This window comes from Podarcis vaucheri, assembly GCF_965113315.1.
Source record: "Podarcis vaucheri genome assembly, chromosome: 8".
NCBI classification, from domain to species: domain Eukaryota; kingdom Metazoa; phylum Chordata; class Lepidosauria; order Squamata; family Lacertidae; genus Podarcis; species Podarcis vaucheri.
The window spans coordinates 31,099,376-31,171,464 of NC_138766.1; the positions used below are offsets into that span (position 1 = coordinate 31,099,376).

Below are 72,089 nucleotides of genomic sequence, written 5' to 3' on the forward strand. Positions count from 1 at the left end.
TAGAGTAGGAAGCTTTCCTCCTACACCAGTGCTGAAACAAAGTGGAGAAGGGGGAAGGAAGCTTTCTTCTAACTTTGAAAGGGGTGTTTTCCCTCTCTGTGGCACTGCCATTGCCAGGAGGGAAACAGGAAGGGAAACATCACTTCCTGAGCTCTAAGACCTTTTTGTCATGGTGACAAGAGGGAGCAAAGGAGCCTCTTAAAAGAAGAAGTCCTGGATATGGGAACTGGAGCTGTTTTAGACACCCCACACACACATAAAAATCCCAAAGTGTGTGTGGAAGACAAGCAAATAGAAAATAGTTACTCCTTTAAAAGGGGTGAGAGGAATTGGAGTTGGGGTGTCTTGGAGGCACACATACACAAACATTGGGGTGTTGGATACAGGCTCCAGGTTAGCCAGCTGTGTATTAAAATGGCCCAGACACTGTTGTGCACGTCTCCATTGACTGTTGTGAACTGTGCGAAAGGAGGAGGAAAGGGAGAAACCCATGAGATGTCCCTGTTGATCTGTGGGAAAGGCCAGGCCATGCAAGATCAGAACTTTGCCTTTTCGTACAGCTGAGGTATTTTAATCGATTGCTTTAATGTGTTGTGCTTTCCTGGCTGCCTTTCGCAACGCTTCCATTAGCTGCTTTGCATCAGAACGGCAAGGTGCTAGTCCTTACATATAGAAAACACATTCTGAGACCTCTTTCTCTCCCACACCAAATATAAATAATAATAATAAACTCGTGTAGTGCCTATTGGAAGAGGGCTCAAAGAGGGCCAAAAATCTGCATGAGGGAAGAGTTGTTGTGGGAGGGAAAGTATAAAATAATAACCAGAGAGAAGTGAAAGGCTATATAAACGTGCTTATTCAACATGCCGGCACCTTCATTATACACCTTTCGGCAGCAGGTGAAAACATTCAACCAAGCCTTTGGCTCATAAAATCCAGTACCTTTTCAAATGATTAGTGGGAGGGAGGGGATTATTCGTTTGGTTTTGCTCTTATTTTTATTATGTGCTTTGTGCTTATTCCGTTGTATTTTTATGTTGTGAACTGCCCTGAGATCTACAGTGAAGGGTGGTATACAAATTTTAATAATAATAATAATAATAATAGTTATGATCTGAACCAAGGGGGTGGTGGAGGCAGCTGCCTCCCACCCTTCCAAATGAGAAGTGGCTGTATCTTATACTTTGCATGCAGGTTCAATCCCTGGGGCCTCTGGATAGAGCTGGCGGAGACTCCTGCCTAAAACCCTGGATAGCCACTGCCAGTCAGAGCAGACAATACTAGATGGATCAGCTTTCTGGCCCAGTGGCAGGCAGCTATCTTCCCTAAATGAGGACGCACACCCATGCAGCCCTCATTCACTTTGCTGAGATTTAGTCTGTGCCTTTTCAGTCAATGAAATGGCTTTCCCCAATTTAACCAAGAGTGTGTAGTCAAACAAGGACTAGGGAGACCTGGGTTCATATCCCCACATGAAGCTCGCTGACTTGCAGCCGAACTTACCTCACAGAGTTATTTGGGGGATAAAATGGAATAGGGGAGGAGAGATCCTGTTGGCCACCTTGAGCTGGGGGGGGGACAAAAATATAATAAACAATTTTTTTTCACATGGAAAGCTCCCCCAGTCCCATTGCAGAATTCTATTCTACACTTCCTTTTCATGCAGGGGGGAATGGCAAAGCCAGGAGCAAGATTTGACTGCCCTTTGAACAGTAAAAGGAGTCTCTTTTTTATTGTCCTAATCTTAAATAAGGTGCCACTTGTCAGACACATTTCATGAAACCCAGCCCTATTTCCTTATTTAGAGAAATGAATGAAGAATGTGGAGTGCATACATTTCCTCCTCTTATTATGCTTCACATTTTCCTAACAAACCCCTGACCCGTATTAATGTGGATAGACGAATATATATATATATATACAGAAATCCACAACACAAGAAAAGAATTTGACATCTCGGAGGCATTTTCTTGTTTATCTGAAACCACAATCCCTCTGAGGCTGCATTAAAAATATACTCCCGTCGCATATAGATTAATGGGCAAGATGCAGGTGAGTCGATCAAAAGTACATGATAAATGCAATTTATCACTTGGATAACTACACCACATGTGTAGCTTCGCACATTGTCTACAGGGACAATTTCCAGTGCTCCAAAATGCTCTTCAGCAGCAAATAGCTTAACAGTGTATTCTCAACCTCTCCCTGGAGGCTCTCAGTATCTCTTTCAGGACCAGCTCCTAATGCTGCTCCATTTAACTCTATTATCATTTAACGAGAGATCTCCCTGGTAGAGGACACATTGGGAGGCAAAGTGTCCCCTTAACAACCCATCAACGGGGCTGCCATTTTAACCTTTTATGTTTACACATACACACACGCCACATCTTTTCCTGGCTGTGTCACACAGAACAGCTGGATTAAAACAGGTAAGTGTTGAACTCACCTTTTGCTGCTGCACTCTGGCTTCATTTGGGAAGTGGCAAAAGGTGGCATATTGCTCTCCATCTGTTTCTTATAACAACGCCAGGCAAGTAAGAACAAGGGGAACATTCCATGCATTTTTAAATTGCATTTACAAGCTCAGCCTACTCATAAAACTGACTTTGTCAAATGAATAGAACAGGGTAGAAGGATGGGTCTTTGCAGGGCTGGGGTAATACTTTGCAGGGTTTAGGTGGGATTTTAGCTAGAACAGAGTGACCAATTGCAAGGGACAGCTAAGCTCTTGTACCTAATTTCAGAGGTGTGCAGTAAAGGAGATTTCAGCTTCTTGCGCTGCTCAACAACAAGCGCCATCTTGGTGGAATAAAAGCCCATGGACACTTTCCTTTGTGAGATTTGGATAGCCTAAGTGAGAGGCTTTGTTGTGCTCCTCACCAGATGAGGGTTGTAAAGTCTTTTAGTCTTGAAATCCAGTCACACACGTTTACTTGAAAGCAAGTCCTGACAATTTCAACAGGCCTCAAAATTCTTACCTGCATGGGATTTGAGCCTAAGACGGAGGGTTTTAAGGAACACTTTAGTATGGGAAGTAGCACGGCAAATGTGATTTGGCCCTCATTCAGGCTCACTATTTTATTTGTTTGTTTTGTTTTATTGATTTATGAATTGCCTTGCATGCAAATTCCAAGACAATTTGCAACCACACAATAAAAGCAAAATAAAGTCAGTTTTAAAACAATGCAGATGAACACCAGAGTCATAGCCAGCTGGCAAAGCTTGCTGAAACAAAAACTAGCAGTAAGTTAGAAGGTGAAGCATTTCCAGGTTGGGTGTTAAGCAACGGGGAAACCTCCTATGTGTGAGGCTGCCTCTGAAGTTTACTGGCATTTTCAGAGGCTGATACTGGTTGTCAAGCAGAACAGGCAAGCAAGCACTCTAGGGCAGGCTTCCTCTCATCATGAAGCCTTTCCAAGACTAGCAAAATAACTGCAAACTGGCATGAGCTCTCTCGGGATCTGGACCCGAGCAACTGCAGGCAAAATAGTAGTAGGTTGCTCAAGAGCATTATGATAATCAGAAGTCAGTGGACTCTCTGAGCTTATATTTGTGTAGGAAAGGGAATGTTCCCAAATGTGGCCTGTTACACGGGGTGAGTACAGAAACTGCACTGCCTAAAATTCCCATTTCTACACATTTACATAATGAAGGTCTTGAAGCCGTCTCCTTTGCATATGGTGACTCTATTGTGGGCTTAGGCTAAGCATATGCAAAATGGCCTAGAGAATAATATTAGTGGGTGCCCTGAGCAGTCGTCAAACCCTGTGAATGAGCAGGCCACATGGTGCCATTGGCCCTTAGTTCCACAGCTTGCTGCTCACTTCCATTTTATTTCTGAAGGTCAGGTGCCGACAGTGTTCATGAAGAGTTCAGTAGGCAAAAGCAGTGCTCTGCACATCATGACTGAGACACCTTCTCCTCACATCACCCAACTGGCAACATCCAGTTCAGCTGGGTGGACACTTTGGGCTATTTTTTTTTCTGTAATGATTTTTATTAAATCTTCCAAATTATTAGGTAACACCAAACATATTCATTGTTGTTGCTTTCATTACACATTTTCTTCTTGACTTCCCATCCCTCCTGCCCTAATTTTTTTTTTAATTCCCCCTTAATAGCTGCATTAAAATACATCTACGTTTATTTTCTAAGCCCCACCCCATCCATTCTCTACATTCTTCCATTGCTCATATCTCAAATCTTGCATGTGATTTCATATAAGAACGATAATTTGACATAGTCCACCAGTGGCCTCCATTCTTCTATGAAAATAGTCATCATTTTGTTCTCTTATTTTAGCAGCCAGTTTCACCATTTCTGCATAGTCCATCAAGTACTTTGGGCTATTAAATGTTGGGCTATGGCTCTGCCCAGCTGAGTAATTTTAAATTCTGGACGTAATGGTTGGTCTCCCCATAACTCTCTCACTCCAGCCTTTACATGGCAGTTGTCCTACTTCACTTAGTTCAAAATGTGGCAATCTAGCCCTGCTGCATTTTGGGGGGGTCCCGTTCCTTCCACTGAGTGGGACCCTCGTCTTGTGCCTTCAAGCTTTGCCTGCTCTGCTGAGCGTGCTATTTGAACCAAAGCGAGGAAAGGGATAAAAGATTATCAAAGTCAGAAGGGCAGTATAACTTTCTCTCCTTGGTTTTTTTTCTCTGCAGTCATTTGTATAAATAAAGAAAGCTTGGCTACCCTGTAGTAAATAAACAGACTTTCGTGAATTAATTTTTACTGGAATACTGACCAACTCCCAAGAAACCTGCCAGAACCTATAAATAAAAATAAAATTTTAAATCTTTCCCTGGTGGTTTTTTCCCTCCATTATAAGTTATGATCTTTGCAGTTTGTACTAAATAATCAATATTAGTTTAAAAATGCTATTTTCTCCGGGGGATAGTGTGCTGGGGTTTTGGTAATGAAATATCATAATGTTCACTAGGTTTATATATCATATATACATTGTAAAATAAACATCTGACGGGAGCCTGGATTGAATCTCCCCTCCATAAAGAGTCAAGAATTTTCTACTGGAAGCTCAGGCTGCATTTATTCTTCCTTTATACAGTTTAAGACCTTCTTAAAATGCTGTTGGTCTGAATTCTTCCTCTTCCTGAAATAACATGCATTCTGAGCTAGTCTTCCATGCATCTTTATCTTGGCTGCCATGAAACACAGTCAGTCAAACTAGCAAACCTAAAATTAATTGCCATAGACAAGTGTTAATAGATTTTAATAATGCTTTATTAGAATTTATGCAAATTGGACTGCGCTGAGAATATAAATAAAATCCTGGCTGTTACAACCATTTTTTAAAAGAGCTGTTGTCTTAAAACACAGTTAAGAGAAGGAGCAGCTTTAATTAGTGCTTCCTGACAGGATCTGTTGATGGAAATGTTCTTCTTACCAGCAGAAATAGGTGTCACAAAAATTAGTTTTAAAACTGCGAGGTTCATAATTCATTAATTAGCACTGATGTCTCTTCTCTGGGGGGTGGTTCTTCATTACAAATACTAATCTGCAGACTTTTAATAGTAGAGCTTCACATCGGGTCGGTTACTGTGTTTGTTTTTTGCAGAAGCTGCATAGCATCACAGAATATTAGCACACCAAGGCCTCTGCAGAACGTTCTGACTCACATGCATGTCCTCAGTTCAAGTCGTTATTCTCACACAAACGCACCACACAGCTGCTTTTTGGAAGACAGCAACAAAATATCAGGAGCGCCAATCATGGGGCATTATATCTCATTGGACCTAGCTGTCTTGAACGTTTCAACAGCGTACACTTTGAAAACAAAACTCCTGCAAGAAAACAGTACTCCAAGGAGGAGGGAGAGATTTCCATAGATCAGAAGTTTTCAACCTGCTTGGTCCATGGCTCCCATGACCCATTCTTTCTGTGGCACCCCTGTGGGGGCTCAGGAGCCCAGTTATGTCTCCCATTGCCTGCAGAGCCGGCAGCCCCTCACCCCTTTTCATACACCCTCCCTCGTAGAGTGTTCCCTCAGCCTCCTCTCTTTTCCCCTCTACTTGAGAGTCTTCCAGGCAACCACAGCTGCTGCCCCGGTCTCTGAGCTGCCGCCCCCCTGCCCCAAAGAGAGGTGCCTCCTCAGACTGCCCCACAGGGGCCTGGGAAGCACTCCCTGGCCAGCCCCAGAGGCACCATTCGCCTGGGGAGCTTGCAGCCAGAGCTGCTGCAACAAACAGCTATGCAAGCCTTTGGGAGGCAGTGATGCAAGAGGGCATCAAAGGAAGTGAGGAAAGGAAAGAGAGACAGAGGCCAGTGTTTCCCGCTGCACCCCTGACCATCATTCAAGGCACCCCAGGGTGCCGCGGCACGCTGGTTGAAAACCACTGCCATAGATGTAGGTGAGCACAGCTGCATATGCATTCTTCTCTAAGACAAATACATTAGATTTCTATTACATGTATTTTCTTTCTGAAATTCAGTATGCAACAAGCTAGCGTTTGCAAGCTACTAAGCATTCCATCCGCCCAATATCAACCCATCTCTTCCCTCCTCCCGCCCTCCACCCACAATCTCCTTCCCAACGAAGTGTAGGATGAAGTCTGGAATATTTCTGAAAGAAATGGCGAGACTTGGCACATGTAAATTTTGCTGCCTTACTTCACCGTAACTGATTACAGCTGACAGAGAGTTAATAAAAGAGCAAAGCTAGCTGTCAGAGCACATTAGTGTGTGCAAAGGACAAGACAAAGGAATAATGCTGTCATTATTTATGGTCATTAACTGGGTTGAGTTCACTCCTACATCATCCTACCTGAGCTGTAAAAATGATAATCTAATCACGAAATATTGCATTTAAGTTCAAACCAGTATATTTTATCTATATGAGTTTCAGGGTTCTGCGAGGAATTTGATTTTCAGAAAGCAGACACAATGGATATTACATATCTGTTTAATGTGTACATTATAATAATATTTTGTTCTTATAGGGAATATCCATTTGCTGTGTAATCTTTCCCCAGTCACAACACGTAGCCAATTGTTTGCTTCATTAGATTCATCCTCTGGGTTCAGTAGCAAAAAAAAAAAAAAAAAAAGGTGGCTATTTTCAATCTGATTTATATACCCACATTCTTTAAATTGACAACAATTTGAAAATGTAATCTTGATCTAAACATTTTTGTATTTGCTAAAATTGCTGGGAGCATAATACGGTCAGCTCTTATGATTTAAGCAATGGCTTGGCAAGAGTTGTGGTTTACATGTAATCTAAACCTGCTATCATCATAATGATTTCTAAGAATCTGCATTCAACAGTTCTTAAAAATTATGATAGCAACCTACTTCCCAGTCTCGTAAATCCCAATGGGCTTTCATGTTGCCTCATATATGCACAATAGCATGAGGAGACCATTCTCAAATTTCTTCCCTTGGTGATTTTGGACAAAGAACACAATACAACAAAAATTTAGTCATGACTGAACAGAACTGAGTGAACAGACCAATCCTATGGCCCAACCCTGTATCAGAAGCTTTCGGGAACATAACAAACTGCTCCTCTTCAAATTGAACTTGGCAATTTACAAAACTGTTCACTGTTGAAATGAACAGGGGTTCTACAAATATAATCAGTATGCAATGTGCTGGTCAGGTACATGAAACAATGAAATGGACTTACCACAACCTTTCAAATGATCAATCTACTCCCTTGTTTTGTCTTTGCTTTCATAAAGTGAGACATGCTTTCGTTTATTTTTATTTTTTAAAGATATTTTATTAGAGTTTTCCAAGTTATAACAAGAAAAGTAAAAAAAAGAAAAAAGAAAATACAAAAAAGAAAAACATACAAAATAAAAACAGTTAAAAACACATTAATTTCCATAACATATCTTCCATACACTTATTTTCCCAGACCTCCTCAAACCTCCCTTTTTTGTATTCCAGTTCAATTTGTTAGTTCAGCAGATCCTTACCATCAAGTTTTTACCCTATTCTAATCTTTCATTACATTGCCTTACTCTATTCTCCTCATTGTCCTATAAAAACCTTAACCTAAATCTTATTTTTAGTAACTTCTCTTAACCATTACAGTGGTGCCTCGCAAGACGAAATTAATTCGTTCCGCAAGTTTTTTCTTCTTGCGAGTTTTTCGTCTTGCGAAGCATGGTTTCCCATAGGAATGCATTGAAAATCAATCAATGCGTTCCTATGGAAACCGCCTTCAGACCAGGTCCGGGGACAGTCTGTCCCCCGACCTCTTCTGAAGGCTGGGGGGTGACAAGGGCTTTTCTTCCCACCGCCAGCCTTCAGAAGGCTGTTCTGAAGGCTGGCGGTGGGAAGAAAAGCCCTTCTCCCCACTTCCCGCCCCGCAAGCTCCAGGGACAGGAGCGCTTTGCTGCCGACCGCCAGCATTTTAAAAGCCCCTGCTGTCCCGGGACGATTTTAAAATGCTGGCGGGTGGCAGTGAAGCCTCCGCTGTCCGGGGGCGATTTTAAAATGCTGGCGGTGGCAGCGAAGCCTCCGCTGCCCCGGGGGCTTTTAAAATGCTGGGGGTCGGCAGCGAAGGCTTTGCTGCCGCGCACCAGCATTTTAAGATCGCCCGGGACTGCGGAGAAGTCTCCGCTGCCCCGGGGGCTTTTAAAATGCTGGGGCTCGGCAGCGAAGGCTTCGCTGCCGCCTGCCAGCATTTTAAGATCGCCCGGGACAGCGGAGAAGTCTCCGCTGTCCCGGAAAGGCAGGCGGGGGGGAGCAAAGACTTTTGCCCCCCGCCGGCCTTCAGAAGAGGTCCAGGACCTCTTCTGAAGGCCGGCGGTGGGCAAAAGTCTTTACTCCTGACCGCCAGCATTTTAAAAGAGTTCCCCGGAGATTTCCCTATGGGCTTTCTTCCTGCGAAGCAAGCCCAAAGGGAAATTTGTCTTGCGGAACGACTCAAAAACGGAAAACTCTTTCGTCTTGCGAGTTTTTCATTTTGCGAGGCGTTCGTCTTGCGAGGCACCACTGTATATTCTTTCCTAATCCCTTAAACTTTTATACCAGAGCCAAGCAATTTCATTTCATCCATCCATCTAGTATTCATCAATTATGTAGAATAATCCTAATAACAAAAAATAAGAAAAAGAAAAAGAAAATCTTCATCCAACATCCCATCCCCCAGGTCCCGGGTTTGTCAGTCCATTTGTCCATTAAACTGGCACATTAACCTGGTGACCTAATATCCGAGGCTCTTAAATCTCTTCCACTTCCCTTCCACTGTTTTTCTTCATATTTTCTTTTCACTCGTGTAATCTCCAATTTAATAATGCTTTTGCCTCCTTCCAACCAAAAGGTCCCTTTTCCACAGACCGAACTAGGCTCCATGTAGTACTTAACAGCATGTTTCAAAGCCCCTCCAGACTTTGGAATCCCCATATCTCCAAACCTCTCACAGTCCACTACCAGACTCGGAAAGTCCATATGTCCCTGCTCAGGGGGGTCAATCCAAACCCCCATTTCCAGTTCGATCCAAACTTCTTCTTTCCGAGTCTGATGTTTTTGAAAGCCAGTTGCCAATTCCAAAAATTCATGTTCCTGCAGGGCCGTAACCTCCATCTGTGGCTCCATTTCTGACTCCCCAGGTTCAGCAGAATCCTCTTCTTTCTTCTGTTCTAACAAGGCACAATCTTGGTATAAATCCTGGGTAAACTCCATACTTTTTTCTACTGCCTGTCCAAGAATTCCCACAGTCTGCTTAAGGTTCCCAACCAAGTCAGTCATCAAATTCATTCCCTCATGAAATTCTTCCAGTAGAGCATTTGTTTTGAGAAAAGCGCACAACAACATTTCTGAGTACATTGTCCTTCAAGGTCACCATTCAATTCCCACAGGTTATACTGTAACGGCTGGAAAATCCCTAGTTACAGTTTCACTATCTCCCCCTAGAGGGAAAACCTCTATTACAAATCCAGCCCCAAAGTTTCTTTTACTTTTAGATACTTTGTCAATCGTTGTTAGTTTAAAGTTACAAAAAGAAACAGTGGAATCACATCTTTTTTTCTTCTTTTAGCTATCTGTCATACAGCTTCTGTCGTGGTCAATGAGCTTCAAACGTCAGTCCTGACACCTAGCTCCCTGGGTCAGGACGGCGGAAAATTACTTTATTTTAAACTTACTTCTGCAGGATACAACAGTCCAAAGAAAGCACCCCCTTCTCCTCCTGCTGCTGAAGGGTGGGTTCAGCTATTTTAGATGATGAAATCCACTCCTTTAAAATAGTTTTCAAAACTCTAGTTTACTTTGTCTTTGCTTTGTTCAAACTACAAAAAAAGGAAGGTTGACTTCCTGTTAGACCTTCCCGTTTCAGTACTGAATTGTAATGCCTTTTTGAGTCCAATTCCTTTCTTTTCCCAGTTCCTTAAATTGTGGTTCGATTTTCCCGAGTTTAGGTACTCACGGTGGTTATTTTTAAAATCCAAATTGTCCAAGAAGAAGGCAGTGCTCTCCGGCAACGGCTGTGCGGCTTCGCTCCACGGAAATAGCGGTAGACTCTCAGCACCGCGCCACTTCCCCCTCTTCGCTTCGGGGCCCGTTATTGGGCGCCTTTGCGGGTTGGGGGGCGCTAAGGGTGCCCGCCGAGTCCCAGGGTCACAGGCTTCATCCGCCTGTGATTTCTAAAGGGTCCCCGCTTCGCCGTAGCGGGAAAGACCCGTTTCGCGCGGAGCTTGTCCCTCCATTTCAGAGGGAGTCCGCCATCGCCGGAGGCGCCACCCCGGAAGTCCGCAACATGCTTTCGTTTACATGTGAATTGTGGGGATGTTGTGGATAGTAGGAGAGGATATATTGATTAAATATATTGATTAAATATTGTCCAGATTGGATTGTTCCTGGTAAATTCCCCTTTAATCCCCTCTTAAGAATAAAGACACAACAGTCTTCTCTTAAAAGTAATAAGAAGGTTACTTACATTCAGTTCACATGATCCTGAAGGCAGGCTTTAACTTGTAGTAGCAGAAGAGAATGTGGGTTCATCCCATGTGGGGAATGAGCCCATGTGCTGCTAGCTGAAAGCCAGCAGACAGCAAAAGATACATCAGAAAGAGTCAAGAGAGAGAAGGGCATCAAGAGCATCAAGAGAAAGATGGCTGCGTGACCAGCTCTTTTATGGGGTCTCCCAGGGTCATGCCCATCTACCTGGTAACACGCAGGGGGAGGGTGCTCCAGACAGGTGTGACAGGAAGTCCTCCTGGCTGGAGTAACACTCTGGGCAAACAGAAAATGTTGTACTTGACAGCTACAGTGATGTTACATCCCACATAATTTTATGCAGAAATGGCATGGCAAACAAAGAAAGCTGTGTGCATAATAGGTGGACTCTTTGAATCCATCCAACTACTATATTTTGCTATGGGTGGTCTCAATTGGATTTCTTCAACATGCAGCATCCAGATGCTATAACCTGCAGTCCACATCAGCCCCAGGAAGCAGAGCTAATGGTCAGGCCTGGACTGAGGGAAAGGCAAAAGCAAGGGTGTGTGCCCTGGGTGGGGATGGGGGCATTGCAAACAGCATCCTGCCCAGGAGGAAGAGAGGGGAGACTGAGCGGCAATACCTCCTGCAGCTGTGGAGAGAAGACAGGCAGGAGACCTGCTTCCCTGCCCTGCAATTGCCTGGACCAGCTGAGTGGTGAACCCTTTCATGTCACCACTTGAAGAGCACTTGCAAGAGAGGTAGACAGAGGGTACAGAGCAACCAATGTCGCCTGGCACTGATCCTTTCAGTCTCTGGTTTGCAGGTTGGGAGGATCACCATGGGGTGGGCTTTGCAAGGCATGGGGAGGCTTGAAAATCCAGCAGAGCTTCAAAAGAGGGGCTGCACCCAGAGTATTCTACCCTTTGCCTTCCACTCTGCTGCTACTGGGCTAAGTGACATTTTGAAACAGAGACTTTCCTCTATCACTTACCTCGGCAGCAGTGGCAGCAGAGGGAGGAATCATTATTTCTCTTCCTCCGTCACCACTGCTGCTGCCACAAGTGTGCTAGGAGGGAGAAGTGGTTCCATCAAATGACTTGAGCAAGGCCCGCTCCTACCACTTGTCAGCTGTTCTTGGCTCAGCCACTTGGTGCCAAGTCTGCAGGTGGTGGGATATTAACGAGCTGAGTGGGGATGGGAAGGCAGTGGTGGCTGTAGTGGCAACTCAAGTCACTGGGGTTACATGGCGGGCGATGGAAGTGGAGAGGGCAGTTGTGTGTGGGGGGGGGAATCCACATGACCACCTGAAGTGTTCTGTCCAGCCTCCAACTCCACATTGAAAGGGTCATGTTTAGAGAGGGTGGGGAAAGCTGATTCAAAGAGGGGTTTGCATTGAGTCAAAGTTGCAGTGCACAACGCAAGAGCAACAGGTGGCAACAGGGATTGGCCAATGAGATCCCCTGGCAACTGCGAGGCTGAGGAAGGGGTTGAGCTTCCAGTCCTGCCCCATCTCCGCCACTTCATGAGGGTGTGAGGGCCCAGAAAATCACAAGTTGCATGTGACCCTAGCAGCAGCTGCAGCTCATTCTCCTTCCTTCGCTGCTCTCATACTTTAGTGAAGCAGCCTGACTGAACGGATCACTTCTGCCGGGATTTCTTTCTGAGATCTTCTTGCATTATTCAAAACACTTAAATGCACAGGTTTTTCTGTGTCTATTTTTATAACCCACCCCTTGCTCTTTAGATCTTATCAGTAAGTTTGCTCTTTTGTCGGTGGTGGTGGTGGTGGTTTTAAACCTGTTTCTATTGCCTCCCTTCCCAGTCCCAATTGCTTGAGAACCTGAATAATCTTCTGTGGCACTGTAACGCTTGTCATTTATTTCCAGACTTGAGCTTTAATTGCGATTTTAGTTTTTTCACCTTCTGCTTCTGCCTTCCATTCCCCCAAAATTTCCATGTGTTGAGTAAGGGAACCTAGAATAAGAGACAGAAAGTCAGTAGTATTTTGACCTTTCGCCATATCGTCTTTCCCTCCCTGTCTTTTATGTGCAGTAGAGTCCTATCCATGTCTACTTAGAAGTAAACCCAGGAAATTCAATTGTACTTAGAAAAGGGAAGCAAATATAGGACTGTGGCCTCAGTAACACAAAACCTGTATACTTGTGGAAAATACTTAATGAAGAATGTTAGCCTTTAGGTACATGAATCAGTTATGCAAATCAAGAAAAATATTTTTGGCAACATTGTGTGTGTGTGTTTCCATGTATACACACACACAAACACACACAAATCAATCAATCAATCAATCAATCAATCAGGGAGAGGGCAGCAGCAGTGCAGACATTTGCCCCTTGTAGCAAAATGTGTAGCTCCAGCACTGCTAATGGTCAGGGACAATGGGAGTTGTACATCAACAATAACTGGAGGGAGGCCACCAGGTTGGGGGAAGCTGGTCTGTCTGAACAAATCCACACCTAAAACTCCACTCTCAAAGTTGAGGCTTTACGCAACAAACAGCACATTATTTGGCACACAACAAGGTTTTAGGAATAGTAGCAATGACATCCTTGCACAAAGAGCGTTGTGCTTGCACGCACAATTCTGTGCCAACGGGGCTTGTGAATTTATATGGGCAAGTAAGCAATACAGGCCTAACGAACAATAATATGTATGGAGGTCTATGTGTATTGCAAATCGGAGACAAAGAGCATATGCCAACTCAAGTTATTTCAATGGATACTAGTAAAATGTACATTCAGTGTTCTTTGCATGTCGGTAAAACCAAAATGACTGTTTTGTGCTAAAAAAAAAAAATCATCACTCTTTTCCTATAACCTGTTCTGAAATACACGATTTATCACTTCTCCTCGGTCAGGATACAGATAGGAGATGTAATCAACTAATGGAACATGAGGTTGGTTTAAATTGTCTGTGGGAGCTTTCGGAAATGAGCAGGAGGTCTTCTTTTTGCCATTTTGCTTCTTGTTGCTGATTTAACTACACCAGGGGTAACACCCTGTCAGTTACCTTTTAGCCTGGAGCAGATTTTTACAGCTGAGTCATAAACCCCTGAAATAGGAGTATGTAATGGGTACAGCTGCTTCAGCCTTAACTATACAGGGCGCAACCACCATAAAACGGCAAGAGTTCACATTAACAGGGGAGTCCCCTTATAGTCTTTCCTCTTACCCACCCATTAACTAAGCAACATTACTCAATGGAGGAAGCGCTCCACAATTTTTCCATTTCTTTCAACAACAAGATGAACAACTTGAAGCCACTAAGTGACCTCAAAAGTCGTCGTTTTCAGAGGACTGAAAGAAAAAAGGTTTGAAAATAAATCAGCTCTTGACAAGGCTAGAGGCAGCGCCCAGCTTCCATGGCCAGCTTTCGGTGGGTTCGGCATCGCAGGAGAGGCTGGTGGTTGAGAAGGAACCTCCCTGTCCACCTGCATTATTTGGTCTGAATTTACCAAATGGCAAAGCCACAAAGTTAGGAAGCCGCCATTCTGGCGTTCCCGCAATACCCAAGAGGGATGCTACCTTTGAAGGTGACTCGGAAACTGCAATTAATCCAAAATGCAGCAGCCAGATTGGTGGCTGGGAGTGGCCACCGAGACCATATAAAGATCTTCATTGGCTCCCAGTACAATTCCGAGCACAATTCAAAGTGTTGGTGCTGACATTTAATGCCCTAAATGGCCTCGGTCCAGTATACCTGAAGGAACGTCTCTACCCCCATTGTTCTACCCGGACACTGAGATCCAGCGCCAAGGGCCTTCTGGCGGTTCCCTCGCTGCGAGAAGTGAGGTTGCAGGGAACCAGGCAGAGGGCCTTCTGGGTAGTGGCGCCTGCCCTGTGGAATGCCCTCCTATGAGACGTCAAGGCAATAAACAGCTATTTTACTTTTAAAAGACAACTGAAGGCGGCCCTGTTTAGGGAAGTTTTTAATGTCTGACGCTGTATTGTTTTTAATATTCGGTGGGAAGCCGCCCAGAGTGGCTGGGGAAACCCAGTCAGATGGGTGGGACATAAATAAATTATTATTATTATTATTATTATTATTATTATTAATTATTATTATTATTACATTGTGTAAGAGTCCAGTGCAGCTCCCAGAAATGTAGCTGCCTACCATGGCTCAGGTTGACATTTCAGTCTGGCTTCAGGCCTGGATTCAAGAACACACAGAAGCACCTGAGGAATTTGTGGAGCAGCAAAATTACATAGAAATATGTAAATGTTGGGAGAAATGTGCTGTAAAATGCTGCTGGATTATCACAAGGACTTTAGGAAAGGATTGCAAACGTATGTGGAAATGTAGAGAACTGAGCTTAAGGTCAGAAAAATGAGAAACTGAGAGAAACGGAAATTGACAGGTGCTCCTTTTTTGCAGTCAGCACTGTAGGCGACACTGAGGTATACTGGGTCACACCAAAGGTCCATCGAAGGCAGCTTGTTATGTTCCAAATGTAAGGTCCAACCCAAAGGGTACTGGAGGAAATTGGGCTAAATGTATCATCAAACCCAACTGATTGGTTTCAAAATTAGTATAATTAATTTTTTGAAAAATGAGTTTTTAAAAAGAGTTGCATGGAACAGTATAAAAAAAATAGGGCAGCTGCTTCATAGCTGTAATCCTCCGTGTGTGGCATTGTAATATTCCCTCATTTAAATATAGCACCATAACAAATAGAGGATTATGTTTTAAAGTCCCGGGCTGTTAGCAAACAAGAGCCTGTTTATCCTAGAGAAAGCTGCTCTCACAGGGGGGAAAAATTAAGGAAACAGACTGGCTCATAAATTATAATGTGGTATGAAAATAAGTGCATTATCCCATTTGTCTGCAAATATTCTAGAGCAAAACTGAGTGGCATGTCACTCATAATCTCTTATGGGGATACAGTGCCTCAGAAATACAGTTGGAGGTCACTTCCAGATGAAGTGTGCACTGAGAAATCACCCTGATTTGTTTTTCCAAAATTTGCACAGACCTTATACGATGTCAGTGTCAAGCGGTCATTACCCTTCACTTTCCACTGTAGTTTTCCATCACTTTTCCTGACGCAAAAATTCTGCTTTTTGGGGGAGGGGTGTTTATTCTAGCCATAGCCAGTAAGCTTATGAGGCCAGTATGAACAAAAAAACACTTTTGCCTGAGATGGGTCCAGATGGCATACCCTCCAACATTTCTCCAATGAAAATAGGGACATCCTATTCTATTATTATTATTATTATTATTATTATTATTATTATTATTATTATTATTACCCCACCCATCTTACTACCTCTCCCTGTTTATTCACTTGTTGAAGCAGTGGAGAAGGTTAAAGCAAAGACATAGGTATGGGAGGATAGACTACCTGGGTTTCCTGCCCCAGTTGAAGCCTCCAGAAGGGTACCAGTGAAGCTCCCAGCCTCTCTCTCTCTCTCTCTCTCTCTCTCTCTGTGTGTGTGTGTGTGTGTGTGTGTAAAAATTTGTGTGGGGGCCGGGTGGGGGTGCCAAACTGGGTATTTGACCTGGGTGGAATAAAGCCTAGTTTTGACCCTGGGTTAAAGGAACCTATCTTGTCCACTCTGCTGAGATTTCATTGTTAAACGCTACCCATGAAATTGTGGATCTATTCTTCCCCCTCTTACTAAAACAAAATGGCTGTCACCCGATGCCCTGAGTGAACTGGGCATATGCAGGGGGAAAGGCATAAGCACAGCTCCCAAGCAAGGAACTAACGTACTTCCGATGTGGGTGGGCTTGACTTAAGGAAGGAAAGTCTCTCTGCCTGTGTTTTTGTAGGTGGGGGAGACCTTGCTTTCCTATAATTCTGCTGAGTTAAAGACAAGGCAGACTGAGACCAGCTGACTGTAAAGGAGGCAGGCAGGATTTGAAGGGGGGGACTCAAAATTGGGGGGCCAGCCAGTTGCTCACCCCAAAGCCACCACGGGGACACAGAGCCTACATGAATGAAACAGGGAACTTACATGAATGGCAAGACTTCGGTTGACTTCTGCATATCCACACACTTCTCCCAAAGGAAATCAAAAGGGTTTGCTTTTCCTTGTGAGCATAAACTTTACATTTTCTTTTGTGTTTCCTGTTCGCGACCTTCTGAGTGTCTCAAATTAAGGAGCAGGAAATGTTCAGATTGCTCAGGGATTCTTTTCCTGTTTTTTAATACAGTACTGGATCCCTCTATTTAGCAATACATTTCATTGAAGCTATGGGTTTTCAGAAGCCTCTTTTTATATACATAAAAATAAGCAAAGCCTTGACATACGACAAAGTCTGACCTGAGCGTATTCTTAAAATAAAAATTTAAGAAACACACCAAGTTAATGAACTCTCTTCAGCAAATCTAAGGGAATAAATTACATGAAGGTGAGCCAAACGTCTTCATTGCTGGGGGTACAACAAGGATGTCATTCAGTCTAAACACACAACGGCTTTTTCCCCTTTTCTTTTAAGCACAAAGGCAAAAAAAAAAAAAATCTGCAGAAGAAAATTATTCTGGAAGAAGTAAAGAGGATTCCACAAAAAGCCCCTGACCTCTCTCATCTGCCAAAACAGACTTTTTGGCATGTGTGTATGCTTTAGTTCTTTTTTCTATGGGGTACAATTGGTTTTGGAAGCCAAGTGAGGGGGGGGGAATATGAATACGAAAAGCTGGAGGGAAAAGCTGGCTCCGCACATCATGAGCAACTGTGGTGTAGAGGGAACAGCACATAAAAAGGGATTTCACCAAAGACACAAAAGTGACCCATTATTATATGTTGAAAGTGCATTGCAATTCCTCCCTCTCCAAATAGTTTTTTGTACGCTTGGGATTAAATCCAGTTGGTGCCTTTGCACTCAGGGAAAGGACTTTGAAGCAGCAGGTGCCTCCACTAGCTGCTGGTTCCCCCTGCAGGACCCAGAACCTCCCCCAAATATTGGCGCTAGAGAATTGGCCAGCTGTCCAGACAGGGTGGAAGGTGGCATGGGTGGGGCTGTAGAAGGAAGGGGAAATTTGGGGGAAAATGTATACCTTTTTCTTTCATTAGTGGAGACTTATGCTGGGTCAAAAGCCCTCCTAGGAGTAGAGAGAACCAGGCCTTTCTAGGACTGGAGGTAAGCAAGTGACTCCCACCCAAAGAGCTCCAGTGCACTTTTTTCTTGCTATCTTCTGTTGCACTGTACCCCAATCTCCGAGCAGTGTGAAATTCCAGGGGTCCCACAGTTCTGTTTCCTTAGAATGAGGGGTAGCAGAGACTGTGGTGCACTTTCTACAAAGGGGAAAGTCTGTAGGTGCATAAATTCTAAGCTCAGCATCCACCAGCTGATAACGATATTGTAAACGCAGGAATTCCTAAACTGCTTCTGGGCTCAGGCCTAGCCTCCACTCCCACTTCATTGACCACTTTATGTAATCCCATATTTGTGAATGCCTGTCCTTTCACCTCTAAAAGAAAAGAAGAAGAACAGGGTTCTGTTTTGGGCCCGGTCTTATTCAACATCTTTATCAACGACTTGGATGATGGACTCAAGGGCATCCTGATCAAATTTGCAGATGACACCAAACTGGGAGGGGTGGCTAACACCCCAGAGGACAGGATCACACTTCAAAACGACCTTGACAGATTAGAGAACTGGGCAAAAACAAACAAAATGAATTTTAACAGGGAGAAATGTAAAGTATTGCACTTGGGCAAAAAAAATGAGAGGCACAAATACAAGATGTGTGACACCTGGCTTGAGAGCAGTACATGTGAAAAGGATCTAGGAGTCTTGGTTGACCACAAACTTGACATGAGCCAACAGTGTGACGCGGCAGCTAAAAAAGCCAATGCAATTCTGGGCTGCATCAATAGGAGTATAGCATCTAGATCAATGGAAGTAATAGTGCCACTGTATTCTGCTCTGGTCAGACCACACCTGGAGTACTGTGTCCAGTTCTGGGCACCACAATTCAAGAAGGACACTGACAAACTGGAACGTGTCCAGAGGAGGGCAACCAAAATGGTCAAAGGCCTGGAAACGATGCCTTACGAAGAACGGCTAAGGGAGCTGGGCATGTTTAGCCTGGAGAAGAGGAGGTTAAGGGGTGATATGATATCCATGTTCAAATATATAAAAGGATGTCACATGGAGGAGGGAGAAAGGTTGTTTTCTGCTGCTCCAGAGAAGCGGACACGGAGCAATGGATCCAAACTACAAGAAAGAAGATTCCACCTAAACATTAGGAAGAACTTCCTAACAGTAAGAGCTGTTCGACAGTGGAATTTGCTGCCAAGGAGTGTGGTGGAGTCTCCTACTTTGGAGGTCTTTAAGCAGAGGCTTGACAACCATATGTCAGGAGTGCTCTGATGGTGTTTCCTGCTTGGCGGGGTTGGACTCGATGGCCCTTGTGGTCTCTTCCAACTCTATGATTCTATGATTCTATGATTCTAGGAGGAGGAGGAGTTTGGATTTGAAATCCCACTTTATCACTACCCGAAGGAGTCTCAAAGCGGCTAACAATCTCCTTTCCCTTCCTCCCCACAACAAACACTCTGTGAGGTGAGTGGGGCTGAGAGACTTCAGAGAAGTGTGACTAGCCCAAGGTCACCCAGCAGCTGCATGTGGAGGAGCGGAGACGCGAACCCAGTTCACCAGATTATGAGTCTACTGCTCTTAACCACTACACCACACTGGCTCTTGGTATCAGACAATTGGTCCAGCAAGCTCAGTATTGTCCTCTACCATTCTGGTAGCGGCTCCCCAGAATTTCAGACAAGGTATATTCCCAACCCAACCTGGAAATGCTAGGAACTGAACCTTTGACCTTCAATTTAGCATGAGAAGGAGATGCTCTACCACTTCATCAACAGGTAGACCACATGGAGGGTGCAATGTGTCAACGTACATGCCCCCTCCTCACACACCTGCACACACATAGTCGCTCTGCCTTGCCGGGTGTTTTCCTTGTAATGATAATAAGACAGACAATGCGTTCTGTGTTTCTTCTCCTTCTGTTCTTCTGTGTCTAACAAGAAAGACGTTAACTATGCGTGGAGCCAAGCCAAGGCCTCTCAAAGATGATGTTGATGTACTTCACAGCAACTTTCACAGTAGTTGTCAGGGAGTTTCATAGCACCACATTTGTCTGCAGAGCACCTGGGTGGAAAAGGCTGGCACAGACTGAGCTAGATGGAAGAAAGGTCTGAATAGCTCTCGTGGCCTCTGTTTCTGGGTGGGTGGGTGGGTGGGTGGGTAAGTATATCTGGAACAGCAGTCAAAAGTGACAAAGTGATTGTTTGAAAACTGCATGCTATCTGAAATCTCAAAATGCAGTAAGTCCCATTGAATTCAGTAGGGCTTACTTCTGAGAAGACGCATGCAGAATCGCCCTGTAAAGACCCCACACTGTTGCTTTCTTCCTACTTAGTTATGGATATGTATTAATATTGTTGTTTTGTTTACAGCTGCACTGTCAAGTCTGTATTGATGACACGAGTGGGGGGAAATGACACAGAACAAATTTCCAGGGAAATTGATAGGGTGATTATATTCTAAGTAAGCAAATGTTATGTAATACATTATGGTTGAGGCTATGAGATTTCTGCTGCCTGCAGAGCCCGCAATTAGTAGTACTGCTTTTGTGAACACCAGCCAGATTAATTTCATAATTGACATTTGGAGCACAAGAATTATGGGACTGGGTATTTGAATGTGTGTGTTTTTTCTTCTTCTTCTTTTACTGGCATGGATAAATGCAGCTCTTTTTCAGCAGTGAGCCAATGCTGACTTGCACCTATGGAGAATCTTACCATTGCCAGCTCATCCAGAATGCATTTCATCAGCCTTCACAAATAATGTAATACTTCAGTGCGTGGTTCACATATGTATATCTGGAAGTATCAGGTGTGTCAAGCTTAATATATTTAAATTTGGCTTTTGAATGTGTGTATGCTTAATTATAATTATCATATTGTTATAAAAACACTATTAAAAATGTGTGCAGAGAGATCGTTTGGCTGTTTACTCAGAAGTAAGTCCCACTGTCATCTATGAGATTTGCTTTCCATGTGTGCTTAGGAAAGCAGACTTTGAAACAGGAGTGAGGTTGCCTGTGGCCCTCCAGATGGTGACATACTACAACTCCCATCATCCCAGACCATTGGCCATGCTGACTGGGACTGGTGGGAGTTGGAGTCCAACTGTATCTTTAGGACCACACTTCCCCACCCCTTTTGTAAACCTCTGGAGGGGAAAGAACTGCAGATGATCCTTATGTTTTGCCTTCTCAAGTTAACACAGGTTGAATCAGAGCCAAACTGACAAGTGGCCACTGACTTTACCACTGTTTCAGCAATCAAAAATTACAATTGCATGAAGGGGAAGATCTCTATGTCCTAGAACTGAGACCTGCCCACTGCCCCCCGCCACAGACGCCACTATCCACAATTCTACAGAAACAACTGTAGAGGGAACTATTAGTGCCGGAATTATGTATAGGCTAAGTAGGTTGAAGCCTAGGGCCTCTAAATCTAGGGGGCCTCGCCAGCCTGCCCACTCCCCAGCAGGCAACCTCCCCTCTCCCAAAATTGCAAACCCAAGACTTCATGCAAGGGCAGGTCAACTCAAGCCCAGCAACTATGAGACTCAGGGCTAGCCAGTGGGGCCAAATTTGAAGAAGTGGGGCCCAGCTTTAGTTGTGTTTTTTTGTTGGGTCCCAGTTCACAGCCAAAGTCTGCAAAATCTTATAGATATGGATAAAATCCATCTAGATTGCCCTGGTGCGGGGGGCCCCTTAGGAGCGGCCTGCGGGGCTCAATTTCACCAAAATGTCCAATTGCCTTAAGACTGTGCAGGGGTTGGACTGACAAGCCCTGCACCTTCTAGGTCCCTGGTGTCACTATTCAAAGTACAGACTCTAGGACTTGTGAGAGCAGTAGTTGCTCGAATTAACAAATAAGAAAGGTTTGAGAATTTACATGCTAGATCAAAATTGATTAATTCATTGAGAAGGGGATTGTAAGAAAAACACTGGGGCCTAATTTGAATAACAGAGTGCCTGGTATCTGGTGGGCAATGTTCTCCTTTATTTCCACACTGTGGCTGCAGACCAAATCACCTGTCAGGAGTGCTATGAGATTCAGATGAGGTTCAGATGACTTGTCAATCCCAGCAGGTATATAACAGGAAGACTGCCCAACTAACTTCAATTCATAGTAGACCGACTGAAATTAATGGAACTAAATTCGTCATGGTCAGTAATTTCAATGGGTCTGATCTCAGTGAAGATGAGTTGGACATAACCCAATGGGTCTACTCTTAGTAAGATGAAGGCTAAATAAACTCCCCAAGTATACAGTATATTTTCTTCAATATACTCCGGCTCCTTTTTTGGAGGTTTCTTCCCCTCACCATCCTTGTTAGACCCAATTGTTATTTTTTAAAAAAGAACAAACCCTGATCTAATCCACGTGGCTGTATATTTTAAAGCAGTAATTAAAAGAGAGAGTACATCTATAGGAGTGATTGGGAAGAAAACCCAGTTAGTGGTCAATGATTACCAGTAGCTAAGACGAAAAGGCTGTTTTGGTACCGTAAGTGATAGCTGCACAAAGTCGTCGTCCCCCCATCCCCCCCCGCTTCCCTTTCCTTATAGCTTGCAAGTTTTAAGCTCCAGCAGAGCTGAGCACGGGCTAAATGCTTGAGAGATCTTTCACCAGATATTCAGGGGCTATTTGATCCCGGATATCAGATGCCTTCAACCTTACTTCCACTTCCTAGCTTTCTGCAATTGTTTTCGTTAAGTCCCACGTCTATCTGTTGCTCCCTGACAAAACTCAAACTCAATTTCATCAGGCCAAAAGCTGATGAAAAAAGAAGCACCCTTGCATAGCAAAGTATAAAGCATGCCTGGTTTCAGGGTTGTTCGTTCTCAGGGCTGCTAGCATCCTCTGAAGAAGAGAAATCCAAATACGCAGTTCTTATTTGCCTTGATTAATTTATTCCTTTAACTCATCCACTCTAATTCTGCCAATATAAAAATGCACCTCTGGTTCTCCACCCCACCCACCACCTGTGAACAGGGCTCACCAGGAAAGCTCCAAAACCTTGTGAGCCTAGTCTAAGGCAGTGTTTCCCAACCGGTGTTCCGCGGCACACAAGTGTGCCGTGAGATGTTGCCTGGTGTGCCGCGAGATGTTGCCTGGAGGGAGGCGGGCGAGGGCGTTTGCTTCCCGGAGGACTTGTGGGAAGCCGCCCCTTCCCTGGGCGACGCGCCGCCTCGCGACTCCGGAGTCAGTCCCGAGGGCTCTCGGAGGGACTCGCGAGCAACGGCGCGGCGGCTCCGGGGCGCGCTCAGCCGGGCCGCCGCGCACCCCTGCTGCAGCTGCCCGGCGTGGAGCGCGACGCGGAGCCGGCCGGGCTTGGAGGCGCCCAGGTAGGGCCGAGCCGGGCGGGGGCGGGGAGGTCTCGGTCTGCTGCGGACGCAGGAGGGCGAGCGGGAGAGGGGGAGCCGTCGGGTCTCCTGGAAGGAAGCGAGGCGGCGGCTGAGGGGGATGCAGCCCCGTCCCCAGCAACAGGCGCTCCTCGAAGTGAGGCCACAAGTCGGGGCTCGGACAGGGCCTGGAAGCAGCGGCTCCGGCTCTTGGGAGCGGAGAAGGGGACTTCGAAAGCGGCCTGGAGGAGAAAAGCCCCGATGCAGCGAGAGCGGGGAGCGTGCTGCCTTGTCCAGGCCTCCTCGCTTTGTGCCGTCCGCTGCCGGGAGCAGGACACGGGGGCTCCTCGTTCGCATGCTTTCCCGGGTGATTGGTGAGGGTTAGGGTTAGGGTTAGGGTCCCTCAGTCCCTCGCTTTGCTGCCTCCTCCCCCCCCCACCCCCAAAGCTTGGAGGTTCCCCGGCAAGGGGGAGGGGAAAAAATTGAAAACTTTCACTTTCGTGTGTCCCTCCCGGCGTGACGCTGCGCGCTGACGTCACGGGGCTGTGCCGCGGTGGTGTGCCGCGAGATTTTTTTCATCAAACAAGTGTGCCTTTGCCCAAAAAAGGTTGGGAAACACTGGTCTAAGGTTACCAGAAGTCCCCGTTTCCTGGGGACAGTCCCCAGATTTACAAATCAGTCCCCTGACAAAATCCATCCTCTTCAACTGAAGTTGAAAAGTGTCCCCGGATTCATTGAAAAAAATCTGGTAACCTTAACCTAGTCCTCAGAAGGATATTCACTGCCAGCATATTCAGTGCTTTAATGCTTGCTATGCAACGTGGGGCTACATAACTAGGATGGTAGGCTACAGAAGGAGGAAAGGTTTCTAGTTTCCACCACCATTCAGACATTTCAAGCCGTATACATGAAACAAATAAAAAAAGTGCCAGTATAGCACCCACAATCTTCCTGAAGATTTTGGCACCATCAAGCGTCCCTCTAGCATTTCTACAAGGCATAGGGGGCAAACTTGTGGCCTTCCAGTTGTTGTTGTTGATGATGATGATGATGATGATGATGATGATGATTAAAATTTGTATACTGCCCTACATTCAGAGATCCCGGGGTGATTCACTGTCCATGTTGGCAGTGTTGTTTTTGCTGATTTCCCATTTAAAAAAAGCTCGACAACTTTTCTGTCTGGATTTGAAATATGGCAACCCTAGTAGGGCTGATAGGATTTAGAGTCCAACAGCATCTAGAGTGCCACGGGTTAGCCACCCTTGCTATGAGGAAACTAAACAGGGGCTGAAATCTCATCCTGCACAACAGATCTCTTCTTCCACCAGCATCTGCCTTCTCATGAAAGTCGAGATGGAGAGAGGGACCTCAGTTCCAGCTTCTCAGGGGCATAGGGAGCAGACGATGGAAATGGTGTGGGCCATTTCAAAATAATAAACAGACAGTTGTCTAAAAGACTTCAAAGCATTGCCAATTGTCAGACAACATTTCCACATGTTGTCTCATGCTCCCCTTGATTCATTGTTAGGCTCGCAGTTTTAAATAAATCACAGGTCAGCTGTTTGGCTTTATTCTGTTTTGGGTCTGGAGTAAATCAAAGCACGGCAGCTTGTAAAATGAACGAGTAGCTTCCCATTCTCCCTGCCCCCTGGTGCCATTCATCCTGGAGGTGGTCAAGGCTGGGTTTCCCACTACATACGTGTGTGTGTGTGTGTGTGTGTGTGTGTGTGTACAGACACCTGAGAAAATGGGAACACTTCACTGTCTGCCATTAAGCTAATAACAGAGGCAGTGTGTATTGCTGCGATCACCTCCCCCTATATCCCTCTTCTGCTGTCTGTAATGCAATGCAATGCAATGCTCAACTCAGCATACTTTGTCATTAGGGAAGTATTTTGGAAGAAGCTCAGTTTTCAAAAAAATGAATGGAGGAAAAAAGGCCAAGGGAAAGGCAGCCACCGTAATCATAAGCAACAACAAGATCCTTCAGGGAGCTGGATGAGGTGGTGGCAGGCAGGAAGGCATTTAGCAAACTCAGTGTAGCTGTTGGGCTTTGTGTAGGAAGCTCACTTGTTCTTGCTGCTGCTGCTCCTCCTCAATGGCAGCCTAGGTAGTTTTATCTACTGATCAACAATGTGTGCTAGAGGGCTGGTGGGACAGCCCTGATTTGGCTTTCCCTGAAGCCTGCAAAGTTATGGCAGAAGGGCACAAAGAGAGGAAGGCGATGTCAGCAACAGGGAGGTCGCTTGCACAGTTCCAGAGAGGGCCTGCACAGCGCAGGCCTTTCTCTCCTCCTTAACCTCTGTGTTGCAGCCATGGCTGCCTGCTTGCATTAATTACCTCTCACTCCCCAAACACATCCATTCGGAACTATCTTTAGGGTTCAGAGTGCAGAAACCAACTGACCAGGGATGAAAGCAATTAACAAGTAGGTTATGTGAAATTAACGAACTCCCTCTTTAACCAGCTGCCCACAATGGGTTTGTTTAATACCACCATAAAGTTAGCGTGGAGCACATTTGCGCAAGAAGAAATCGTTCACAGTTCCAATCCATTTCCTTCTTGCATACGTTAATTTTTATTATCTTCCCCAAATTTCTTTCTGGCAGTATAGGTAAAATTCAAGCAAGCTCCAGAAATCACTTTTGAATTTTGTGGCTGTGGTAAATGAATTCAGAGATGAATTGGGAAAGCTGGGCAGGCCACAGGTCTGGGCAGGCCGGGTCTTCCTGTTCTATACCTGCTGGGATTGACAAGGCATCTGACCCTCACCTGAATCTCATAGCTCTCCTGACAGGTAATTTGGTCTGCAGCCACAGTGTGGAAATAAAGGAGAACATTGCCCACCAGATACCAGGCACTCTATTATTCAAATCAGGCCCCAGAGTTTTTCTTACAATCCCCTTCTCAATGAATTCATCAATTTTAATCTAGCATGTAAATTCTCAAACCTTTCTTATTTGTTAATTTGAGCAACTACGGCTCTCACTTCATTACAAACAGTATTTCTATCTGCAACACACTTGAGCAAACCTGCTCCTCTTCCTTTCACAGATATTTTGTTTCCATTTGCAACTGTAGTTGCCTCTGGTGAGTTATCATTTAACTCTTTGGGGGGGGGGAATTAGCATCAGACGTCATGTGCATGGAAATTGCCAAATCAATTAACCGACTAGAAGGATTACTGACAATAGCACCAGTTTTCCTATAACTTGATATTGCTGGATAGTTCTGATGAACTGCAAAAGCATTTTAAGTTTGCTTTCTGTTGCTACCCTGGAACTTTTCTTTACTAGTGCCACTTTGTTTTGTACAATTCCTCTCAAATGAAGGAAAACAACTTTTCTACTTGTATATGTTGATAATATAATTTTGGTTACTGAGAACAAACAAGATTGTACAAAAACAATACTGGGTGCAGGCCTGGCCAGCACATAGGCGTCCTGTGACAAAGGTGACCTGTATGCTTGCTTGCTTGATTAACAGCTATTGGGAACTTCAGGGTCCCTGCTCTCCCTTCTTATGTTCTTTATATTGGACCTGGAGACTCCAATAGAGACCATTCCATGTCAAGAAGGAGGGCAAGTGGGCACCCTTTCAAATGACAGGGCAGGAGCTACACAGAGCAGGGCCTTTTCACTGGTGATGCCCATTGTATGCCTCACTCTTCCCAGACCTGCTCTCTTTTGGCCTGTATTTTGGAGCTTTATAATTTAGGAAGAGTTTGGAAGGACTGGTTGACAAGTCTTATCAGTCGCTGATGTATGAGCGGATTTTATTTGCTGCTATTCTGGGCTCCGGGTGCAACAGGGTTTACGCCAGCATAATAGAGTTGGCCAGGATGCCAGAAGGGATACAATTTATGAGCTTTCTCCATTATCTGCAGAGCAGGGGATGTTCAGTCCACAGTGCAAAGGCTGAGCTGAAGTGTTTCCTGCTGGTTACCTGCTTTCAGCAATAGGGGTTGCTGTTTGGTAGTACCCGATTGGTTTGCTGTCTGATTCTAGAGCTCCCTATTGGTGGCTCTTAGGTAATTCCAAAAATACAGAGTCCACTAATAAAACACAGTGTTCATTCATGAAGCAGTAACATAAATCTCCATTGCTACATATTGGGTGTGTATTTCAGTGGTTTAACGTACATGTTTATGGCCATACTGTAGTGTAGTGCTTATGCAATTGTGAATAAAAGGTGGCTGAGCTCATTTTCCTGGGGTTTGGGGGGGCGGAGAGGTGACAAAACTGATTTCCAATAAGTGCGCCCCTTTATTTCCATAACAAGTCCTAGAGTCTGTACTCTGAATAGTGATACCGGGGACCTAGAAGGTTCAGGGCTTGTCAGGCTGACCTTAAGGCAATTGAGGCAATTTGGCAAAATTGAGCTCCGTGGAGTGCTCCTAAGGGGACCCCTGTACCAGGGCAATCTAGATGGATTTTATTTATATCTATAAGATTTTGCAGACTTTGGTTGTGAACTGAGGCCCTACAAAAAACAAACAAACAAAACTAACTTTGGGCCTCACTTCTTCAAATTGGGCCCCACTGGCTAGCCCTGAGTCTCATAGTTGCTGGGCCTGAGTTGACCTGCCCTTGCATGAAGTCTTGGGTTTCCAACTTTGGGAGAGGGAAGGTTGCCTGGAAAACCTCTCAGGCATATGCTTTTTAGGCACAGGGCAAGTGGAAGTGTGGGCAACCCTTGGATGCAACCCTTAATTTATAGTGAGAGTTAATGTTACGTAGAAGTTTAGAGACTGAAGTATGAACCAGAATATCCCCACTTCATACCTTCCCATCATCACCAAGGGCCAAGCAAAACTGGATTGCCTGCTGCGGTCTTGCTAATTATCAAAATACAACTCTTCCAGATGATTCAATTTGCATATTTTAAAACCTGCATGTTACATGCAGAGATGCACTGAATGTCACATCTCATTTGGCCCTAACAGATGGGTCCTACTGTCCTCGCTATCTGTCACTGCAGTTTTATAACCAGACAACAAGACTATCCTCTTGAAAATGTATTTTTTTAAGCAGAAACTGGATGGTGACCTATCAGAAATGCAGTCATAGTAGGTTTCCTGCAGCGGGCTGGACTAAATGACCTTTGAGGTTCCTTCCACTACTATGGTTCCAATCCACTGTATCACAGAGGCTGCATTTCTAATTATCATGGTAGACCTATCCCCCATAGCTAAGGTGTGTTTGACACCAGCTATATACCGTATTTTTCGCTCTATAACACGCACCCGACCATAACACGCACATAGTTTTTAGAGGAGGAAAATCCGTAGGCATGCCACCCGTAGGCATTCCCTCTATAACACGCACAGACATTTCCCCTTACTTTCTAGGAGGAAAAAAGTGAGTGTTATGGTGCAAAAAATACGGTAAGTGGACACCCAGGCCAGGAATTCCATAAACTAATTATGTTATTATTTGATAATAATCTGAGCTATTTATATACCACTTAATCACACAGATTCCTAAGAAAGTGTTCAAAACACAAACAGTAGCTAAAATCAATTAAAATGGATCCCTAAAACATACAACGTCTAAGTCATTGTTTTTCTTATATACAGTATTTCCTTCTGCATTGTCCTGAAACTAGAGACAATCACATTGTACTGAATGGCTTCAGGTTCCAGCGCATTGACAGAAAATAATTTTTCTCCCTTCACTCCCAACATGCAAATACTTTTACCTCCACCCCCATAAGAGCACAGGAAGCTACTAGATCAGAGTCTGTGTCCATCTAGCTCAGTACTCTGACTGGCAATGGATCTCCTGGATCTCAATAAAGGTCTTCCACATCATCTGCTATTGTTCGATTGAACAGGAGATGCTAGGATTTGGGGGTTTGTTTGGGGGGGTGCTACTTTACAAAAGGTGATTGTTATGTACTGAGTTGAATAGGATCCAAATTGCAGCAGTCTGATTGGTCCTAGAACAATAGGATTCAGAAGGCAGCAGTCTGATTCATCCTAGAACAATAGGATTCAGAATGCAGCAGTCTGATCGGTCCTAGAACAATAGGATCCAGAAGGCAGCAGTCTGATTGGTCCGCAGGAGCCACCCAATCCAACTTCAGGTGGAAGTGAATCCGCAACCTGATTGGCCTACAGGAGAATCCCGGAACTAGCCAATCACGTGGGGCCCATTGTGTAAATAATGTATATAAAGCAGACATTTCGGGGAAACTTCCATTCCTCACTACTATGAGCTGAATAAAGAGCATGAAATGCACACTTGACTCCGAGTATATTTCAGTGATCCAGTTCAAAGTATGAATTATAGAAAAGAATGGCAAGAAGAGAGAACAGGGGTCTGGAATTTGCCCATCCATGGTCAGTTAGAATGATAGAATTATAGAGTTGGAAGGGACCCCAAGTCCTACCTCCTGCGATGCAACAATCTCAGCTAAAACATCCTGGACAGATGGCCATCCACACATTCGCCCATTAGCACATGGAGGGAAGCCTAGTACAGGTCACTTTGTCACAGACCTCCCCAGTATGGGGGAGATAGATTGTATTCCTATTTAAATTATAGCTATCTAATTCTGAATCTATCCATATAAATCAGCTTATGCAGATTTTATGCAAATCTCTCTGTCCTCTGCTTTTGGCAATGTGCTAAGTGGGCAATCTACAGAAACTGAACCTGGCCTTCTGCATGCAGAGCATGCGGTCTACTTCTGAGCTCTGACCCTCTCTTGCTAGGTGTCTACTTCTTTAATATATTGCTGTTCACAAATATTTTTAGTCTAGATAATGTGACTGATAGCCTCTTTCCCCCACAGCCCAGATAACCAAAGAACTCAACAGAAGTGGATCTGTTCTGTTCTCCTCTTCCATGGGATTTCACTGCCATCCACCTTACCCATCACAGGAGAGAAATGCCTGAAGGTGGTTTGTAGCGTAACTTAAAAGGTCACTGTAAGAAAGGCATTCAGCAGAGTGAAGAAGGAGCAAGAGGAAACATGTGGTTCGAAAAATACAAGAGGCAGCAGTGGCCACTGAAAAACTGCAATCTTGAAGAATGTAAACGAAGGAGAGAGGCTTAACACGATGGCGTTCATTCAGCAAGAGGAGGGGAAATTTTTTCAAACAAAAATTTAAAATACCAGCTGGACAAAAGCTTCACTAGTCAGGAAGGCGATTTCAAGCAGCGGCTCTCTGTACCTGACCTAGTTAACTGCTTAGTGGTGCTTCACTACAGCAAAAAGCGCAAAGCCCTACTGCAAAATTTCCATCCTGTTGGCCTGCTAACAAGAGCAATTTTCACATAGCAGCCGCATCTATCCCAACAATGTAATTGGTCTGGCTCTCCCAGCTAGTCCCTGTTCCTACTGTAGGCCCTTCGCTGCAAAGAGAAATCCCAGACATCCTAAGGGCTTGGAGATCAGGGCGGTGTGTGTGTCTGGATATGCCAGCACCCCGTGCTATGTTATCAACAGCTACATGGTTAGCTAACTGCTGTGACTAAATGGATATCGGGGAGGACTGCAGGCGAGGGATGGGAAGTGATGCCCTCCCAGAGCACGAGGCTGATAATGCAGAATTGGCCACAACAATGTAACTTCGCAGACAGTGTGGCAGAAGGCACTGGCTCTCTTGTTTGGGCATTTTGTTACCTGGAGCAAAATGTGCAGAGAAGGGAGATAATGAAGTACTTGACTAATTCAGTGCGATCCAGCTGGCTAAGCCAGAGGGGCTTTCAGAGCAGGAAAAGCTGAAAGAGAACTCACTGCTAGCCATTCTCCCTTGGTACCTGGGAAGCCAAAACAAAGAAACTGCAGAGATCAAAAAGCACAGCAATATCAATAAGGGGGGGAGAGAGAAACGGGGTGGAGAGAAACACCAGAGAAAGATGTGGGAAGAAAACCGAGGGGGACTGTCTCTCCTGCTTAGCATTTTATCTGAAGAACAAGAGTCTCCCTACTTTATTTTCCCAGTACTGAATTTTGAGCTGCTTGACAGATTAAATGTATTTACATAGCTCTCTCTTGATTTCCATTTTGTTTTGTTTTTATACAATGGAAGTCAATGTAAGGAATGTCTAAATTATTTGACTACAAGATTTTGAAGAGAATTTTTAAAAAAGTAAATAAATAAAGACTGACTCATTGACATCAAAAAGCGTGAATATTCCTTATAAGATTTTTTATTATTATTTCTCCATCCCTCCCCCCCCTCAAAAAAATTAAATACCTTAATGTAGATTCTTGAAAGAAAGAGGGATGGCGTTCTGTAACTGGGATTTTGGAGTGTTAATTTGGAAATGCTTAGTTCAGCAAAAAAGAACAGTGGAACTCATCAGTAAATCCATTGTGTGCTCTACTTATGAATTCACGTCTCTGGAAAAGAAAAACAGACATGGTGATGGGTCATAAGCAGAAAGAGTGCATGTGGAAGACTGGAGGGGAAAAGGAAGATTTGACCGAAGGCGTCACTCTGAACCTGAGATTTATCCTGGGTCTGAAGAGGAAGAAGGGGAGTTATTTATACTGAAAGAAAGAGAGGTGGTATTAGATAATGTTCAGCTGTTCCTGTTATTTATTTCCCTTTTCAGAATCTTGGGAAGATTTTAGAGCATCAACTCACTGAGCTCTTTTCTTATGCTGTCATAGGTTAGGAGAGGTATTGCCAGAGATGAGGGACGATGGGAGCTGCACATATCCCATACAATTAAAGTGCACACACAAGGAATTGTGGGAAGGGTAGTTTGTTAAGGGTGCTAGGAATTGTAGCTCTGTGGAGAGTAAACTACATTTCCCAGGAATCAGGGGGGTGAGGAACCATGGCTATTTAAAATTGGTCCACAGGACCTGATGTGGCCTGAGTGAGCACATCACAGAGTTGAAGTAGTTTAAAATTCCTTCTTAACATTTTAACCCCTCCTTTGACAGTCAAATGAAATGAACTTTCCTTCCCCCAAGATCTCAGTCCAGGCAGATGTAAACTGTACCTGTAAGCCTCCATTTCTCTCCTGATCTTGCCATTGGACTGTCTCACTCATGCTTGCGTACATACACTGCTTCCCCTCACTGTGCCTTTTAAAAAGCATAATGTGTCCTGAATTCTGTCACGGAGGGCCCCCCCCCATTTTATTTTAAGGGGCAAACGTTTTTTTCTGGCAAGTAGTGGTGGGTGGAGAGGGGAAGGGGCTTCTTCTGCAAACTGACATCAGACGTGTAGGATCACCATCACTCCAGAAAGAAAGATCAGCTTTCAAATGCACACAAGGCTACAGTTCTCAAGTCAGACTGAAGCTGACTTGCGGGAGATGCAGGACACTTTTGGATTGTGGCTGACATTTTGTGTGTGTGTGTGAGAGAGAGTGATTTCAAAAACCAGTGGTGGGACACACTGAAGCCAGTGTAAGGGATAATGTGAGGTTAAGGAACAGGCTTGCCCCCGGCACCACTGCACGTACCTGTACTCAGGGTACAAATATGGACACCAGAAATGCACAAAGAAAAACTCTAGCCTTGTCAAAGTGTCTGCAATAAAACCAACTGTAGCAAATGCAAAGCCTCCCATTGACTTGTGTGGGCTTTGAATCCGGCAGCAAGTGGCCAAGGGAGGGATTTCCTGACGATGGAGGTCCACGACTGTAGCATTTAGATAAAAATATTAGCTGCAGAATTCTGCTAAATTAATCCGGCTCCTTTTGATTATTGATGTCCTACTGTTTCCTGCCTGAAACAATATACACGAAGCATCAGTCATTTTATAAATTATTCATTCACAGTTATTTTGGCAGCACTGTCTTTCCATTTATCAACTGATAAATGTATGGGAGATAAGGAGGGTAATTTTGTAGCCTCCTGACATTTACCTTTGACATGATTTCCATATTAAATAAGGTAAAATACTAATGATTTCTCTCCATCACCACCAACATTCCAGATTCAGCAGCTCGCAATAGCTCAATAAACTCCTCAGCCTTCGTGAACTAAGCCAACTCCACAGCCCAGCCTGCAAAGCCTTTGAAAAAGACCCAGCCTCGGGCCTCTGACTTCAGGCTTACGGGATCTACTTTGTTTTCACTCTGAGCTCCACCAGTTGGGGAGGAACCAGATGGTGGCTTGGGTGGGATCCAATTTAAGTCCTGCACCCCCATCAGCCTGGAACAGATTGTATATAAAAGTGCAAATCTGCCTCTGAGTTCCTACATAGCACAAAACTCCAAAATCACCCAAAATAGATGCAGAAAGGCTAGTTCAAAGGCAATTGGTTAATATTCCTATTTTACAGAAGTGTAACACTGAGCCTGAGGGGTAGGTGGTTAGTCAATCCACTTTCATTTGTCAAGTTTAATTACAGGGCTTTTCCCAAGCAATCAGAGACTGTGCCTGCATGAAGCCCACCACTGCTCTGCCTGTTTCAGACCCCCTCTGGTTCTGGGAGACTGGGGGAAGGGAGTGTGTCGCAGGAGGAGGGGGAAACACCCATGCCTCTTCACCAGCTGGACTTCTTCTCTCTTTCTCCTGGCCTCCTTCCTTCCCTGCTTCAGCTTCTGCCTCCGATTCTAGACATCTCTCTGCCACAGATTCTCCCAGCTCACTAAGCCCTCTACAGCTTCCAACACCTTCTCCCAGTCTTCTTCCTCTTCTCTCTCTGACTCATCATTGCCCCATCTCCAGGCTCTGAGCCTTCTTCCCTTGCTGGTCCCCCAGATGGTTCCTCCCATCATTCCTCTGCGTCCAACCAGTCCATGACAAGAATGTCCCAAAGCAGTCAAGAGAGTGGAGCACGGTCAGTGAGAAATGTGGTCTAGGGTGGCTTTATGGCCTGGGCAGAGTCCAAAGGACCAGTTAAGGGAGGACTGCAAGGACCATATCTGATGTACTTCTTTGTGCTCGAATTAACCAGCCGTAGGGCAGGTACCATATTCAAACAGGCAAGTCGGAAAGTCGTCACCGCGGGGCTAGCCTGTTCATGTAAAGCAAACCTTGCACTAATTTCCTCCTGTCTTGTCTGGCCACACCTGCCTTTCTATAAGTGCTAAGTGTCAGAGAGATGAAATTAGGTTGATGGCTCTGAGCATGCCACGTTGGGGAGATGGGTGTGTTTCATTATTTTCTTCTTTTTAAAGTGAGCTTCCTCTGGCTGGGCAGTTTGTTACATGCTCTCGCAGAGCAGCTCAAGCCGGCTGTCTCGTGTTACGTGATGGATGTTGGAGTTGGAAAGGTCAATTAGTAATTGAGTTATGGTATGATTCCTTTTGATTAGTGCCAACAGGTTCATGTAGTCCACCCTTAAGATAACAGTGCAACAAAGGGGTCTTGTTCCTGCGACACCGAAATATAAACAGTCTTAAAATTCCCACTTCAAGCTGAATGAAGCAGGTGAGCAAATGTGATGAGTTATACCTTAAACAAATAGTTCCACATTAAGAATCAGTGCCATTCTTTTCTCTCACTTTTTTTTTTTTGGGGGGGGGGAATGCACATCAATTTATTTCTAAACTGAAATCCTTCATCCTGTTATGCCCACTTATTCCAGTGAAACTAAGGACCACTTACATAGTATCTATGATGCTAGTCTGCGTGCAGTGAGTGGGGGTGTATCCAGTTCCCACCCCATATATATATATATATACACACACACACACACAGCGGTACCTCGGGTTACATACGCTTCAGGTTACAGACGCTTCAGGTTACAGACGCTTCAGGTTACAGACGCTTCAGGTTACAGACTCTGCTAACCCAGAAATAGTACCTCGGGTTAAGAACTTTGCTTCAGGATGAGAACAGAAATCGTGCTCCAGCGGCAGCAAGAGGCCCCATTAGCTAAAGTGGTGCTTCAGGTTAAGAACAGTTTCAGGTTAAGAACGGACCTCCGGAATGAATTAAGTACTTAACCAGAGGTACCACTGTGTGTGTGTGTGTGTGTGTGTGTGTGTATGCTCCAGGGATCTGTTCCAAAGAACTGGCTGCAGGAGCTCTGATTCATCTGTATATCTCTAGGAAAAACCAACACTTCTTGTCCTCTGAAGAACTGAAGTTATATTAATAAATACTAATTTATTAATCACCTTCTATACAATCATCTCAAGGCAATGTGCAAGAGAAAAAGGGGAAAAAGCAGGTTTATTTAAAACAAAACTAAAACCATACAAAATAGACACCCGTGGCAAAGACCCATTTATCCAGTTGTGAAAGCCTGTTGGAACAAAGATGACAACAATTGTTTCCAGAAAGTGCAGATAGGGGGGCACCTGTCATATCTCCACAGGAGCGCTATGCCACAAAACCAGGGCAGCCACACCAAAAGCCCTTCTTCGAGCTTCTGGAGTTTTTGAAACTTGCAAAAGACACTCTCAGGCAGACTGCAGCAATCTACAGGGTGTGCAAGGGATAAGGTGGTCTCTCAGGTAACCTGTATAGGGCTGTTTGTCTTGAACTTGGCCCAGTAGCAGATTGGCAGCCCCTATAAATCCTATAAGCAAGGTGTTCTGTGCTGGTGGTAAGGTAAAGGTAAAGGTACCCCTGCCCGTACGGGCCAGTCGTGTCCGACTCTAGGGTTGTGCGCCCATCTCGCTTAAGAGGCTGGGGGCCAGCACTGTCTGGAGACACTTCCGGGTCACGTGGCCAGCATGACGAAGCTGCTCTGGGAAGCCAGCACCAGCGCAGCACACGGAACGCCGTTTACCTTCCCACTATAAAGCAGTACCTATTTATCTACTTGCACTTAAGCGTGCTTTCGAACTGCTAGGTGGGCAGGAGCTGGGACCGAAAGACGGGAGCTCACCCTGCCGCGGGGATTCGAACCGCTGCCCATGTGATCGGGAAGCCCTAGGCACTGAGGTTTTACCCACAGCGCCACCCGTGTCCCTATGCTGGTGGTAGTTTGCCCCTATTGTCAGGATGCTGTCAGCGGCTCCCAGCTGGTTGCCCAGGAAAGTATAATGACAAGGGAAAGTTTCTTACCGTCCTTTTTTATTTCAAACTTTATAGAGAGAGGCTATAAAACCCAGCCTCTTGAATAATGATGTTGTCCTGAGTGAATCTCCACTACCACCACCCCATCTCTCCCACTTCCTCATTCGTCATTCTCACCGTTTCCTCTATGGGTGCTGCTACATGCCCTCTGTCTTTGAGATCTTTGCTCTCCTACTTTTAAGGCTCACCAAGTTCTGGGAGATGGAGGGTCTGGAAGGCTTTCGAATGACAACATGTCAACTGGGTGTTGTTCTGGCTCTCCCATGATTTCCCAGCTTTTCCTCTCATCTGCCTCTGAGTTGCTACCTCCCTCAAACCCTTGTTGTAAATCTATACTGTCTTCCTCTTCCTCCTCCCTGGAGGGCCAGGATAGGGAGGCGGTCTCCACCATTTGTCCTCTGTCCAGTCTCTGACACCTATCAAGCAACTTGGCCACTGCATTCTGCACCAGCTGCAGCCACCAAACAAGCCCCAATGGTAGCGCCATACAGAGTACATTGAGCATACAGTGCACTTGGCAGAAGAGCTTCCATGTTCATCAAACGAGAGAGCAGGCCTGTTGTGAATCAACTCTCCCATTTAGCCGGGTATGGGAATCTGAGGCACGACATCTCTGTAATATGCAAATTGTATATAGCATTTTGATGTCTGGCATACTGAAATTAAACCAAATTGGAGGAGGAGGGGAAAGCAATGTGTGTAATAAAGCTACCTTTATGGCCTCAAGCTCTAGATAAATTGTGGTCTGTGGTAGTTAAACAACAGCTGTTTGAGTTTAAAACAAAATTATGATAAGGCTCCCCAGAAGATAACACCTCTCGAGGTAACCGCATTTACCTAAATGCATCTGCTATATGCAAACACTGTTGTCTTTAGACTGTTTATTGTGGTAGTTTATTCCTCCTTCTCTCCCCTCCCCCTGCCTTTCACCTGCCCACTTTCAAGTTTGCCACTGAAAATAAATGTAATAAATCTTCCACAGCAAAGTGGAAAGCGTCAGGCGGGAAGGGGGGTTTGGAGTACATGCAGCCCCTCTGGGTTCCCTCCCTGGGACAAACTGCCTGCTCCAATTGTCCACAGGTGGAAACGGCTTGCAATCCCTCTGTGCTTGTAAGTATCAGGAATTAAACAACTGAAAAAAGCAAATTGTAATGGTTAAAGGAAGCCAACAGCAAGACTAACACATCTTAGTGGGGTGCATACATTCAAATCCAGTGATCTTTTATACCCCTTGCGAACAGTAGTCCTTTAAGAGCTTCACACCCAATAACATTCAGACTTTTATATATATATTTCCTACCTTTATTGCACGACGTTTTAGGTGTGTGTGTTTTTTATTGCAGAAACGTCGCTAGCCACCCAAATTTACAAAAGTACACCAACCCAGCCAAAATATTTCAATGCTTTCTGAGCGAAACTTCAGGATCCATCATTTTGGAATGGCATTTTTATTTCGTTCGCATAGCAACATGGATCTTACCTTTATTATTGACTGTGGGTGGGGGTGGAATTTGACTCAATTCACATTTAAAGGCAAATCTATTGACTCTGTGTTGGACTGTGGTCATTACAGAGAGAACATTTTGCTGCTAGTTTGCGATTAGCTCCGTTCACCCCTGACACAAAAGTTATGGAGCTGCTTTTTTTTGCCAAAGTTTTTGAGCTATTTTTAATGAAATTTGCCAAAATCTACACTGCCAACATTGTCTGCCATACGTCTGGATTTTCCCAGACATTTCAGCGAGTTCCACACAGATATATGGCAACCCTATATTATGGGCTATGCGGGAGAGCGTTTTTTTCCTCAAGGAGGAAAATTGTGCTATGTGAAAATGTAAGGGGTGATCTCAAAGTTTATTCCGGGCACCGCTTCCTAAAGTGCGAGCAGCCATTGTCTCTGTGATAGACAGAGCTATGCTGGGAAAAGAACAGCAAAAATTGTACATCTATTTGCACCAACAAACAGGGCACGGGGATGCTCCTCTTTAGGAATTTGCAGTGCTCTCCTTTCATGTTTTGTTGCAACTTTCAAGATATTCTAAATCAGGTGTCTTCAACCTTTTAAGACCCAGGACCCACTTTTAACCCAAACATGCATTTGGGAACCCCTTTCTTAATCGTTTACCATATATATGCATGGTGGTAGTGCTCCTGTTGAGAGCCACCCTGGATCAGGCCATGTCCCACTAAGTGGGTCCCGATCCCCCAGTTGAAGGCCAGTGTTCTAAAGCTCAGAATGTGATGCACATTGCAAAAAAAAAATAAAAATCCAAAATACTGTGCCAGTTCTGCAGGCCTGTCATTATTATCTCCATTTCACTACTTTCTGGAAGTAGTTTCTGCATTTCATCATGCCCATACAATAGCCATGTGAACTCCTTCACAAAGGACAATCATCTGTTCAAAGGGTTACTCAGTCTGTCCAGTTTTAAGAGGAAGACTCTTAAGAAGGAAAAGCAGGGGTCTTGATGTCGCCCACCAACACTTATCACTTGGAGAGCAGACTAAGCAGGCACACAAGCCACAAGGAGGTTCAACTGCCAAGCTCCACTAGCGGAAAGCCATGCAAGGGCTTTTGCTAGTGCACCAGGGTTTCCCCTGCCTTTCTTCCCCCTTGACCGCCAAACTGACATGGAGGAGGGCAGTCAGGAGAACTCCCAGAACAGCACTCAGGGTGAGGAAAGGGCAGATTGTTCCATCAGGCAAGAAGAAATGTTTGCGCTGACAGAGCGATCTGCTTAGTGCTATGTTGAGTTTTTTCCACAGTCTCACCCTACTGTGGAGCGATGTGTTGTATTTCAATTTAAGTCATATAGATTATTTCTAGAATTGTGCTGATCTGTGTCCACTTTTGCCCTCTCTCTTTTTAGCAATGCAGAAGTTGCCCCCATTATTTGATTTAACTCCTCTCTCGGACCTAATGTATACATTACTAGTGGTATATGCTTTTAAAACAACAAAAACAACAACCTCTCCTCTATAGGTTAGGCCTCTATAGGTCCCCTTGAATTTGTGATTATATTATTTTTTATGGCAGTGCTTATGTCCTTTCTCTCCCTGTCAATTCAGTCATTAGAACAATACAATTCGTGAGGGACTGAGGTGATATGGAGAGGGGAACCAAGGAATTGTTGCTTGGGGGCCACACTATTATGAACTGAACTTTACGGTGGGTACAGACCAATACAGGTATAAAATAATGTTAAACTGAAGTAAACTGTTTGTTCAGAATGTGGCTTGTGTAATTTTTCACACCCTGAAGGTCTGCTATCGCCATTCCCCACCCCACCCCCAGAACTGCTACTAGTATGAATAATTAGATGCATTACTGAATATGCAGCATGTCTATCCAGGGCATCTATCCCGGAGATTTCTAAGCTTCGCATGCAGCTTTCACTGACAAGTTACTGACAAGCCTTCAGCCGCTTCTGCTGGGGTTCCCAGGCAGGTGTGAGACAGTCCAAAAACACCTGCGTACACCACCTTTCCCTCGGAAACACCGGAGCTCCACAACGCCAATTCATCATCCAAAGAAACATTAATATTTTACTTCAGTTACCAAGTGCGCCCGTTCAAACTTTTATCTAAAAAACATTCTTTATCATCTTTTCATTAAGTTCTCAAGAGCTAATGGTTTCTGAGTTCCCCCGGTAAGGATGATGTTCTGAATAATGAAAGCTCATTATTTCTCCACAGAATGCTTGTTAATTCAAATGATGATATTAAAACTATAGTAGCCTTTAGCGCTGGGGTGATTTCTAGCATACTTTATCATGTATCAATATATACTCTGTTTGTCAAAACTGCCCTGGGCTGGGGCTGACATTCTCTCTGGAGGAGTCTAGTGCTTCAAGAGGCACTGAATACACCAAGGTGACAACTCGCAGAGTCTGCGCCTCTAGGAAATGGAAAGATGAAACTTGAAGTGCCATTCGTCCCCCCCTTGATTTCCTTATTAGTATTCATAAAGAGACAGTATCCTCTTTTTTTCTAGTCCTCACAGGCCTGCCTTTTGAATTGAATGAAAGGGTGGGGACTTTTTCCCTTAATGGTAGTGATGCTGAAGAGTCGTCTACTACACAGTGACACAGACACATACTCCACATATAAAACATCTCTGTTTTCCAAATTTTCTGGATTGATCAACAGATCTAAAATAAATGCCTGCTAGGAGCTTAGGCATTTCCCAAGTAAGAAACAATGTTAAACATTAGCCAAAAATCATTTGACTGATTTGTTGATGTTCAAATTAGCTGCAGTGCTACACACACACACACATGCACAGACTCCATTCCTTTCCCTTATTCTTATGGGTAGATTCCCCACCAGTAATTCAGCTGCAGGAACCCTGACACCATGCCCTCCTTTCCACTCCGATCTTGTCTCCTCTTTGCTTTTTTCTCTCTCCATTGCCATCCTTTCCATTCCACACCTTAAGGAAGATCTCAGCAACAAGGTGAAGCAAAACAGTCCCTGCAATGAAATAACTAATTTGAAAAAAGGAGTCTTCAAAAGCCTTATAAATCTCCTCCACAGAGCCAGCCTTAAGGATGGATAAACCAAACTCTCGCCCTGGGTGCCAACCTGAAGTGGGTACCATACTAAGCACTCAGTGTGTTAAGTTGTGGGCGAACATATCAGACGACACAGCGATTCTTCAAACAGCTCTTGTTTATTCAGAAGCCAGAACAGAACAGAACTGAAGAGCTCCAGAACAACGTAACTGTAGCAACTTTCTAAAACTATCCAATCACTGAACGTCACTTTCGATCCTTCATTTGCATACAAACTATCCAATCACTGAACATCACTTTTGATCCTTCATTTGCATAACTATCTACAGTATCCCCCTGCTGGCCCAGGGTGAGAACTTCAGTACATAACACAATGTTTGTTGAGTGTACAGTAAACTAGGGTGCAATTATTGAGAGGTAGTTCTGACATTTTCATGGACATTGGGCATCGCTGGGAAAAGCTGGGAGAAATAGGGCCTGGTCCATTTCTGCAATCCTGCGCAAGGCATGCAACTTGGCAGCACTGCAAAACTGAACCAGGGTGGGGCAGAGAGTGAAATCACTTCTCACTCAGGAGCCCAATCGTCCTACAGCATTCCCTGCATCTCATGGAGTTGGACCCTGTAATGCACCATGCACATTTGTGGTGCGACACAAATTGGGGTAAGTTCTCAAGAGTTGTGAGCCCCTGAAAATGGAGAGAATAATTTGGACTTCAAAAATCCAAGCTAAGGCAATGCCTTTCTTTCCTCAACCAAAACATTGCGAAATCACATGCAAGCGTTTATTAAATTTCTGAGGATCACAGTGTGGTTTACAATATAAAAAGCACAGAAATGAATGCCATAGTAACAAACAAAAACAATAACCCCACCAAACAGTCAAACCTGGTAGTCAAACCTGGAGGACCAAAGGTTTGACTCCGTCCCTGATTTCCTGAAATAAATATATACTGGCCAAGGGCTACAACGAAAACAGAAGGCAATGTGATAGTTAAGGTGGGGGAGATGAGCAAAGCAAGAACCAGGGTTTTCATTGAGAAGTCAGAGGGAAATATGCACCCCTGAGGAATTTTGCAGGTATAGACACTTGCTTAATGACATGGACAGGTAATTATATCTAACTTGTTGATGGTTCATTTTTTGTATGCACTGTGCATGCTTTGAATAGAAGAAATAATTTACCAATAAATCAATTATTTTTACTGGCACAGAAAACATTATTCTCCTCTTCCAGTCTTAATATTGTTAAAATATGTGCAGGGCAAAATCCAGCACCTCCATTTCCTGTGACACGTCCAGCTTAGATGGACAATATTTATGAGGTAAAATTTGCAGCAGAATTGCATATGTACCAAATTTAAATTTTCTGTCTGTTGTGGAAGTATCCAAAGTACTTGGAGCCACACACACAGCTATGTGTGTATAATATTTGTGTGAATAGAGAGAGAGAGGTGGGGGAGCATCTGAGTTTGAAAGCTTCTCAAGCATTCTCAATTCCCCTTGTTCAGGGGTGTAAAATATGAGCAACTTTAACAGAACACCACCTCCTCTTCCTGTTCCCCAGAAGGAAATGTAATTGTGAAAACCAAGTCAACCCCAGTGCTGCCAAGAGCAGACAGGCCAACACACCAGAGCATTCATGTACGCTATAACACAAATTTCTCTACCGTTGTCTTGTAATTATCTCTCCCATGAAAGATTTTTGCTAGAGCATTATGCCCACAGGCAGAATGATAAGAATATGGTGAGCTTTTTTTATTACTAAAAAAAAAAAATCTTTTCCCTCAGTATTTCTTCAGCATAACAATGATGAAATATTAATGGGTATTAAAACATCTCATAGGTCAGCAGTCTAATACTTCTTCAGCTTTTTCCCCTTTTCTTTTCTTTAAGTGTGAAGACATTTTCTTATTAAATGAAAAGGGGCCCGTGTATTTATTTTATTTTATTTATTATCACAGTAACATCCTCCCTTTCCTCCAAGGAGTTCAAATAGGGGTACATGGTCATGCCCCTCCATAGTCACATCAAATCTGTGAGGTAGATTCGACTGAGACTCCCTGACCCACTTCTAAAGTAAGGGAGAGGAACGTATGGTCTTCCAAATGTTGCCGGTCTATAGCTCCCTTCATCTCTGACTATTGGGGTTGCTGGCTGTGGGGGATAATGGGAACTGGAATCCAACAACATCTGGAGGGCCCCATCCACGTTCTGTACCATAGGGAGAGAATTTGCATTCAAAGCCCTCTCCTTTCATATGTGAATGTGCCTATTTTAGAATCCCTCATTTACCTCAGTGGGGACTCAGAACATAGGTGCCAACTCCTTAGGGCTGAGGGGTCTTCAGCCCCCTCCATATTGTTTAGCAGCGCCCCAATATTGAGGGGGGCTGAGGAGGCCGAGCTAAACATGGTGCAGCATCAGTGGCAGGCTCCATCGCTCATGTGTCGTCACAGATGCGCACATGACGTCGTGCGAGTGACACAACGCTGTCTGGTCCGTCCACCCCAAGCTTGGGCCCAAGCTGGCGTCTCTGCCTCAGAACATGTTTTCTGTGGTGAGGCGTAACCTCAAAATAGGCATTTTGATGTTCATAGAAAGGTGTGGCCACAACCAACTCTCTTACAGAAGTGCTAAAGCTATTCATGTGCAGAGTAAGGCTTCCATACAATTTTCAACCCTTGTGTCTTTTATATATATATATATATATATATATATATATATATATATATATATACACACACACACACACACACACACACACACACACACAAAATTTATACACCACTTGTTCATAAAAAAACAAAAACACCCCTCAAAACAGGTCACCAAAAGACAAAACAAGAAAATCATGAAAAATTTACAACAAAACACACAAACATTGAAATACTAAAACAGATTAAAATTACCTCCATTTTCTAAACATCTGGGTAGGCTTGTCTAAACAAGAATGTTTTCAGCAGGTGCCAAGGAGTGCACAGTGAAGGTGCCCGGCTTTATCTGAAGAAGTGTTTAGGACTTTAGGACGATGAAGAGGGCCAGGACCTCTCAGACAAAGGTATTTTATTTTAAAAAATCTTTATTAGTCGAAGCAAGAATGTTGAGTGCCAGAAGAATGGAAGGAATTAAATGGTCATTTAAAATCAGAATAGTATCAAGAATTTTAGTCTATTGCCACAGTTGGGGGGGGGGACACAGACAAAAAGGAATAAAAGGCAGAAATAATCCAAAGATCACAGTGGACAAATTTCAAGCAACTCAGTTACGAAGCGAAAGCTAGCTTGGAGAAATATTTTAGAGAACCATGCTCAAAGAAATGAGAAATCAAGCAAAAACCACAATCCTGTACACACTTAGCTGAGAATAAATTCCATTAAATTCAGTGTGGTTAACTTCTGAGAAAACATGAACAGGGTTGTGCTATAAAATACTGTTTAGATAGATTTGCAGAAATGCAGTGGTCTTGTCGATTTGCACTCAAATATCAGATAAACTTGACAAAATTTTATAGAAACCTGGGATAAATGCAGATTGCAGTCTTTGAAATCCCCATCCCTATTGCTTATATGAGAGCTTCAGCTTTAGTTGAATGAATAGTCACTGGCTCATGTCGATGTGTTATAGGACGGCTATAAACATTCCAACTGCACAGAACTACTTTTAAAACTGCCTCTTCGAATTGCCAAGGAACAGATGGTGCAGTGTAGGGTTGGTGGGAATGAGTTCAGCAGAGAAGGGAGCAGGCAGCTCTAGCGCAGTGTTGGTCAAGCATGTGTGGAAATGTGTGTTTATGACGCTGGCATGTGAGTGGTGTGTCTGAGAAGCATGTTCATATGAGTATTGCTTGTGAGTGTGCGTCCTTAAAAGTAAAAAAGGGAGTTTACACAGAAGGTATACACAGAAACACACAATCAACAGCATTTTATGTGGGTCTCCACTTGTAACTACAAAGAAGAAGAAGAAGAAGAGTTTGGATTTGATATCCCGCCTTTCACTCCCCTCCAGGAGTCTCAAAGCGGCTAACATTCTCCTTTCCCTTCCTCCCCCACAACAAGCACTCTGTGAGGTGAGTGGGGCTGAGAGACTTCAAAGAAGTGTGACTGGCCCAAGGTCACCCAGCAGCTGCATGTGGAGGAGCGGAGACGCGAACCCGGTTCCCCAGATTACAAGACTACCGCTCTTAACCACTACACCACACTGCCAAAACATATAATTATATATATTAAATCTACGTTTTTGTTTTGTTTTGTTTTGCTTTGTTTTCTTTTTTGTTTTGTTTTTACAGCTACACAACTGTTAAGTCCTTCACCACTCCCTTAGGCTGAAATCAAAGGTCTTTAAGTGCCAATACATCACAGCTGCTTCTGTGATAGATACTGGTTCTATGGTATGATGTACTAGTTTAACTGGTTCTACACACCCTGAGAAAAAATGACAGCTTTTCATTGCAAGCTGTTCTGTTCATAAAGCAGTAGCAGCCGGCTCCAACGCATGCCCAAACCTGTCTGCCTCCCAAAAATGGCAAGGAATATCAGCTCTTAGCTCAACTTTCTGGGAGAGACCTCTGTTTCCATCACAGCTCAAGCAGCTCCCTGGTGGAACTTCATCCTTCTTGAGCAAAAGTTAATGGCCTGCTAGCTTCACAACTGTGTCTATATTGAGAATCTGCTTGCATGTGTGTGATTTAGCTTTGGTAACAATAAAATCTCCAGAGCCCTGGGACTGGGTCAGTTTGTTATCTGTGGGTAAGAGAATGAGCTCTTTTTATTGGAATGTGCTTTACATTTCATGCCTCCCCTTTCCTTTCCTTTCCTTTCCTTTCCTTTCCTTTCCTTTCCTTTTGCAAATGTGGAAAGAGGCAGAAGGCAAAACAGGAAAGGAAAGCATACATAAATCTAGATAAGCAAAGCTTAGATTACAGACCCTCCAAGTATCCCTATTTTCCAGGGACAGTCCTGGATTTACAGAAGCTGTCCCAGTTTCTGATTTGATCCCATAATCTCCCGCTTTTCTTTAGGATGGCCCTATTTTCATTGGAGAAATATTGGAGGGTATGAGATTCTCGTGAAGCACAAACATAATGTGTTTTACCACCTCTGGCCAGCAATCAATATAACTGAGTTCTGTGTACTAAGTAGTACCAGTGACTCTTCAAGGTCTCAGGCCCAGATCTTTTCCTGTCCTTTTACTAAAGATTCCCAATAAAACTGGTTGAAGGTAGAATTTTTTACATGCAAAGCGGATCCTCTCCCACTGAGCTATAGATTGAATATGTTTTCTTTTCTTGAATATGGGGTGAGCTTCTGGGTTAGCAGAAGATTAATCATGATGGGTTTGTAGAAGCTGCAAAAGAATAAAAACAAAATAATCCTAAGTGATCTCCAAACATGAGAAAATGGCTAATCATAATCAGTGAGTTCACAGAAGAATTTTTCCAATATGCCTCAAAGCCGACTGAAGAGAAAAGTTTGAAGACGAAAGTCACCATCCAGAGAGTGTATTGAAAGGATCCTCGGGAGTTCAGCGTGAAAGTTTTGTGAAGTTTAGTCAAATGAAGGCCCAAAGGACTCTGCACAATATTTAAAGTCATTAGCAGAAAATCAGGGAAAGCCAAGTCAAACGAACCATGAAATAAAGGCTCCTTGGAGGAGAATATGCAACGCTATCACCCAGAGAGATTGTTATGGGGGGGGGTGGCAGAGCAACTGACTGTATTGTCAAGTGCTGAAGGAATTGATCTATAGAGACTCTCGACTAGGACATCAAACCATAGTCCAAGGACAGTATGTATTAGGAGAGCACTGAATGTTTACAGCTTTCAAGTTTTGCATGTATGTCTCAGATTATGAATTGCTTTCTCGTGGATCTGTAATCTAGGTATTGGGGGGACGGGACACCAGACTATTTGACACAGTCCAGCCAAAGCTAAGGACCCCAGCATGAATTTTAAAGGGAAAGATTTAGGCAGCAGTGCATTTCACATGGGGCTTATTTCTGTGCAAGGGGCTGCACTATTAAACGTGTCTTTAGGAATGTAAGAAGCTTCCTCATCCTGAGTCAGACCATTGGTCCACCTAGCTCAGCCTTATCTTCACTTACTGCCAGCAACTCTCCAGATTTCAGACAGGAGATATTCCCAGCCTCACCTAGAGATGCCAGGGAATTTTACATGAGCCAGTGTGGTGTAGTGGTTAAGAGCGGTAGTCTCGTAATCTGGGGAACCGGGTTCGCGTCTCCGCTCCTCCACATGCAGCTGCTGGGTGACCTTGGGCCAGTCACACTTCTCTGAAGTCTCTCAGCCCCACTCACCTCACAGAGTGTTTGTTGTGGGGGAGGAAGGGAAAGGAGAATGTTAGCCGCTTTGAGACTCCTTCGGGTAGTGATAAAGCGGGATATCAAATCCAAACTCTTCTTCTTTGGGAATTCAAGGCACTTCAGTTTTGCAGATTGCGCTCATAGGGAACAAAAGTGTTAAAATGGCTGCTTTTCATTCTCTCCCTGATAATCTTAGATGTGGATGGAGTTATTGATGATTTCTGCCTTCTTTGTGACTGAATTCTGTATTAGAGTAGGAACATGTGAGTAAACACACTCCTGCTGTCTTCACAGTCATCCCCTACTTAGAATTTTGTTTCTTTGGAGAGGTGTGTGTATGCGTGTGTTCAGATGACAACGTTTCTGTAATGGATAATAAACAGTTACAACTTTAAATGCACACTATTTAGGTTGCCTATCAGTGTAAGGAAGTGTTTGGGAAATTGAATATACAGAATTCAGCACAAATGCTATTCTTTTCAAAACATTCAGGGGTTGTTCCCTGAAATGCCTGAAGCATCACATCTGGAGCTAGAAAATATATTTAGTTTCTAGAAGGTAACAAAATATACATAAGATGAGACTATCATGCAAAACACGTAATTGTTTCTGAATGTGCACAAGGACAAATGTATGTGCAGCCCACCATACATTGTGCTTTCAACTGCACTTTTATTTCCTGACTTCTTCCAAAATATCATGCGCATGATGACATTCTCTAAAACGATCTTATTTCCAGCAATTAAATGTATTTCTCAATTAGCCCATCTCTTGATGATAAAATGATCCATTGTCACCAGCCATCCTGTGGGTTGAAATGCTGGCTACTTTTTTGTTTTATTGCTTTGGAAATGTGGGTGTCTACCTTGACCTGATCTTGAGTGGGGACAGGGGCTGTGACATTTACCTGCTTTCCTTTGGTCTCATCTAGATCTATTCAAGCTTCTGTATTTGTCAAAGCACTGCTATTTCTCCAGCACCTTGTACTTGGAAAAAAAAGAAACTCAGGACCCCAATAACTTCTGAAATGCCTTTCCCAATACAAATCTTCCTGGACCCATAGATCTTATTTTGCAAACCCTTCTCCAGGACCCCCTTTGAGGAAGCTTGAGAGTGGTGACAAGGGAGAGGGCCTTTTCAGTTGTGGCTCCCCATGTGAGGAATGCTCTCCCCAGTTAGGTCTGTCTGGAACCTTCACTGAAATCTTTTTGGTGCCCTTACCCTTTCCTCTAGGCCCTTTGACAGGCTGATATTACAGTGGTACCTCGGGTTACATACGCTTCAGGTTACATACGCTTCAGGTTACAGACTCTGCTAACCCAAAAATAGTGCTTCAGGTTAAGAACTTTGCTTCAGGATGAGAATAGAAATCGTGCTCCGGTGGCACGGCAGCAGCAGGAGGCCCCATTAGCTAAAGTGGTGCAGAACAGTTTCAGGTTAAGAACAGACCTCCGGAACGAATTAAGTACTTAACCCGAGGTACCACTGTATATTGTTTCGCCACTAGTATGCTGCCAAAGTTTCCTGTGATTATTATGGGGGTTGATTTGTTATTATGGTATAGTGTAGTATTTATATTAATTTTCTTTAAATGTGTTGTAAGTCTCTTAGAGAACTTCAGGTAGCAAGCAACTAACTAAATAATAATAATAATAATAATAATAATAATAATAATAATAATGGGCTTGCAAACACAGCTTTTTCACCAGGAGGTGACTTTTTGTGCCACCATATGGCAGAACTTCTGAATATCAGTTTCTAGAAACCATAGGAAGGTAGAAGTCCTTCTTCCCACAAGCATCTGGTTGGCCACTGTGAGAACAGGATGCTGGACTAGATAGGCCATTGGCCTAATCCAGCAAGCCCTTCTTGAATTCTTATGAAGTCCAACAACATCTGGAGGACCTCAGGCTCCCCATCCTTGCTGTACAATATATTAGCTGGCCCCCAGAAGATTAAAGCCTCAGATAGGTGATGTGCAAGCAGGGTCTTCCTAGTGGAAAAGTTTGTTTTTTAATACACTGCTTGTCAGTCTATGGAGTTGGCTGTCAAGCTGGTATCCCTGAGGTAAAGAGAGTTTACCTCAGAGAGCTATGTATGCAGCTCTTGTTTCTCCAAATCAAGCAACTGACAGTATGGTCACTGGTTGAGTCTTAAGAGTTTGACCATAAATTCCTGAGGAGAGGAAAGCCTGGCTATGGAGGAGGTGATTTGGAGCCTCCTGTTGACTCTTAACAATGACTCATGTGATGCATAACTTTTCAATAAGGCATTGTGTTTTTCTCCAGAAACATGCTTTAATTTAGGTTCAGCCATCATTTTACATCAATGAAATAACCAGCCAAATCCCAAGCTGAGGTTGAGACAATCTAACAAAGTATCCCATGTTTATTTTGTATTCTCTTTTAGGGATAAGCAGTTCCTTTTATTTCTGGGCAGTTGCTATTTGTATATGTTTACAATTTTCATCTGTGGGTCTTTGTGAGCAGATGCAGGAGAAACATGAAATTCCATTTTATGTTGAACTAGAGAGATGCCCTTCACTAATGTTTCCCTCCAAAAACTTACTTTCTTCTTCCTAACACCTCTAGCTGTGATCACTTCACAGTTATTCTCAAGTATGAAGCTCCCATTCAGCTTGCAAGGGGAGAAGAGCCAGCACCCATCATGTTGCTTCTCCCTGAGATCAAAGAAACTTGCTATTTTTTTGTCAAGTCCCTTCTTATACCTCTGTAGCACAAGCTCATGCAGGTTTTGACACCAACTGTGAGCTGGAAACAATGCACACAAGAACCAACTGTCAAATTTGTTGTTGTTTAGTCGTTTATTCGTGTCCGACTCTTCGTGACCCCATGGACTAGATCACGCCAGGCACTCCTGTCTTCCACTGCCTCCCGCAGTTTAGTCAAACTCATGCTGGTAGCTTTGAGAACACTATCCAACCATCTCGTCCTCTGTTGTCCCCTTCTCCTTGTGCCCTCTATCTTTCCCAACATCAGGGTCTTTTCCAGGGAGTCTTCTCTTCTCATGAGGTGGCCAGAGTATTGGAGCCTCAGCTTCAGGATCTGTCCTTCCAGTGAGCACTCAGGGCTGATTTCCTTAAGAATGGAGAGGTTTGATCTTCTTGCAGTCCATGGGACTCTCAAGAGTCTCCACCAGCACCATAATTCAAAAGCATCAATTCTTCGGCCATCAGCCTTCTTTATAATCCAGCTCTCACTTCCATATATCACTACTGGGAAAACCATAGCTTTTACTATATGGACCTTTGTTGGCAAGGGGATGTCTCTGCTTTTTAAGATACTGTCTAGGTTTGTCATAGCTGCAGTGATCATGGAAAGAAAGTAAAATCTCTCACTGCCTCCATTTCTTCCCCTTCTATTTCCCAGGAGGTTATGGAACCAGTCAAATTATGTAACATTTATTAGTTATTTTTAAAAAGGAAAGGAAGAAGACAAATGGACGAAGCAGAATATTGAAACGAAAAGGAGCTCTTTAGCTCAAGTCTCTCTTGCTATTTACAAACAAGCTTCTGGTCTCCTCATGAGTAAAGCAGCAGAAATTGACAGTTGCAGGTTTTCTGATGGTCAGTGCAGGACAAAGAACAGCGTGGCAACAGCTCATTTTTAAAGGATTTTCCTACCCACCCTTGTGGCCTACCAGTTGTCAGTAGTCTGTTAACACTTTTAGGGGAACTGTGGGGTGGGGTGGAATGCCTGTCATTTTTTAGGATCTGGAGGTGGATATATTTATGGTAAGAAGCATCTCTAGGATTTATTTGTCTTCCTACTAGACTGGACTTAATACCTTCCTGTCAGGCAGGACTTAATCAAGAACTCTTGGGTATTAGAAAAGATGTGCCTTATTACCTAAGCATGATGGAGGGCAAGAGACCAGATTTTGTCACACTTGGTACTGGCATAGCACAACAAGTGCTTTCACTGCCTTGGGAAACAAATAATTTTATATTGATAATAATACTGCTAAAGCTTCAGTGCCATTCCTAATCTGCTTGCACCATGTTTTGAGAGGTTTATGAAGTGAACACAAGCATTTTGATTGAATTACTGCCTCCTATTAGTTCTGAGGGCTGTGTATTATTTCTTGATCACCGGGATATATGAGAGCATTTACTTTATTCTAAACTTCCCTTAAATCACATTGATTGGTACAAGCCCCCTCTGGATACCCTTTAATGGTTTGTTTTCTACTGTTTTCCGGAGGTTCTTTGAGGGGGTACTGTGCTATTTATAATTTAAAGTGAGTCTAGAGAATGCAAAAGCAGAGGGCAGGGAGGCCTTTTTCCAATTCCAGTTTCTATAAAAAGCTGGGCACGTGCTTTCGCCATTCAATTAGATACATTTTTAAGGTATTCAAAACTTAGCGCGTGTGCGTGCTTCCATTAAAGACAGTGTCTCTTTTGAATGCTTAAAAGGCATTCTTTATTTGAATATATATATAGCTCCCCTTATCCAAAAGAACTACGTGTTGACACCTATATATTATTCATGTTTTACCATGACATAAATAACAGGTTTCAAGTTCTCCTGTGAAGCCAAATGACAGGTAAGCTTTTCCACTGAAATAGTATGACTGCAACCACCATTACACTGTGGTCCTCGTCAGAACAGAAGTATTTTAATGCAAAGGGAGGGCTTAATAATAATAATAATAATAATAATAATAATAATAATGTCTCAAGCATACTTTGTAGAGTCACTAGGGTTTTATGTGCTTTCTGTGCCAGCTATAGGCCCCAATAATAAAAAATTTAAAAGGTAACCTCTCCGTTAAAGGATGAAAGGGATGAAAAAACTCCATATTCAGGAGTGAGCCTCTATAACAAGTGGCTCTCCAGATGTTGTTAGACTAAACCTCCATCAGCTCCAGCCAGTGTGCCCCACGATCAGAGATGTGGTCCAAAAACATCTGGAGGGTCAAAAGTCCCCCACCCCTGCTCTATAACTAAACATAAACTTTAAAAAAAGAAAAGATTGCTACAATACAATAGATAACTATATCCACACATTGCTGCATAAAGGTAAAGGTAAAGGGACCTCTGACCATTAGGTCCAGTCACGGATGACTCTGGGGTTGCGGCGCTCATCTCGCTTTATTGGCTGAGGGAGCCGGCATACAGCTTCCAAGTCATGTGGCCAGCATGACTAAGCCGCTTTTGGCAAACCAGAGCAGCACACGGAAACGCCGTTTACCTTCCCACCGGAGCGGTACCTTGCACTTCGTGCTTTCGAACTGCTAGGTTGGCAGGAGCAGGGACCGAGCAATGGGAGCTCACCCCGTCGCAGGGATTCGAACCACCAACCTTCTGATCGGCAAGACCTAGGCTCTGTGGTTTAACCCACAGCACCACCTGTGTCCCACAATATCCACACATTCCTGCATACATAAGAGTAACTGTCTCAGATGTTGGCCTGTCCAGCATAGGAAGTTTACTGTCACCCTGGTTAGACTAGCTGTGCCTCTAATGCAGTATTGTCGGCTTTGATTGACAATGACTCTCAAGAGTCTCAGACAGAGGATCTTGGTTTAGTTTCATTTTTATTTTGCAGGGTCTCCTCCAACACTTGCTAACCTGGTCTTTTGATGGGATATGCCTGAAAATGAACCTGGGAACATCTCAGAGCTAAGCTACTTCCCCCTCTGTAGGTCTCATCTCTGCAAAAAGACTGCCTTCTTCCAGGTGAGGCTGCCCAAATATTAAAATAATTTTCAGAGACACACACCCCCTCTATATGTATGCATGTTGCTGCCAGGAACATCCCACATGTCCACTATCACCTCCCAGCACTGAAAGGTAAGGGCAAGAAGGACTCCTCTCTGTAAATCTGGCATAGCAAACTATCTTACCGGTCACCAAATAATGTATAAATCTCCACACAAGCATCACATACTGTATCTGTAGATCTCAGGTGCATACCTGTGACTGTGGGCTACATGGATGAACTGGTGATATAAACTTAACATATACATCAATATTGGTAAGTAAATTCCCTGATGTTTATTTGTGTATTATTGGGACAGGTGAACTCACAGTCAGATACTGTGTGTAAAAATTTTGTTATACCCAGCATACCAAAGAAATTATTTTAAAATAATTTAAGAACAACAACCACCACCACCCTGCCTCTTATGCGATGCTTTCATTTCCTCCTCAAAGGGCTCTTGGTGCTAAAACCTAGAAATTGTGCATCTATGGGTGATATGGCACAAAGGACATGTTGTAGGCTACTGGGTTCTGCGGCGTGTATAAATCCAAATAAACATAGGTATTTTCAACATCTCATTTTGAAAGCAAGTTTTGATAGGCATCGGTGGTGAGTGTGGGCACAGAAAGCATCCATCTTACAGATCTCCTTAACAGAGCTGGTCTATATGGGGATGGCAGACATACAACTTAGAAAGTGTTCGTTTTCATCATATATTTTGATCCGAGGGGAATGCAAAGGTTTTAAAGAGACAGAGACATAAAGCAAGTCTTTATGATAAATAAAAATACATACCATGGCAAAGATCCAAAGAATCATACATGAGGTTCTGCATGTTCAATGTGTTTCTCAGACTTTGGGCTCTCATACACTTCCTTTTCACAGTCAGGGGTGTCTTACCCATAGAGGCTAGTAGTGCAGGGTGCCAAGTTCTGGAGGGTGCCAGGGAAGAGGCGGAGGCTGGATGTGGCGCCTCCCGGCATCAACTCGCCGCCCTCACCCGCCTCCACCATGCCATGCCGAAGCAGCGCCGCTCCCAGAGCCTCCGCCTGCCATGGCCACCACGGCATGAAGCGACCAGCTGAGCCAGGAGCCGCCACATCCAGCCTCCACCTCTTCCCCACCGAAGGAGCTGCCCTCCAGCCGCTGCCCGCCTCCTCCAGCCCCACAAAGCTGGGCGCATCGCCGGCAGCACCGTCCTCCCTAAAAAAGGGCAGCAACTCTGGGAAATGGGGGGGGGATCTTTGCACCACAGCGCTGGATATGCTTAAGACAGCCCTGTTCACAGTCTATGCATCAGTCCGGGGGGGGGGCAAGCCACTTTGCCCAGTAAAAATTGGGTTTTCCATGGCTTGCTGATTGCTCCAATTCAGTGGTGAAGTGCATACTGCTGGGACAGAGGGAAGGCACTCAGATGCAGGCCTGGGAAGCCCAGACCTGTGCCTAGGAGCAAAGGTTAAGTGTCAATGGTAATCTCCTTTCCAGAGGAGTTTGTGGTGTGGTTTGAAGGTCTGTTGCATTACCTTCATGTACAGAGTGACAACGTTTCTGTAATGGATAATAAACAGTTACAACTTTAAATGCACCTTAGTAACTGAACTGATGTTACAATAGATAAAAAGGAGGACATCCTCAAAAAAATTATTGAATGGTGGGATTCTACAATATTAACTTTTGGATTATATGCAACCTTTGAATTAGTTTTGAATATGCTTTTTTAAAAGGAAGCATGTTGTGCGAGGATCTAAATTCACTAAAGGAACCAGAAGCAGCAGCAGCAGAATTCAGAGCTGTGAAACCAATATCAGTAACTAGAAATAAACAGTGAAAATGAGTTCAGGCTACAACCCTTTGAAGACTTACTAGGGAGCAAGTCCCATTGAACATTGTGGGACTTAATTCTGAATGAATATGATAGGATTGTGCTGCATGTCTTCTCACGCTTCTGAAAGGAAATAAAATAGGCCAGGCAAATCTCCTTGGCATAGGATAACTACAGAGAAAGCCTTTTTTCCCTCCCTTAATGTCAATCCCCTCAAAGTCAGTCATTATTTAAATACCATAGCGGTTGGTTTTTGTAATTTGGTAAAAAAAGAAAAAGAAATACTAGATATGGTAGAATAAAAGGAGAATTTCCCGGATGCCTAGATCCAGGTTTGGGGCAAGAATTTTTGGTAAGAGAACCCCAGCAGAGATCACAAAGCATGCAGCAAAGTAAAGCATGGAAATATAGGCTTTAAAATATCCCATTCTAAATCACTTCCAAGTTTCCCACTTCTCTCAGCTTAGAAAGAGACCACACATTTGGTAAGTTAAAAATGGTTTACTTACAAAACTATTCAAAGGTCAGATTCGTGTGCTCTTCCATACAGCAGCAAGAAAAGACAGGCAGTATAACTTAGGTTCCAAAAATGGTAAATGTTTCTATAGAAACACAAAGGTGGCATGTTGGTTATAAGAGGCTGGATATATCCCACAATAACAAATACAAGTGTCATGTTCATCAAACAGCCCTAGTAAGCAAGCATGCTTTTAGGGGATATTAAATTATTATATTATTATGTACCTGGAGAAGTCCAGTGATTTTCACATTTAAAAACCCTAATGTGACTAATATTCTTCTTTATATTTTCAGATTCTCCAGCTATTGCACAATAGTTAAGTCTACAGCATCTGATTCCAAATTCTCTCACCAATTTCTCAGAGTAGAAGACAGCCCTCTAGTCTACGGCTGCCATTGGTCCAGATTTTCCCAGACTTTACCGGGATTTCAAAGGCAGAAGTGATGTCTGGGGTGGGTGTCCAAAAGGCAGTGCTTTGTCCTGGATCTTAGGCAAGTCAATCAAAAAAACTATTTTGAAGGCCTGTCAGAGGACGGATCTCTGTTCAAAGGTGTGCTCTTTGAGGGCTGTAGAGTGGAAGTCTAGTTTAAAGATAAGGAACAAGAAAAAGGAAGAGCATGAGGAGTCTGGAAGTTCCACATCAATAGTTAGCAGCACCTGGTCAGCAGACTGAGCACAGGTCACCTAATGTCTTCCCCACTACAACTAGATGTATTTCTATTTAAATTATAGCATTTTTTTCTGAATTTGCACACAAATTGTATGCATATAAATTGTGTGCAAATTGATCTCCTTTTTTGTGGTGATACATTTATTACTATTATTATTATGCACTGCAGACTGGCTACTGTTGTATAAGTTCCTTTGCTTACTCTGGTGCCTTTGCAGAAAAAAAATGAAAGCCACCAACCACCCTGTTGCTTCAAAGCGTTTAAGAAACTGGTACCATCTTCACACAGTTTCACAAAGAATCCAATTTAATGCCCATCGGGCATTTTGTTCATAAAAGGAGGCTAATGAAAATGTCTCACATTGTTTAATAAAAATCTGCTTGGGAAATACCTTTGGGGGGGGAGGCAATACATGAATGAAAAGCAGAAAGCATCAAGGGGAAATCCCAGGTAATATAAAAGTAGCCAACGAGGCAAATTTAAAACTGTATGACTTTTAAACAATGGATAAATTATGGGCAGGTTATATATGAGGCATAAAAAGTAGATTTTATAGCTCCCTTTCTGTTGGCAACCTTAACAATAGACAGATGGCACAGCACTGTGCCAAACGAATACAATAGCTGTGTTATATGCCTTTTGTCCTCTATTCAGAATGATTTTTTTCCACCAAACCATACAAAAGGAAGTCCCACTGAGTTTGTTGGCGCTTTCTCCCAGGTAAGTGGGTGCGGGGCTGCAGCCTTCAGAGCAGAGCTTGAGCATCTAATGGGAGTGAGAGGTGAGAAGTGGATGAACCCCAAGCATGCTAGTCAACTCAGGTCTGCTCTGAGGAAACGTAGCTGAATATCACCCTATATAATCAGGTCTGATTCAGGATATCACAGATACAGTATTGAAGCACAAGTCAAACTCCTATGGGGGAAGGAGCACTGTCCGACACTGGGGAATGCTCAGAGCCCGGGGGCTGAACAGGATTGAGAGGAGGCAGTGGATCTTCTGGTGTTACCTTCCAGGGCCACAAAGTGCCTCTGCTGGTGGGTACAGATGCACTCACCCCAATGGACAGGGCACCTACAGACTATATATTCTTCTGAGGCTAATTGTCACAAGGAAAATGGCTGTTCCTTCTTGCCTATAAAGCTTGCCGGGTAGGTGCGAGAACTTGTTAGGACAACTTCACTGCTGTTGTATGGTGTGTACTTTGTGGCCTGATCTTGAACTTTGGGATTCTGGCCTAGCTCCTGGCTCAATTAACTCCTCCATCCTGCTTGTAGGAGCTCTGAGACTGAGTTAGTTTTTGCCCACTGCAGATGGTGACAGCAGCCACGAAATTAAAAGACGCCTGCTTCTTGGGAGAAAAGCAATGACAAACCTAGACAGCATCTTAAAAAGCAGAGACACCACCTTGCCAACAAAGGTCCGTATAGTAAAAGCCATGGCTTTCCCAGTAGTGATGTATGGAAGTGAGAGCTGGACCATCAAGAAGGCTGATCGCCGAAGAATTGATGCTTTTGAATTATGGTGCTGGAGGAGACTCTTGAGAGTCCTATGGACTGCAAGAAGATCAAACCTATCCATTCTTAAGGAAATGAGCTATGAGTGCTCACTGGAAGGACAGATTCTGAAGCTGGGGCTCCAATACTTTGTCCACCTCATGAGAAGAGAAGACTCCCTGGAAAAGACCCTGATGTTGGGAAAGATGGAGAGCACAAGGAGAAGGTGACGACAGAGGACAAGATGGTTGGACAGTGTTCTCGAAGCTACCAGCATGAGTTTGACCAAACTGCGGAAGGCAGTGGAAGACAGCAGTGCCTGGCGTACTCTTGTCCATGGAGTCACGAAGAGTCAGACACGACTAAACGACTAAACAACAACACACCCGCATTGTCAGCTACTTTAGCTAAGTCCCTTCTCTTACGCTCAAGTAAGAGCCTCTGCTGTCTGGCCCACCAACTCTGCCCTCAGCCCCTCTCCCACCTGTTTATTTACTTCCAGTCAAGGGGATGGCACTGTCTGCCAGATTCCTCCTCTTTAGTCTCAGCGTTGTCCCTGTAGAACTCATCAGGGAAGAGGATGGAGGCAAAGCCAGATTTAGGTGGCACTGCCAAGCAATGTCTCTTGGGTCAGCCTACTGTTGGCCTCCTTGCCTTCTGCCCTGCCAGTCCCACTGGTCAACTATCCACTTGCAACTTGAAGTAAGTACAGTTAGCTGACTGTATACACAGGCCTTTAAAACTAGCAAGATGGGAAACATAACTCAGAGCAGAATGGTATTGAATACAATACAGTACCAACATCAAAGAACAGCATCCGGTGGGGATCACATCCTCTTGTGAAGGATGTTGAAACGATGCCAAGTAACCCTTTTATTTAGAAGGCATAATACTAGTGCAGCCTGCCACATAGCTAGAGAGCTGATGAATTTTGGACCTTGTTGCCTGTCAGGCAAGACTCCTTATTTTGAAATTTCAGGGCTTCCAAATAAAATTTACCGAGCATTTGCACATTAAAAAAGAAAATGTGCTTAAACACTCAATGCACTTTATTGAAAATTTAGCTCAAGCGGGGTTTAACGTAGCTCTAAAAGTAATAAATACTTTAGTTGTTTTGTCTTATGTGTAACATTCAGTGGCTTGCATGACTAATTAAATAATCTTGTGCTTGCTTTGAAGGCTGAGCCATTCTAAATGGCTTTAAATTACATCCTATCTAGCCAAGCTTACAATTAAAACCCTCATTTGTAATAAAGAACTTTTTCTGTGCACAAATGGCACTGGAAAGGGTCTTCCTGGAAAGTTTCATCATCTGAATTGTCACTGAAAAGACCGTGGAAGAGTGTAATTAAACTCGGGACTGTGTGTATTCTTCAATTCTGCACAAGCAAAGAAGAAGAAAAACACAGCACTGAGTACAAGCTTCAGCACCTGAAAATCTCAACTTCTTTGAGACAAATGACAGAAGTTTCTAGTCCCTGTTGCTGCCCATATTTGTCTAGAAAGTGTATTGGAAATGCCTGGTGAAATCATAGAAACCTGAGATACAGATGGATGAGTTTTCTATTGATGAAACAAGGTGTACTTATTGGGGCTCACCCAGACTTCCTTTTGTGTGACGTTTCTAGGCACTGATCAGCAATTTAAAGCTCCGTGCCTGAGCACTTTTTATTTTATGCTTCAGCACTTTCCTTTTGAAAACCCACTCTTTGCTGCTGGATTGGAGCAAATGGCAATCCTTGGAAAACCAGAATTGCATTTTTTTCAAATTCAGCAAGCGAGTTTTCCTGGGAAAGCAGGTGAGGGGAGCACTCAGACATGGAGCTTTAAAGTGCAGACCTGTGCCTAGAAAGTGTGGGGCAAAAGGTAAGTGTGGATGAGCCTTTAGACCTGTTTAAAGGGAAAGAAAGAAGGAGAGAGAGAGAGAGAGAGAGAGAGAGAGAGAGAGAGAGAGAGAGAAGGAGGAATACTTGGAAGCAGGTGTGGTAGATCTGACAAGAGAAAATAATTGGAAAAAGCTTATTTGGAAGGAAGTTTCTATGACGTTGGGCAATGATAACATACCAAGCTGGTCTCTGATCATAATAAATTGTTGTTGTTGTTGTTGTTAATTATTATTTTTTATTTCTATTATTATTAATGATAACATATGTATGAATGAATGACTTTATTATCAATTAGATTTCTACACTGCCATTCCTTGCAGCAGCTCACAGTGGCATGCATAGTTCCCCCTCTCCTCATTTTATCCTCACAACAACCCTGGAAGGTAGCTTAGGTTGAGAGTTGGTGACTGGCTGGCCTAAATCACCTAATGAGTTTCACAACTGAGTGGGGATTTGAAGCTGGCTCTCCCCACTGCTAATCCAAAGGCATGTAGCAATAGTGGAACTTAGACTGGGAAGAAACTACAATAGCTCAGTAGGAGTGCTTGGGTTAGCAAGATCAAAGATAAATAAGCAGTCATATTCATGTTGTTTCCAGCACTATTATTGTGGGAAGCAAGACAGAAGAAAACAATCTGGTAAACAGGGTAGGGCCAGTCTGAGAGGGCAAAGCCAGCTGAGTTCCTGGAGTCAGGATTTGCAATGTAAATTTCATTCTTTGTTTATAGAAAGCTTCTATCCTACAGCTTTTGGTCAATGTCAAAGGAACAGAAAGAAAAGTGGACTCTTATCTTGCCCTCTTTTCTGTAGAAAAGCAGCCAAGTTTTTAAATTGCACAATGTTCTCTATTAGGCCTGTGTTCTTTGAAGATTGAATGATTGGGTTCTAACAGAAACCTGTGAAATAAAAGTGAAATCCTTCATATTTTTGCATCATTGAGTCTCAGGATCAATATCGTCTCTGCCATATAACACAAAGGTGGCGGGAGAGATTTTATTAGTATTGAATGAGCTACATTTGTAGGCTGTTGTATACTTCCTTTGATGGAGCTAGCTACATTCCTGCTGCAATGTAGCTTACAACAGCCACCCCTAAGTCACTTGTACGACACATGCACATTTCCACAAGGGTGCCTTTCAGCAAACAAATCAAATTTCTTCCAAGCACACAAGGAAACTGGCTGTTATGACAATTCATTTAAGTTCATTAAAACTTCGTCCTCAACTGCAATGACATCTAAGTGTGCGCAACTGCATTTGCTCTTTAGGGGTAAGGACATAAGATTGTATGCAAATAAATCTAACTCAAAGTAGATGCATTGAGATTCATGGACCTAATTAATGGATCTGCTCTAAGTAAATGCTAGTTGAAGACAATCCTTGGGGTTTTGTTTTTGCTTTATGCTGATAAAGTACCATGTACATCAGTTATCTTCTATGTAACTATGTATACATGTATGTTTATATACATATTTTATAAAATAGTGTTTGAGGAATTAATCTCCCCCCAGCCCATGCTATCTAACTAACTGCACTAGGCCACATTTTACTCTGTTCCTTAAACTTAATATGATTTCTGTGGTTTTCTGTATTCTTGTTCTGGTGTGGTTATATTGCAGCTGTTCATAAACATTTTTCACATGCCCAAGGAAGACACAGGACTTATTTTTCCTTTCTCCTCATCAGCTGAATATGTTTCTCCATTCATTCACTGTTCCTTTACCTCACACTGTTATCAAAATATGATAGTGAATTGACCCATGATTTTATTGGCAGAACTCACAACTGAACCACTGGTGTGTAGAAGGCTTTTGATCCTGGATTTGAATGTTGGTTCTCGTTTGACCTGAGTAATGCTCAATAGACAACAAATAAGAGTGTTATTCAGTTTCAGTAGCAAAAACTATTCCTGCTTTGTGAACTTTCATAGCCCCAAACAGATTGCATTACTTTTCTAGGCTTTTTTACTTTAAAAAAACTTCAACTGTTTCCCTTCATTGACATTAGGTTAAGTTGTTTGCATGATAGGTCTCTCTCCACTCCTGGAAAAAAAAAGTTTCAACCATCAAACAAATGGGTGCTTTAAAAAAATGTGTGTTCAGTTTTGACAAGGAAGTGCAACCTAACAATTCTGTCGTGGTGATGAGTCTATGCAAATGCTTAAGTCTGAACCTTTTCTGCTTGCAAAGAACAGTTAGCAGGCTCTGCTGAGGGGGGCACAGGTGGCGCTGTGGTCTAAACCGCTGAGCCTCTTGGGCTTGCCAATCGGAAGGTTGGTTGTTCGAATTTGCTCAACAGTGGTGAGCTCCCGTCACTCTGTCCCACCTTCTGCCAACCTTGTAGTTTGAAAGCACACCAGTGCAAGTAGATAAATAGGTACTGCTGTGGAAGGGAATGTAAACGATGCACTGGCACTTGTCATGGTGTCCTGTTGCACCAGAAGCAGTTTAGTCATGCTAGCCACATGACCCAGAAAGCTGTCTGTGGACAAATGCTGGCTTCCTCGGCCTGTAAAGCGAGATGAGCGCCGCACTTCATAGTCGCCTTTGACTGGACTTAACCATCCAGGGGTCCTTTTACCTAACTGAGGGACAATTCTCTCTCGTTTTCAAGGATCTGTTATACTTCTCAAGTCGAGCAGATCATCAACGCAGAGTTTATTCTAACATGCAGTTGGACATATTTTGAGCAGTGCAGGGTGGAGTGGGAGATTGAGAGAGTGGAAATCTTTTAGGCAGCTTTTTAAAAAAAAGTTAGATGAGAAACAAAGCAACTGGACAGGGACTTCCACCGACACAAGACCCCTCAGGGATGGAGGTGGGGAGCAAGGGGCCTCAACCATCGCTGTTGGTTTCTGCTCTCTTCACTGTGCAGCAAAGTGCTTGTCACAAGACAATGTTTACATTCCACAGTCAGAGTACTGTTGGGTTTTCCCACGGGAATGGGAAGCTGGATGTGACGTACTCTGGTTTCCTGTTTTTCTCTGTTCTCTCTCGGTGTTCGTTTTTCCGAGGAGAAGGACGGGGTTGCTTCTCTGCTCCAGCAGAGGCAAGATGCATGTTTGTAAATTCTCTACAATGAACTGAAAATAAAGCAACAAAAAGCATGTGGCATGTACTATTCATCATTCCGTTGTGCAAACGGACTCTGCTATATCAACATTTTGGTTATGGGCCCAGAAAGACGTAAATCAAACTGAGGATTAAAGACTCCAGCAGCCGAGTCGGAATGCCGGCAGAGGTACAGAGGAACGGATCGCGTTATCTGCTCTGCGCGTCAAGTTTGATTGATGAAGGTATGTGCTCATGCTCCCGGAGCAGCCTGGCAGCCTGCCAGCTACTAGTTTATGGTTTTATGGCTGGACTTTGAACTTTTAAAGCCGTTTTGCCGTGTTACAGGCAAGGCTCCAAAAGGCACAAGCTAACAGGCTTGGATGGCTGGGGAAATCGAAAGTACTTTTACAAGTGCTTTTGGCTGAAGCTGCAGGACTGTGACGCAGCTTGTTTTAAGCAGCAGAAAATGGCTAACGCAAAGCTGGTTGATGATTTTGGGATTCCTAAGCTCAATAAGAATAATTACACAGAGTGGGTGTTATATGCAGAGGCAATTCTGCGGAAAGAAGGTCTGTTTAATGTTATTACAGACAACCCCCCAGCTCCAATTACAGCTGATTGGAATGCTAAGGATTCCAAAGCACGGGGAACGCTTACGTTGATAGTATCCCCAGAAGAGCTCTGTCTGTTGCGTGGAAAGACCACAGCCAGAGAAATTTGGGACACTTTAAGACAGGCTCACATGAGGACAGAAGCTGGTTCCTCAATGTACTATTATGCCAAGCTGCATGATATGGCTCTTGCTGAAGGTGGAGATGTGCGTAAACACCTGATGGAGATGCAAAATCTGAGACATGAGTTGCAACAGAGAGGACTCAACTTTCCAGAGGCTGTGTATTCCTGCATGATACTACATTCTTTGGGTCCAAGTTGGGAGTCCGTTGCCACTCAGATTGCTGTTCAACCAACTGCTCAGCTCACAGTAAACTATGTTACTGCCGTGATCCAGAATGAAGCAGATCGCCGGGGTGCTAGCTGCATGGATAAGGGGGAGTCTTCACAGACGTCATCCCAGAGTGCAGTGGAACCACCAGAGGGCGCCAAAGCTTTGAAGGCAGTGAAATGCTACTCGTGTGGACGTCTAGGCCATATGAAGAGGGAATGCAGATATCCCAGGGCCAAGACAGAGCAGCGCAGCGGAGGTTCATCGCGTGGAAAAGGCCAAAGCAAAGGCAAAGGTCCGGTGTCCAGGACAACGCAGCACAAGGCAATGGTCTCACGCTTCACTCCAAAGGTCGCAAAGGTCCAGAAGACGTCTAAATCTTTCTTCGTTGTTGATTCAGCAGCTACACACCACATGTGCAACGATAAGAGACTGTTCGTGTCTTTTACACCGCAGGAAGGTGCGATTCACCAGGCGGATGACCACACGATCCCCAGTCAAGGCTACGGAACTGTTGTTCTTCACAGTTTGGACTTAGAGATACATGATGTACTTTACGTTCCAGATGCCACACACAATCTACTCAGTGTGATGCAGCTGAATGAACGGAACATTGACGTTACCTTCAAGAACAAGAAATGCACCATCACAAAGAAAGACGATTATGTATTGCATGCTGAATGTGTTGATCGTTTGTTTGTTTTGTATTATGATGATGTTGTGCAGAATGATACTTGTTGCATTGCAGGTTCTAACAAAAGTTTGCATGCAGAATGTATTCACGATTTTCACCGAAAATTTGGTCATTTGCATTTTGAGGCAGTATCTAAAATGCCTACCTTGGTTGAAGGTATGACTATTAAACCCTGCAGGTACCACATGAAGTGCAAAGCATGCGCAGCAAACAAGGTGAAAATGGCTGCGAAAGGTAAGGTGTCTAGTAGGCAAGCTACAGAACCATACCAGATTGTTCATGCTGATTTAGTTGGTCCACTATCGCCCTCTTTAGGTGGCAATAGGTTCTTCATGGTTCTCATTGATGCATTTTCTAGGTATATTTACGTGTACAATCTCAAGCAGAAATCAGAGGCTTTTCCAAGGTTCAAGGAATTCTGTGCTTGGTTAGAAAATGTGCATGGCAAGAAGATAAAAATTCTTTTCACAGATCGCGGGGGAGAATTCACTTCTCAGCAGTTTGAAACTTTTCTGACTGAGAAAGGAATTCAACACGATTTGTCCAGTCCTCGCTCGCCATGGCAGAATGGGCTTTGCGAAAGGGCAAATCAAACATTGCTTCAAGGGTTAAAGACCTTGCTGCATGATGCAAATCTTCCAGAGAGTTATTGGGCCGAATCTCTCTCATGTTTCCTTTACAGTTACAATCGCAGGTTGTCTTCAGCGATTGGTTGTACCCCCTATGAGAAGATGTTTGGCAAGAAACCATACATCAAACACATGAAAATTTTTGGTTCTGACATGTGGATTCATTCACCACAAAGCTCCAAATTAGGCAAACGTGGATTGCATGGTATTTTTCTAGGTTATCAGAAAGGTTCTTACAGAATAATGATGACTGACTCTAAGACAATTAAGCTCACAAGAAGTGTTGAGTACAATGCCAAGTGGGGGGAGAATGTGGGAATTTTTCAATGTTATCCTGATGACAGTGATGAGACTGAGGATAAGCAACAACAACCCACACCCACTGATGAAGGTTCTGATTCTGAGTCTGAAACTGAATCGGGTGATTCAGAGGATTTCAAGAGTGCGAAAGCCTCTATGCGACCCTCTGAAAGCTCTGATCAGGAATTGGAGGAACCATTGTTCACAATAGGTCACTTTTCTCCTAAGAAGGAAGAGGAGAGTGTTGAAGACCAAAGGCTAATTCGCAGGTCACAAAGAGCCACAAAAGGCAGACCTCCAAAGAGATTTGCTGATGAATTTGCTAAGACAGCAGTAGCAGCTGTTAAAAGCTCCAAGAAGGTATTTGAACCTTCAAGTTTCCAAGAAATCCAAGATTTGGATTCTAAGGAAGCTGAGCCTTGGTTAAATGCTATGAAGGCTGAGCTTGATTCCTTAGAAAAGAACAAAACTTGGGAGCTAGTTCCAGTAGTTCCAGGAATGAAACTGCTTGGAAGCAAATGGGTCTTCAAAGCGAAGACTGATCAAAATGGCAAGATAGTCAGACACAAAGCCAGATTGGTAGCCAGAGGTTTTGCACAGGTACCAGGTGAAGACTATCACGAGACCTACTCACCCACGGTGAGGTATGAGAGCATTAGGCTTATGCTCAAACTAGCTGCAGAGGAGAATCTACACATTAGTCACCATGATGTAAATACAGCGTTTTTGTACGGATCTCTAGGTGAATCACTATATATGCTTCCACCTGATGGCGTACAGGTAAAACAGGGATTTGTTTGTGCTCTGAAAAAGTCCCTTTATGGTCTCAAACAAAGTGCACGGTGTTGGCACACAAAACTCACTGAAGCATTGTTTTCTCTAGGTTTTCAACAAGGGAAAGCTGATCCATGTGTGTTTGTCAAAGAGGAGGGGCAAAAGAAACTGTATTGTTTGTTTTATGTTGATGATATTTTATTCTTTTGGAAAGATGTCACAATGTACAATAATGCCCTAGCTCAACTGAAAGAGCACTTTGACATGAAAGATCTTGGTGAGGTAAACAACTACCTATCTCTGGAAATAGAGAAAGATCAAAGTGGTAACATTCTAGTACACCAGTCACGGAAAATTGCTGATGTGTTAAGCAAACTGAACCTGATGGATGCTAACCCTGTAGACACACCGATGACAACAGGTTATCAGGTAGATGACACTGAAGAAGCATTTTCTGACACTACACTGTACAGAAGTGTGCTAGGCAAGCTAAACTTCATTGCCAGATGTTCAAGACCTGACATTGCTGTTAGCTGTAATTTGCTAAGCAGACAAGTTAACAATCCTACTGTTAAGGATTGGAAAGCTCTGAAACGCATAGCACGCTATTTGAAAGGCACTATGCATTACAGACTGAGATTTAACAATCAGAAGTCTGGTGGTCTTGAGATTTTTGCAGATGCAAGTTTTGGAAGTGACACTACAGACAGGAAAAGTACGTCTGGAGTTTGCTACATGTACAATCAGGGTCTATTTGATTGGTCATGCAAGAAGCAAACAACAATTAGCTTAAGTACTTGTGAAGCTGAACTGAATGCACTGTCTTATTCACTTAGGGATTGTGAATGGTTATTACAATTGTGCAAAGACATGAAAATTCCTGTCAAATGTCCAATCCAGGTTTACCAGGACAACAAAGCATGTTTGGCTTTGCTGAATTCGGAAGGTTGTAAGCAAAGCACGAAGCACTTGCAGTTGAAGTTGCAACATGCTAGGGAACATATTCAGAAGGGACTCGTAACGGTGTCCTATATGCCAGGTAATGAAATTCCTGCTGATGTATTGTCCAAGATTGTGTCAAGGGATGAACACTGTACCTATGTACAGAAGTTGGGTTTGTACTGATATTGTACGAACACGCTGCCCAGTGATGTTCACAGAAAGGGGGAGGATGTTGGTTTCTGCTCTCTTCACTGTGCAGCAAAGTGCTTGTCACAAGACAATGTTTACATTCCACAGTCAGAGTACTGTTGGGTTTTCCCACGGGAATGGGAAGCTGGATGTGACGTACTCTGGTTTCCTGTTTTTCTCTGTTCTCTCTCGGTGTTCGTTTTTCCGAGGAGAAGGACGGGGTTGCTTCTCTGCTCCAGCAGAGGCAAGATGCATGTTTGTAAATTCTCTACAATGAACTGAAAATAAAGCAACAAAAAGCATGTGGCATGTACTATTCATCATTCCGTTGTGCAAACGGACTCTGCTATATCAACAATCGCCCCCCAGGAAAAGCAGTCAGCAGCCATTCTTATATCCAAGTCAAAAGGAGTGATGCCCAAATGAACGACAAATGCGGCAGCAGAGAAACCAGGTGGGGAAAGGACTCTTTCTTGTTTTGCAGGCATACTTTCGCTATGTCTGCAGGCTATTGAGGAAGAGATTTAGAAGGCTCTTAAGACAAGCTAGGAGAGATTCTTCAGCTGGCAGGTTGTCAAACAGCTTTCAAAGGTCTGCTGCAGTGAACGAACGCCCATCTCCCCAGGCTAGTTATTATTTGTATTTAATAAAACAGTGTAAACTTGAATGGGTGGGTGGGTGGGTGTATAGTAAATGGTATCCAAAAAAGCTGTTAAAATTAATGGAAATGGAGTCAATTGTTTAGACAAGGTATGTCCTGGTTAGACTACTGCAATGCGTTATAAGTGAGGCTGAGCTTGAAGATGTCCCACAATCCTTGATAAGCACAGGATACAAAAGCTGGGATTCTAACTGAGACTAGTGTTTGGGAGCACGGTATACCTGAAGGAGCATCTACATCCCCATTGTTCCCATGAATAGGAAATAAAAGATAGGGAGTTCTTCCTATCTTGCAATGGGAAAGGACTTGGGATGCTGGCCAAAACTGGAATTAGCTAGAATTATTCTGGTGCTTGGGCCCATTGAACTTCTTCTAAACACCTGGGGGGAGTTCTCTGGACACAATAAATAAATATAAAATGAGTGCAATAAAGCACTTCCGGCACTAGAACATAACGTGATAATACGAGGCATAATGTGATTAGTATGCCTGGCATATACCTAGAGTGGATTCCAGTCCAGAAATGATCAGAGCCTGGAGCTACAGAATTATTTCAAGGTGCGCAGACAGTGTTCAACCAGGTAATCAAATAAACTCAGGTTATTTCTGTGCTAGAATTTAGGGGTTTTAGCCATTTTTTAAAAGCTAGTTGTTGGGAACTGAAGTCCAAGAGCTGCACATGATGAAACCCAAGTTGGATCGAATCTCAGAACAGTGAAGGGCATTTCCTTGATCCATTATCTCCTGCTGCGATTATACTCACAGCTTTCACTTTCCCTATGCAATTTCTCAAATGAGAGGTGTCTTGGGCTTGGGGTATTATTCCTTGAACACAGGTGCAGGTTCTGGCCTTGCTCTTATTTTTCTGTAAATCTATGACCTTTCGAAAAACACAGGAACTAAATCAGTCAGAGGATGATAAATGTTTGAAAATGGTACCCATATTGGGGGGGTGTATAGTATATAAAACAGACATACTGCATTTGCTTCAGCCATTTAGGTGATGTGACACTGCCTTTTAAAGCAGAAAACTAGTTTTTCCAAAGCTTACAATTACCCTCCACTGCAAGCAGACATTTATCTTCCAGATGCTATCTTCCCTATGAAAACTTTTCCTCTAATAAACAGTATGTTGTTATAGCAAAGAACAGAGAGACTGAGGGGGGAAAGGTTGTATTAATCAACTTCTGCAGAATTGGAAGAGGTGGGCTATCCCAGATCAAGAAGTGATATATAAGTCCCTTAAAAGACCTACCACAAACTCCAATTTATTCAAGCTGTAAAGCCTGTTTGTCTTGAATTAGGCAACTCTCCTGTTCAAATCCCTAGTGTGGCTAGGAATACAGGTGTTATGCAAACACAAACTTTACCTTAATCATGTACCATAATTATAAAGACTTGAATGTTACATTTGTCACTTAATTACAACGAACCTCTCTTCCTGTTCTGTACACATGCAGTCATTATGGACTGCTTTCACTGTGATCAGCCTGAGGTGAAGTGTGGCAAGTGAAAAACTAGAAGATGCACAGAGCCCTGTGCCCTAACTGTATTCTTAACATCAGTTGTCACAATCTTGCCAAGTGCCCTTCCACTAGATCTGCTACTACTTTAGCAGCATGTGATCTTAACCCATTTACTTTAGAAGGGGCAAGGTCAGATTCAGCGGCCCCTGAAGTGGCCTGAATGTTGCTTCAGCAACATTACATGAAGTTCTCAAATGACATGGGGACTCCTGGTCTTCCTCTCTATCCCAACCACCTCTTGGCAATGTAATATAAATGGTACTTTGTCCAGTCAGAGGCTGTATCAAGTAAATGATCACCTGCATTCTTGATACTAGATTATGTTGAGCAACTGTAATAGAAACAGAAACTACTACAGCGTGAGGTGGTCTGCAGGAAATCATTTTGAGGTCCACCTTGAGCCTAAAGACCCATTTTCTGGAACATTGGAACCTTCAGAGGCTCATGGAACAGCAAAGCTTCAGCTTGAACTCACCCTTTCTTTTATTATTAGTAGTAGTGGTACTATAGGAGTAGTACCCCACCCATCTGACGGGGTTGTCCCGGCCACTCTGGGTGGCTTCCAACATATATAAAAACATAATAAACTGTTAAACATTAAAAAGCTTCCCTATACAAGGCTGCCTTCAGATGTCATCTAAAGTTATACAGTTACTCATCTCCTTGATGGGAGGGAATTCAACAGGGTGGGCACCACTTCTGAAAAAGTCCTCTGTCTGTTTAAAGGTGGGGGCAGCACATGGCTTCTCAGAAGAATGTCACACAACAGACAAACCCAAGTATGGTCAAGTCCTTGGTCCCAGTCAATGGACTTTGACGAGAAAAATTACTACGAGCAATATACCTAGGGCATAATGGTATCAGTTAATGTCATGGTTATGCCATGATTATATGATTGAAGGTTACCAACCTGGACCTGTTAGATACCACACCTCAAGAATATATCCACAAAGATAGCTTTGGGACATTCTGTACTAGTCTTGCCACAGACAGAAAAAGGCAGTTCCTGAATAGAAGTTAGATCAGGGGAAACTGGCAGATACTGGATAGGAAACAGAGAAGAGAGAGAGAAGGTGTTCATTAACAGCCAGGAAGAACACATTGCTGGAGCATCATAAACAGCTGGTGGACTAATAAACTGGCTTCCCATTAAGATCCCTAGAGCCAGAGTTCAGTATTTTATCTTCGAGGTATGTCCCATAAGAGCCCCGCATTCTTCTTTGTGTTGTGGAGGGAATAATGGGAGATAAAGGAAAGATGCCCCATATATAATAGCTGCATTCTTTAGGCTCTTGATTCAAAGAATCCTATCACTTAGCTATGCCTGTGTACAAGCCCCTCATTGACATAAAGGAAGCACACAGGTACATATAGATGATACACCATGTGAGAAGGAAATGCAACTTCTTCTGCCCGATTCGAAAAGTGCTGACGGCTTTCACTCTACACCTGCGGCACCGGACCGGATATTGGAGTCATATTGATCAGGTGCAGAGTGAATGCTTCTGTTTGTCAGTTATCTTGAGATTTCAGGAACAATCCAGAGTCATTCTGATTAGCTGTTACATTTTTCTCTGCACCCTCCGCCTTCCAGCAGCAGCTAAAAGAGAACTTGGTACAAAAAGTGGCAACTGAGCTTCGTACATTCCAAAGCGGCTGGAATTTCAGTGGGGTTTTTTGTGTGTGTTTGTTTTTTTACATAGGTCTTATTCACTCTAAACATCTTTGTGCAGTGTGTAAACTCACCTGAACAACTGCACTACTCATGGCAAGAATCATCACAAAGCCACTATGCTGGTGCGTAGCAACAAGTGCGAATTATCCTCTAGGAGACAAAAGTCTGCACTTCTACCCAGCACCAGCACTGTCACCGAGAAAATGAAGTGGGGTGGGGGAAAATAGGCATTCAATTTGGGCTATGCTGATTTGTCATTTAGCCCAGAATATCACAGAATACGAGCAGGGCAAACTACTAGGCCAGCCCTACCATTAGATAGAGTGAGAGAGCCGCCTCAGGCGGCAGATTTCTGGTGTCATGAAAGGGCAGACAACTGATAATTATTAAATTTGTGGGTTGTATTTTTACTTCCTGGGGGTGGAGAGGGTCTTATGGGATTATCTGCTGCACGTTGAAAAATAGCATGCATATGGGAGGGAATCTGCCCCATGGATTCCTGCTATGATGCTAAGCCCTCTACTTTGCTCTTGAGCTTCTTGTGTAGCATTCACTTTTCAGGGAGACAGAATGCTGCCTTAATAATAATAATAATAATAATAATAATAATAATAATAATAATACCCTGCCCATCTGTGAGCTGCTTACAGTATAAAACCCAGTATAACCTCAAACTTTAAAAACCTTCCAATACAGCACTGCCTTCAGATGTTTACTAAAGGTCAGATAGTTGTTCATTTTCTTAACATCTGATGAGAGGGCATTCCACAGGGAGGGTGCCACTACCAAGAAGGCCCTCCCTTATTCTAAGCAAAAGCTTTTGGTGGGCATTATGTTAGCCTAAGCCAGGACTGCCCACCTCCTGCATATGTTGCTGGACTGCAGCTATGTATAATCACCCCTGACCACTGACTGTGCTGGCTGAGATAGGTGGGCTCTGAAGCACAACATCTGTAGAGTCCCAAGTCCTTCAGGCCTGGCCCAAACAGCCTGCTAAAAGGGGATGCATCATTCCTTCTAACCCCTGGAAGTTTCCCTCTTGCCTAGCTCCAAAAGCAAAGTGCACACACAAACACCCCCGCTGCTTGGTTAAGATGTAGTAATACATTTAATGCCTGCTCATGACTTTCAGCCTCCAGCTGTTTTACTGGTTGTGTAAGTAAAAATAAGATAGTTCTATGCTTGGTAACCATGGTTTTGGTAGGCATTCGCATTTGACAAGTCGCTGCACAGTATGCAAGCCGTGTGTGTTCAGGAGGGGGGGAGAGAGTGTGTTTTAAACATTTAAATTTAAACCCAGGAGTCTACGTTGCCATTATTTAAAGAGGGAGAACTGCTAGACTGTGAAGAGTGGCGTATTCTATCAAGGCTTTGTATATGGAGTTACATTATCAGGACAAATCATGTGTAAACAAGGGGTGGGCTGGTTCAGAAAGAAGGAGGCTGTGCAGTATATAGGCAAGTGAGAGGGCTCCATT

The 72,089-nt window shown here is 43.7% G+C and overlaps 1 long non-coding RNA gene across 1 annotated transcript; it reads right to left on the minus strand.

The window, feature by feature from the left end:
- Positions 1-12,669: 12,669 nt before the first annotated feature.
- On the minus strand, positions 12,670-43,158 carry LOC309538975. Its single transcript, XR_014222568.1, has 3 exons — positions 43,083-43,158; positions 40,601-40,747; positions 12,670-12,891 (listed from the first exon to the last, which is right to left on the minus strand). It is a non-coding gene; the product is annotated as an uncharacterized lncRNA (long non-coding RNA).
- Positions 43,159-72,089: the final 28,931 nt, after the last annotated feature.